This window comes from Cornus florida, unplaced genomic scaffold (assembly GCF_030987335.1).
Source record: "Cornus florida cultivar Cherokee Brave unplaced genomic scaffold, ASM3098733v1 CherokeeBrave_3.0.0_Hap2_Chr04, whole genome shotgun sequence".
Taxonomy (NCBI): domain Eukaryota; kingdom Viridiplantae; phylum Streptophyta; class Magnoliopsida; order Cornales; family Cornaceae; genus Cornus; species Cornus florida.
In genome coordinates, this window is record NW_026775574.1 from 17174880 (window position 1) to 17246968 (window position 72089).

The 72089-nt window shown below is 34.8% G+C and overlaps 5 protein-coding genes and 1 non-coding gene across 7 annotated transcripts; 2 read left to right on the forward strand and 4 right to left on the reverse strand.

Annotated features, from left to right (window-relative positions):
* The first annotated feature begins 16271 nt into the window (after positions 1-16271).
* On the forward strand, positions 16272-24262 carry LOC132302887 (probable methyltransferase PMT2). The gene is made up of 7 exons (XM_059799877.1): positions 16272-16605; positions 17421-18075; positions 18221-18431; positions 18623-18917; positions 21168-21542; positions 22871-22948; positions 23742-24262. The coding sequence occupies exons 2-7, from the start codon at positions 17428-17430 to the stop codon at positions 23974-23976; spliced, it is 1842 nt and encodes a 613-aa protein (XP_059655860.1). The 5' UTR covers positions 16272-16605; positions 17421-17427; the 3' UTR covers positions 23977-24262.
* Positions 24263-24939: 677 nt separating this feature from the next.
* On the reverse strand, positions 24940-25012 carry TRNAA-AGC (transfer RNA alanine (anticodon AGC)). The gene has a single exon. It is a non-coding gene; the product is annotated as a tRNA-Ala (tRNA).
* An 833-nt stretch (positions 25013-25845) lies between these two features.
* Positions 25846-28046, forward strand: LOC132302888 (protein PHYTOCHROME KINASE SUBSTRATE 1-like). The gene has a single exon (XM_059799878.1). It carries the CDS (start codon positions 26394-26396, stop codon positions 27849-27851), a length of 1458 nt encoding a protein of 485 aa, XP_059655861.1. The 5' UTR covers positions 25846-26393; the 3' UTR covers positions 27852-28046.
* Positions 28047-35038: 6992 nt separating this feature from the next.
* LOC132302889 (sphinganine C4-monooxygenase 1-like) lies at positions 35039-39814 on the reverse strand. Its single transcript, XM_059799879.1, has 2 exons — positions 39279-39814; positions 35039-35822 (listed from the first exon to the last, which is right to left on the reverse strand). The coding sequence occupies exons 1-2, from the start codon at positions 39498-39500 to the stop codon at positions 35271-35273; spliced, it is 774 nt and encodes a 257-aa protein (XP_059655862.1). The 5' UTR covers positions 39501-39814; the 3' UTR covers positions 35039-35270.
* Positions 39815-42469: 2655 nt separating this feature from the next.
* Positions 42470-44756, reverse strand: LOC132302190 (sphinganine C4-monooxygenase 1-like). The gene is made up of 2 exons (XM_059799067.1): positions 43839-44756; positions 42470-43024 (listed from the first exon to the last, which is right to left on the reverse strand). The coding sequence occupies exons 1-2, from the start codon at positions 44058-44060 to the stop codon at positions 42470-42472; spliced, it is 777 nt and encodes a 258-aa protein (XP_059655050.1). The 5' UTR covers positions 44061-44756.
* A 775-nt stretch (positions 44757-45531) lies between these two features.
* On the reverse strand, positions 45532-54194 carry LOC132302890 (uncharacterized). Of its 2 annotated transcripts, none has more exons than XM_059799881.1 (9): positions 53932-54194; positions 53561-53672; positions 52519-52716; positions 52179-52257; positions 50995-51140; positions 49321-49434; positions 46801-46932; positions 46022-46135; positions 45532-45918 (listed from the first exon to the last, which is right to left on the reverse strand). In XM_059799881.1, the coding sequence occupies exons 2-9, from the start codon at positions 53621-53623 to the stop codon at positions 45871-45873; spliced, it is 894 nt and encodes a 297-aa protein (XP_059655864.1). In that variant the 5' UTR covers positions 53624-53672; positions 53932-54194; the 3' UTR covers positions 45532-45870. The 2 variants fall into 2 exon arrangements, with proteins under 2 accessions (XP_059655864.1, XP_059655863.1); XM_059799880.1 differs by having other exon boundaries at positions 53550-53672.
* Between the last annotated feature and the right edge of the window lie 17895 nt (positions 54195-72089).

Sequence of the window (72089 nt, forward strand, 5' to 3'; positions counted from 1 at the left end):
GTGAATGAAGACTAAGTATGAAGCTATTGAATTAATCTCGAGAGGAAATTCCCTTTTTACCTCTCAAGACATAAGTGCTGAAAATTGGTGTTATGAAGTGGTAAATTGAAATTCTGAGTTGTCTAGTTCATTTCAATTGTAAAGAGGATCTGTGATTGTTGTTTTACATTTGTTATAATGTATTTGGTGAGCTTAGAGAGCTTGTTTGGTCCTGGCAGGGTTGCCTAGGACAGGGGGAGTGTTTGTATACACTTTGTTGAGCTAGTGTGTGAAGTGAAGTGTGTGAAAACTAGTATCTACATCTGATACAAGGGTGTGTGCAGAGTGTGAGACAGCTGAGTGCGTAACAGCTTACTTACAACTAGTGGATGCTTGCATTGGCTGAGGCCAAGACCCAGGGTTTTCCCTAATTCAAAGGGTTTCCTTGTAAAACATGTTGCTTTGCAGTCTATACTTGTTTTATGCTATTTTTCAGCTTCAATTGAAAATGGTTTGACCAATTCACCCCCCCTCTTGGTCCACCAATTGGTATCAGAGCTTTGGTCTGCTGTGTAGGGTTCTAGCAAGCCTACAGTTGATCTTTGAAATGGATGAAGGCCAAGCTACAAACAAAGCTCCAGGGTTCAGTGGTGTGAACTATGATTCATGGAAAATAAGAATGGAAGCATTCTTAATGTCTCACTCTTATGATGTCTGGCATGCTGCAGTGAATGGAATTGTGGTTCTTAATCCTGAAAATCCCTCTGAAGCTGATAAAATTGCTGTGGCTAATGATGGTAAAGCCAAACATGTCCTTTACTGTGCTTTAAAGCAATAAGAGTTCACTAGAGTCAAGAATTGCAAGTCTGCTAAAGAAATGTGGGACTCTCTTCAGGCTGGCCATGAAGGAAGTACTGTCATTAAAGAAAACAAAATTCATCTCTACAAAGTTCAATATGAAGCTTGTAAGATGGAGGAAAGGGAAACTGTAGCTGAGTATTTATTTAGGATTAATGACATTGTCAACAATATGAAATCCCTTGGTGAAGACATTAAAGACTCAGATGTTTGCAAGAAAATTCTCAGGTCTCTTACTCCTAGATTCAATGTAAAAGTTACAATTCTTGAGGATAAAGACCTTTCTCAAATGAAGATTGATGATCTACAAGCTTCTCTTACAGCCTATGAAATGAGAATTGGAACTCCAACTATTCAAAGAAGAGAAGCTGCACTTAAAGTCAAAGAAGTTATCGATGAATCTGATCCAAAGTCTGAGGAAGATGATCTTGAAGAGGATGAAGTGGCCTATCTGTCTAAGTTCAAGAAATTCAGGTTTAAGAAGAGAAGTCAATCTCAAAATCTAACCTGTTATGGATGTGGCAAGCCTGGTCATTATGTCTCAAGTTGTCCAACTTCAAAAGGGCAAAATCTAAGGAAGAAAGAAGGGGGAAATCTAAAGGGAAGATTTAGAATAAAGGCTCTCTTCTCAAATTGGGATTCTGTTTCTAAAGAAGACAAACTTGAGGAATCAAAAGAAGATGAGTGTTTGTTTATGGCTACTTTTGAAACACCACAGAAAGCAACTGAAGTTGAAGAAGACAATGAAGACAGTGACTCAGAGATTGAAGAAATTCTTGAAGAATATGAGAGACTTGCTGTGAAGTGCAACCAACAAAAGTCTCAGCTGAAAGCTCTTAGCTATGAGTTACAAAAATCCAAACAGCTTCTTGTTAAACATTTCAAACTTAAGCTGTCTACCTTATGTTTAATTTCTCTTATTTTATTAAGTCTAAGGAAGTCTCAATCCAACACTGAATGGTCAACTAAGAAATGCAGAGAAGAACTCTCACTAATTCTTGAAGAAAGGTCTTTGAAAATGGCTGAGATTTGGAAGCAATCCACAAAGCAAATTGGGAAGACTGGAATTGGTTACATCTGTGACACTGCAACTAAAGTAAAACAAAATCACACTGTGTTTGTTAAGGCATCTTCAGGAGAAGTGTATGCAAGATTTCTAATCATAAAACCCTCAAGAATAAAGCATGATTCATTTGACAACTTCTGCAGCAAGTCAAGGTTAAATGAAAGTGATTTTATTACATCAACCTTTAGGAATTACAAAGTTACCAAAAGGTATGTAAAGAAGTCAAACATAATTCCAGTTCAAAAAGTTAAGGATAGCAGATCTCTTGTGAAGTCTAAAATGATGTGGATACCAAAGAGAATGAATGCTGTGAGTATGTTGGTGTATACAGCTTTCAAAGCTGGTAACTCAAATGACAAATGGTATGTTGACAGTGGCTGCTCGAGACATATGACAGGTGATGGTTCCAAGTTTGTTTCACTTAAGAACTTTGATGGAGGAAATGTCATCTTTGGAGACAATCAAAGGGCTAAGATTATTGGTATTGGCACTGTGAGTAAGTCTAATGAACTACCTGAGATCAAAGAGGTATTACTTGTTGAAGGCCTCAAACATAATCTCCTAAGTGTAAGCCAACTATGTGACAATGGGAAGAAAGTCTGTTTTGATAAACAAAGATGCAATGTGGTTGATACTGAATCTGAAAAAGTTTTATTCTCAGCCTGCAGATCCTCTGAAAATGTGTACACAGTCTCAAAAGAAGCTACTTACTGCAATTTGACCTCTCTAGATGAAGCTATATTGTGGCACAAGAGACTAGGTCATCTTCACTCTAAGAATCTAATCAAAATCCTGAAATTGAAAGCTATGAAAGGTCTACCTGACTTAAAGTTCAGTGATAATCATCTATGCAAAGCATGTCAGCAAGGCAAACAAACTAAAGTGTCATTTCCTTCCAAAGAAATCAACATATCCAGAGCTCTTGATCTGATACATATGGATCTCTGTGGTCCTACCAGAACTACAAGCATTGGAGGAAGTAAGTATTTTATGCTGCTCATTGATGATTTCAGTAGAATGGTGTGGGTTTACTTTCTGAAAGAAAAGTCTAAGGCTATAACATACTTCATTAAGTTTGTAAATCTTGTTGAAAATGAAAGAAGCTCTACTGTGAAGAAGCTTAGATCTGACTTTGGTTCTAAATTTACAATGAGGGAATTTGAAAGTTACTGTGATGTAAAAGGTATCAAGAAAGAATTCTCAGCTGTAGCTACTCCTCAACAAAATGGGGTTGTGGAAAGGAAGAATAGAACTGTTCAGGAAATAGGAAGAACTATGTTACTTGAAAAAGGTCTTGCAAAGGGATTTTAGGCTGAAGCTGTTAATACAGCTATGTATATCATCAACAGGGTGCTTCTTAGACCAAATTCATGTAAAACTCCTTTTGAGCTATGGTATGGAAGACCTGCAACAGTTCATTATTTTAAAGTGTTTGGCAGCAAATGTTTCATTCTTAATCACATAGAGAACTTAGAAAAGTTTGATTCCAAGGCTGATGAAGGGATATTCTTGGGGTACTCTACAAAAAGCAAGGCTTACAGATGCTACAATCTAAGATCCTCAAAGGTTATTGAATCAATTCATGTTAAATTTGATGAAACACCACAGTTCAACATCAATGATGACATCAATTCTACACCAATCAACTAAAGCCAGTCCATCTCATTCAGTTCAAGGGTTAGATAAATCTGTTAAATCTACTTTAGAACTTTATGATCATAGAGAAGTTACTTATCCAGGATTACAAAAACAGGTTTAAGCTGAAAACATTATTGGTTCCCCTCAGGCTGGTGTTCAGACAAGAAACAAGAAGAAACTCACTGAATTAGAAGCTGATGATGGAGAAGAATACAGTCATTTTACAATGCTATCCTCTATTGAACCAAAATCTTACTTTGAAGCACAGAAAAGTGAAGATTGGGTGGTTGCTATGAAAGAAGAACTTGAACAAATTCACAAGAATGACACTTGGATACCGGTTCCTAAACCTGTAACTAAGAATGTTATTGGTTCCAAATGGATTTACAGAAACAAACTTGATGAAAAAGGGTCAGTTATCAGAAACAAGGCTAGATTGGTATGTAAAGGATACTATCAACAAACTGGTATTGACTATAATGAAACCTTTGCCCCAGTTGCTAGGACGGAATCTATTAGAATGCTCTTGTCCTTTGCTTGTCATAAGCAAGTCAAAGTGTATCAAATGGATGTTAAGTCTGCCTTTTTGAATGGAAAGTTAAATGAAGAAGTATACCTGGAACAACATGAAGGTTTTGAAGATCCCAAGTCTCCTTCCTATGTCTTCAAGCTAAACAAAGCCTTGTATGGTCTCAAACAAGCTCCCAGGGCCTGGTATGAAAAACTGCATCAGTTCTAGATTGAACAAGGTTTTCATAGAGGAAAATTGGATAGTACTCTTTATGTCAAGCTTCATCAAGATCAGTTCCTCATTCTTCAAGTCTATGTTGATGATATTATGTTTTGTGGCTCTAATACATCTTTAGCATCAGAGTTTGCCAATTTGATGAAAACCAAATTTGAAATGTCTCTTTTGGGCACTCTTAGATACTTCTTAGGTCTTCAAATTCATTAAACCTCCAAAGGAATCTTCATCTCTCAACAAAAATATGCCTCTGAGTTGCTTACAAAAATTCAATATGACTGAGTGCAAACCTGTATCCACTCCCTTATGTCCTAATTCCAAGCTGTCTCTTGAATGTACCACAGAATCAGTTCCCTCTACTCTTTATAGGTCTATCATTGGCAGTCTTTTGTATCTCACAGCTTCAAGACCTGATATCATGTATTCTGTGGGGTTGGTAGCAAGATTTCAAAGCAATCCTAGACTCTCTCATCTTCAGGCTGCTAAAAGGATTCTGAGATATGTCTACATTATATCTTTTCCTCAACATTGCCTATCACAGCTTTTTCAGATGCTGATTGGGGTGGATCCTTACCTGATAGAAAAAGTACATCATGCTGCTGCTATCTCCTTGGTTCCAACTTAGTTTCTTGGTTAAGTAAGAAGTAGGATACTATCTCCCTATCTACCTCAGAAGCTGAATACATAGCTGTTTCTCAGGCTGGTTCTCAATTTTTCTGGATGCACACTACTCTTGTTGATCTTGGTCTTCATTTCTCAGGTCCTCCTACACTTTACTGTGATAATCAAAGTGCCATTGCCATCAGCAAGAATCCCACACTTCACTGGAAGAGCAAACATATTGACATCAAGTATCACTTTCTTCGAGACAAAGTTCAAAAAGGTCTCATTGACATTACTTAGTTACCAACTAAAAATCAACTGGCAGATATCATGACCAAACCTCTTCTCCCTCAACGTTTTTCAACCCTCAGAGCTCTTCTCAGGGTTGTTCCACCCCCTTTCTAAGCCTCTCATTGTTGGTCCATCTCACCTTTTGTCCTTCAATGTCAAAAAGGGGGAGAATGGACTGAAATAAAGGTAGTTTCTCAGCTATCCCTTCTTTTACTTGCTACTATTGATTCATATACTTATTATTATTTTGGTTAAGTCTTCTTTGTTGTGATCTTATTTCATGATTGAAGTTTTTGTCATTAAAGGCAAAAGGGGGAGATTGTTGGTCCTAAAGTCCTTTATGCAGTGTTTGCCTCTTTAATGTCAAAAATCAGTGTAGCAGTGGTTTCTTCATTATTAATGTTGCTTGAAATAAGACTCAAGGGTTGTGTGGTCATTTTCACATCAGTGATTCATACTCCATATCTGTTCTGAAAAATACATCACAATATACTAGCCTATTCTTGCTGAAATTGCTGAATTTTGTGTGGAATTAGTTCATAAAGTTGTCTCAGAAGGTTCCAGGGGTAGCATTGTCATTTCTCAGCTGTATTCTATATAGATACGTATGTTCAGGATGCTGCATTGCACTGGAGTGATCTCATTGAAGCTGCATTGTCACTTATACAGTCTCAGGACTTTTTCTTAGCTGAGAAGGTATAAATCTGTTGCAAGGGTAGCTTGGTAATTTTCCTCTATGCTCATGTGTATGTCATGCTCCAGTGGTCCCAAAGCAAGTGAATATGCAAGAATATTGCATTTCTTGGTGGCTAAGTTTAGAGCTAAATGGAATTTGCAGCATTGTAGTGTATGTGTGTACTTTAATGTGCATAGGGACAAATCTGCTGAGGTGGCCTTCTATGATTGGCTCTTGCTCTTGGAAATATCTGTATTGCACTGTGTTAATGATTGGCTTGAGGTGACAGGTGTAATCTGTAGGTGTATGAAGGTCTGTGCATTCTGAAAATTCACATATATATGTTGTTATAACCTTGTTAGGGTTTTCAGCCTTGTGAGAATGAAGTGTTTTTGAGCTACAGCCTGCATTAACTCGAGAGCCTTGAGTGAATAAGTTTGTCTGAAACTTTTGATGATGATTCAAGTCAGAAAAACTTACTAATTCGAGCTATGTGATAGTTATAGAAGAGAAGAGGTTGCTGCTGCTGTTTTTCACTGCTGCAAGGGCTGAACTGAGTATTGGATTTTTGTTCCAAGGTGCAGAGGTCTATTCTGAGTGTTGACACAGGTATCAATCAACTTTTTACACTTGTTCAGTACTGAAATTTTGTTGAAATCACGCTGAAATCAAAAATGGACAGTGAGCTCATCTGTTAGACTTAATTTTCTGAGTTTTTCATGGATTCAAGCACTGATTGATTATGACTTGCTGTATGATAAGCTTTTAATCCTCTAGCAAGTGTATTTTGATGAATCTTGCATGTTAAAGTTGGATTTATGATAGAAATTTGGTCTACAACATTTTTCAGTTCTTAACCCTTAGTCATAGCATGTGTTTTTGCTGAAACATGGGTAATGTTGGTTCTTTATGCTAAACTTATGCTGCACTTCAGTGATTAAAAGTCATGAACATGAATACAATAGTGAATGAAGACTGAGTATGAAGTTATGGAATTAATCTCGAGAGGAAATTCCCTTTTTACCCCTCAAGACATAAGTGCTGAAAATTGGTGTTATGAAGTGGTAAATTGAAATTCTAAGTTGTCAGGTTCATTTCAATTGTAGAGAGGATCTGTGATTGTTGTTTTACATTTGTTATAATATATTTGGTGAGCTTAGAGATCTTGTTTGGTCCTGGCAGGGTTGCCTAGGACAGGGGGAGTATTTGTATACACTTTGCTGAGCTAGTGTGTGAAGTGAAGTGTGTTAAAACTAGTGTCTATATCTGATACAAGGGTGTGTGCAGAGTGTGAGATAGCTGAGTGTGTAACAGCTTACTTACAACTAGTGGATGCTTGCATTGGCTGAGGCCAAGACCCAAGGTTTTCCCTAATTCAAAGGGTTTCCTTGTAAAACCTGTTACTTTGCAGTCTATACTTGTTTTATGCTATTTTCCAGCTTCAATTGAAAATGGTTTGACCAATTCACCCCCCCCCCCCTCTTGGTCCAACAGTAAGTGACTATTGGAAGGTAGATATTGAAATGTTAGTTTGGGACAGGTTTGGGGTGTTACATTTTTAGAAGTCCATTAAAATATAAATTGTTAGAGAACTTACCTCTTTAAAACTCAGTAGAAAAGAAACTCAATTAGAAAAGAAAAAAGTTAGTTGTTTTACATGATTCAATTGTTGGATAAAATAGGAACGTCAAATCAAAAGAAACAATTTTCATGCGTGTTTTTTTGTGTCTAATGCGGGAAATTATATTTTTTATTACAATTCTTTTTCCATCTATCCAAATTCTAAAAAAAATTAATAATTTTCTATTTCCTTTCTTTTCTAGTTGATTTCATCTAACCAAACGAACCCTAAAAGGAAAATGAACCCAAAAAAAAATTTGGAAGGAGAAATTTGGGCCTGTTTGGTTCAGTTTTTTGGTTTTTAAAAACTGAAAACCAGAAAACTGTACCAATTTACATAATTTTTCTGAATTATTGAGAACTATTTGCAATAACTCGTGAAGACAACAAGCAATTCTTTTTGTTACACATGTATCCCCCCAAAAAAATATGCATTAGCCATATGTAAATAAATATCTTTTAGACATGGAGATAAAAATAGTTGGTTTTAATCATCCAATATAATATTTAATAAGATGCGAAAGATTCAATTCATATATGACTAAAGTATTTAGAACGATAATCATCCAATAAAATATTTAATAAGATGTGAAAAACATAATTCATATATGACTTACTTAATTGTAAAATACAGTATTTAGAATGAATTTTAATTTCAGCAAGCATATTTTCATAATTAAATTAAATTTATTTATAGATAACTCATAAACTAATTTGATTTGTGTATTTCACAAAGAATATAATTATGAAAAAAAAAACTGAATATTTTTAGTAAATATAAATAAAATTACAAATTCAAGAAGAAACATTTTCATATGTAATTTTTGTTTGTATTCGTTGGGAAAAGAAACCATGCGCCATTTAGAAAGAAAATTTCGTTGGAAAAGAAGCAAAACAATCTATCCAATTAGGTAATATACTTATATCAAGTTTATTTCCTTCATTTTTATAATTTAGGTAATATATAAAATTCCAGTCACGAAAAAATGAAGTTGAATAGAATGACTGGAGTGGGAAAAAAAATGATGGTACACGTCTTCAAATCATATTACTTTTTGTGTTAATGTTGCATGTTAATAATTATGTTACTTTTCTCGTGTATTGATTTAAAAAAAAAAAAAAAAAAATTTCATATTATATTTTTTATCACTTTATTGTTCCTTTTCATTGAATAGATAGTATTGATGCGTAAATCCTTACGACTAGGAACGACGGCGTTTACCTGCAAAACAAAGGGACGTCACTTCGAATGGCACCGGTAGGGTGCCAGTCAAGGACCCTCCGATAATCAAGTTAGTACTTGTAATCGTGTTATATAATAACTATGTATCTTTTGTCTAGGAGTTTTTTCTCATACCTTTATTGCCCGGTAGGATTTCCTTCTTATAGTCGCTCTCCCTCGGTTTATTTTCGGGATCAGAGGAAATCCACCTGTGCAAGATTAGAAGAGATCTGTTCGTTGCCATAGTTGTAGGGATATGATTTAACCTTTTTGACTTCCTTGTGTTAGGATTATTCTTGCCCTGTCGAACCACGTCGTCTTTCATTATCCTAGATAAGAAATATCATCATTCTTATCCAGTGAAATCGTTATATTTGATAACGAAATATTATCGCTCAAAAGTAGAAGAGGTCTGGTTAACATTTAATTGCCTTTTATCGTTAAGTCAAGGTAGGTCTATTTTTCCCTATCAGTTGCCCCCCATTCCCAAGCTTGCTTATCTAGCTTTGGGAATGGAATTTTTTTTTTTTTTTTTTTTTGACCCTATTCCCAGTACCCTGCGGGTACTATTCCCGCGGGTACTGTTCATGTGAACAGTAGAATATTTTTTTTTTTTTTTTTCTTGCCCTGGAACAGTACCCCCGCGGGTACTGTTCATGTGAACAGTAGAAGATTATTTATTTTTTGCCCTGGAACAGTACCCCGCGAGTACTGTTCATGTGAACAGTAGAAGATTTTTTTTTTTTTTGCCCTGGGAACTTTTCTCTCGGGTGCTATTTTTAGTACCTTTGGGTAATCTCATCGCGGGTACTATTTTTACTACCTTTGGGTACTCTGCCCCTAGGTACTATTTTTGATACCCTTAGGTACTCTGCCCCTGGGTATTCTTTTTGGTACCCTTGGTTACTCTTCCCTTGATAAGGGAATAAATTGGATGAGCTTCACTCAGGTCGTCACTCCCGTAATAAGGGAATTAAATTTTACGAGCTTTACTCAGCTTGTCCCCTTTAGTAAGGAATTTTTATTTACTATCCCTTATAGTACGGGAATATTAATTACGGGATTCATTCAGCCCCGGTCCTTGTAGTACAGGACATTTATTTACTATCCCTTATAGTACGGGGATATTGATTGCGGGATTTATTCAACCCGAGTTCTTTTAGTACAGGACATTTCTTTACTATCCCTTATAGTACGGGGATATTGATTACAGGATTCATTCAGCCCGTCCCTTTAGCAAGGGAATAAATTTTACGAGCTTCACTCAACTCGTCCCTTTAGTAAGGGAATTAATTACCGCATAGGTATAACACGTGAGGGGGAGGATCATTTTTTGACCTGACCTTTGTAGGTTAAGTCTTGATCTCTGGTGACCATACTTTCGTTAGTTAGGCCCTGGTTTTGGTCTCTGATGACCAGACTTAGGGTGACCGGGCACTGATCTTGGATGACCGAGCCTTTGTAGACTTTGAGCAATCAATTCTTAATCTTGGTTGACTAGGCCTTGGTTTTGGAGAACCAAGCCTTGATTTATGATAACCAAGGGTTGTACCCTTCCCGGTGTGTAGAGACTTACCTGGTTATGGTTTCGGAGGATCGAGCACCGGTCTTAAACGACTAGTGCCCCTGAGGGGTCGCTAAAGGAAAGAGACTAAAACCCGACTAGCTCGATACACCAAGGTACGTCAATCTTCTAAACCTTGTCATCATATGTAGATCGATGATTGATATCGTATGATCCACTATTCTATCCCTGATGCTGGGATCTTGGGTGATGACCCATTCTATGGACGTTTATACAACAGACGGGGTGTCTGGTGCTATAACAATTTACAGTTGTCTAAAAATATTAAATTGTGTTAGAAAGAATTACTGAAAATTAACCTGCAATGGATTGTCAATCCAAAATTCTGTATAATCTGAAGTCGATAGGCAATTCCTGCAAGGGAAGAGAGGTGACGACTGTCGTCTGGTAGGTGGAGGCTTAGTGTCCAGCGACTAGCTTGATGCTTGGTGGATAGGGGCGTGGTATCCAACGGCTGACAGATGACGGTCTGGTGGCCAGTACCAGATGACGGTCTGGTGGCCAGTACCTCGTTGGGTCCAATGATCGCCCTTAACTTAGGAACCTCATTGGGAATACAGACCTCATGGGATCTTGAGGGACATTGAACTCCTTGGACCTGAAGGCCTCGATACATTCTTGGGTGTTAAAGGCCACCCTGATTGTATGAACGGATGGAGTAATGAGACTCCGTTGCTAGAGACATCCTTAGTAGTAGAGGCTTTACTAGTAGGTAGAGACCCCTTTATTGGTGGTGATCTTCTTGATGGGTGGAGACCTACCCATTTATGTAGGTGCAGAAGGACCAGGTCTTAGTCTTCAACGATCAGGCCTTGGTAATTAGCTGCTGCCCGATACGAGATGGAGTCTGGTCTTACACGACCAAACCTCAGTAGTGAGGGGACGAAGCATCGCTAGATGGAAAACACCATATTTGACGGCCTGGGTCGATGTGCCAAATTTTGATTATTGTCATCGTACACTAGGTGGCATCACGCAACCCACTGTTTTGCCCCCAGTATAATGGACGGGTAATCAAGATGTAGAGTCCCGTCCTTATATAAAAACATGGAAACCCGTTGTCAACTAATGACTTTGGGATGATTTCTATGATCGGAAACTTTCGCCTTGCCGTCCGAGCCAAGTCGCGTCGGGATAATTTTTTCTTCAGAGAGCTAATCGTTCCCACAGACGGCACCATCTGTTGATACGTAAATCCTTATGACTCGGAACGACAGCGTTTACCTGCAAAATAAAGGGACGTCACTTCGAATGTTACCGGTGGGGTGCCAACCAAGGACCTTTCGACGATCAAGTTAGTACTTGTAATCGTATCACATAATAACTATGTATCTTTTGTTTAGGAGTTTTTTCTCATACCTTTATTGCCCGGTTGGATTTCCTTCTTATAGTCGCTCTCCCTTGGTTTATTTGCGAGATCAGAGGAAATCCACCTGTGTAAGATCAGAAGAGATCTGTTCGTTGCCATATTTGTAGGGATATGATTTAACCTTTTTGACTTCATTGTGCTAGGATTATCCTTACTCTGTCGAATCACGTCGTCTTTCATTATCCTAGATAAGAAATATCATCATTCTTATCCAGTGAAATCGTTATATTTGATAACGAAATATTATCGCTCAAAAGTAGAAGAGGTTTGGTCAACATTGAATTGCCTTTTATCGTTAGGTCAAGGTAGGTCTATTTTTCCCTATCAGATAGATCAATATTTGTACTTTCTTTTTGCAAATTTTTTAAAAGGCTTTTTAAGTTTTGTCCTCAAGTGTGAGATGCCAAATTCCGAACACATGATCCATTTACCAAATTTCTTATTACCTTTGTGCCATTTTAAATATTCACTACGGAATTGCAACTCACAAAATTATAAGTCACAGATTCTGAAATGGATTTTAAAAATGAGACGGAAGAAATAATATTTTTTTTTTCTATTTTTTTTACATGAAAACTATTTCTTACATCCTTTGACTTTATCGTGCAACTTGTGCATACTGATTAAATATTATTATGTGACTTATTTACCTAAATTGTTAAATGGAAAGTTGGGTGAGCTTAAGAAAGGAACAGATTAGGTGTTAGATTTTGTCCCACATCAGATTTCGGAAGTGATTGAGTATGTGTAGGTTGGGTGTTAACACCACTTAATAATGTAAAATTTTGAGTCAGATCGTGAAGCATACGGTCCGTTAAAGATCTGATGCCACGCTAAACGTCCAGCCCAGACGTGTCTGAATGTCTTTCTCTAGGAAGGAAGGGTGGCCTTTGTTGCGAAAGGCGACATCAAGTCGAAAGAGTATTGTAGAAAGATCTTGTCCCACAATGGATTCAGATGGGAAAGTAATTAGTTATATATAAATTGAGTGTCAGCATCACCTAAAGACAAAACTTACATAACGGACAAACAACAATTCAGCACTTTAGGACGGATAAACTGTGTATGTAGCCTAATGGTAACCTCCTCAATCCTCATCCTCAAAGAGGAGGAGGGGATTCAAGCCTGCGGGTTGGAGCAAGTAATGGGGACTGATGAGACACTTGGAGTTCAAAAATTATTATTATTATAATGACGGAGTTCACCAGGAAAAATTGAAAATAATTAACTAAAATAAGAGGTTTTCTATCACTCATCAGTTATTTATTTTATTTTGGGAAGGGGGTTTCGGATTCAAAAAAATATGATATCAAATAATTTAAATCAAAGGCTTATATCAAAATTTTGATATTCACCTTATAATTTAAATCAAAGGCTTTCAAATCAACTCACACTTTTGTATTGTAATTTGTAATATAAATTGAGTAATTAAATTTACAATCTAAGTTTAACCTATTTAGATCATAAAGTTAATTTATGACATTATTTAGTTCATGGCCGAAAAGAATTATTGAAGTGCTCATAATATGTTCTAAAGAAAAATTATTCTCATAATGAAAATCAATAAAATGATCAGAAGATTGATGAAATTATTTGTGTGTGTATATATATATATATATATATATATATATATATATATATCACTTTTATATATGAATAAGTTATCGAACCAATTTTTCGTGTCATTTCTGTTGTATATGTCTTGTGTTTAATGCAATAATTTTTCATAGTGAATAAAATGATTTTAAATTATAGAATGCAACAACTACATAAATATATTGAAATTCTAGATTTAATAATATTTTTAAATCAATAATACAATAACTACATTTCGATTATATGTGTTGTATGTTTTCATATAAATATTACATTTGTGATGTAATTTTGTTACTGCTTGATATATCTGTGTTATATTATAGCGTAGTTGTGTTGTACCCGTACACAAATTGAGTGCGCTAAATCCCCTAATTAGGGGGTCTGAGGTCATGAGTTATACGTAATAGATTGCATCAAAAATCTTAAGGCCCGACTTTTTTAAAGCCTTGTGATTGATTCAAGGGGAACATGTAGGACAACATATAGTTGGGACCTAAAACAAAGTTATTTCATGGACATAATTAATTTGTTTGCATAGACCAAAAATGAGGATTGAGGAGCAAAAGGAATAATAATATATATTTATTTAATCACATTGACAATAAACTATTAAGGGAACGAAATGGGTGACCACGTTGTACAGTGACATGACCGTCGTGACACAATAGTAGCCGACCACACACACCAGTTGGTGCATCTCACCTACCTACGTCTCACTCCTCATTTATATAATCTACAACCGTCCCTCCACTCTGCCGACTCTCTTTATCAACCATCTTCTGTTTATGTCACACACCTTCCATTTTCGGAAGCCTAACTTGGGAAACCCGAGTCCCTTTCGAAAATTTAAGATTAGGGTTGGAATTTGGATGGGCCTAATCTGAGAAACTAGAGTCTCGCTTGAAAATTTTACGGGCGTGACTTGGAGATGTGATTGAACTTAAATTTTAGAGTTTGAATTTATTTTGGACAGAATTTAGACAAAAGTTTTTTCAACCCAAGAAACCCGGAATATAAAAAAATAAATAAATTTAATATTTTTAATGTTATACGTTTCATAGATAATTTAATATTTATAGTAGGATATTCACCTAACTTGAACACACTTGCTTTAAAAATTTAAGGTAAAATAAATTAATAATTGAATTTTAGTTAAGGAAATAAAATAATAAAGAATCTAAGATTTGGGCTCTTTTCAAATTTTAATTGGAAGGAATTTTATTAAGTAGGAAATTTTAAATTCTAATAACATGGTTTGGTTGATTTATATCATTTTTATTTTATGCAGTGTAGACAGTTATATACTTTAATATTTTTTCAATGTTTATTTATTAGTAAAATAAGTATAATTTAAAATGACCCAAAGAACTTGAAAAACTCGTGAAACCGTGTAATATGATGCGAGATGAGATGCGATGAGTTTCTTGAGACTTGGACTTGCTAAAGTACTACAGTCTTAGGTTTGGTGTGAGCTAACCCTTCAACCCGTCCAACTTGCCCAAGTCCCACTCCTAATTGAGAGCTGCATCAATCACAGTGTTAATTTCAATAATTATCATCATTTAATTTTGTAATAGATTAAGGGAGATGATGAGTTAAATGCATAATTAATATATATATACATATATAAAGTAATTTTAAAAGCCCAAATCTTGTAAAACAAAAAATTTGGTTTATTCTTATTGTAGTTTTTACCTTTAAAAAAAATTTATACTAATATTATTAATTATTACCTGCTAAATGACAAATTGTATGATTACTTCATATATAAGTACCTAAATAGAAGTAATTTTGTTTTGTTAAAAATATTTTGTTTCTTAATCTTTCATCAAGGTAATAAAGTTATATTTCTCTACTCAAAAAGTTTTTTTCCAAAAATTGATTTTTTGAAAAATTAAAACAATTGTTGGAAAAAATTTAAAGCAATTCAAAAATTGAAACAATTGCTGAAGAAAAATTGATTTAGGTTGCATTTTTTGGATTTTATCAAGGTATATAAACTATGACTACATATTATAAACAAAATAAAATTACAATTGATTTTAAGAAAATAAATTCTAATTACAAAATACAAGTTCCACACTCCAACCCAATTATGAATCCTGGCTCCTCCCATGCGTTTCAGTATATTATACTTGTTTTTCACTGCATTACATTGATTTTTCAACACATTATTGTTTTTGAAAACAGTAAATTCCAACACATTAAATCTGGTTAAAAAAAGTAAATATAAAGTGTCCCCAGATGTACTAGTGTTAAAAAAAAAACCCTACATCACCACTGATTTACAACTAAAGGTCCAAACACAATGCAATATTATATTGACAAATTGCAACATTATAAAATAATCATATAATGTAATTGGCATAATGCAAAAACAAAGGATGCCACGCCGGTTGAAATGTCAACGCGACGAGTTCAGAACGGGCATTCCTTTTCCAAACTTGTCTCACTAATAGTTTTTTTTTTTTTTCCAAATTCGATTCGGATGAGTTTGAAGCACCCGATATACATCATTCTTAAAAAAAAATAAAAAATTTAAACTTAATTAAATTTAAGACAAGTAAATTTTTGTAGTCTAGTCAAATATTTAACAATCACAAAAAAAAAAAAAAGAAAAAAAAAGAAGAAGAAGTTGCTAAATTTAAAAATATTAGAAGAAATAAAGAAAAAATAAAAATTAGAATATAAGAATATTTATTTATATATTAATTATTAATTAAACTTTGCGAGTTTTAAATTTTTTTAAAAATCCGCCTCTAACCCAATTAGAATAATCTCATACCCATTTCAACGGAGGCAGGAACCGAGGACGGGACAATCCGTGCAGGTAGCGAGGTAGTGGGCCGGGTTAAATTGACATCATTAGCCACAAGACATTTAAATTGGAGTATTTTTCTTTTATTGGGTCCCACCGAAATCTGGCAGCGTAGCGTGATGCGCACCCGTTGTACTGTAGCAAACGCGGATCTACGACTACGAGTATTCTTTGGTGGGTGGAGTTTTAAACAACGAACCAGGATTTACATTTTTTAATGCAGTATGATATGGACTATATAGTAGTATACTAATATTTTTAGAGTGAGAGAGAGAGAGAGAGGGGACTGTTCGATCTACAAAACTTCACAGTTCATACCCAGCTATCTCACACACACACACTTCGCTTTCGTCGCGAAGGAAAATTAGAAATCATAGAATTATTTTCCTTGGATAAATCGCATACACATTGTGGATCAAGCTAGGGTTTTCAGTTGGCATTTGCTGTCACTGGCTTTGTTTCACCATTGTTATTAAATCGCAGAGAAGAGAGAGAGTTTCGAGATCGTCAATCAGTATTCCCCTCTCTTAATGCGATAGGTATGAGATTTGAACCTTTTTAGTCTGATTTTTATTTTCCTGTTAATTTTTCTTGGATTTGCAAAACTCTCTGCAAATACTCCAAATTTGAAATTCGGAGTCATTTTTTTTAGTGATATGTAGAATTGTAGATTGCTGCGTTTTAGGAAAAATGTTTAGCATACAGTGTTGATTGGATCTCCGGTGAATCAGTTGTTGCAATTTGGTTCTCTGTCTTTCCGTTTACAAGCTTATGTTAGTTAATTCAAGTTCATTCCTTTAGCAATTTCAAAATTCTGAACTCGAGTGATTTCGTTGTTGCACTTGTCAAACATTGATTATTCATATGCATATGTACTTGTATTTTGAAGTGAAAACATTTGAGGCTTTCTAATAAGGCTTTTATTGGTTTGATGCTTCTTTCTATGGGCTGTAATTGAATTTCTACATCTTTTTTTCTTTTTTCTTTTTAATGATGGATGACACACCCATATGTCAAATTCAACATCCAGATCTGTTACAGTTATTTGTCAGTTTTTCACAATTTATTGATATATTGGCCATACCTGGGACCTCGTTACACAGAATTATTGTTGTCCATTTCCTGGTTCTCTTGTTTGTTTCTTGGTCGTACAATTTGCATGATGATCGAAAGAAATCCAATGTAATTCTTCAATGAATTATCTCGATCCTGATTGTATTTTACAAATTTTTGTCGCGAAGATACTTTATGCTTATGTGCTAACACTCATGCCCACAACTCGCTAACACAAGCATATATCACTTTCTCTTTTGCTTTATGTACATGTACTAAAATTTTCTGGAAATTATTTCAGGTGTGTTATGGCAACGAAAATAAACACTGGTGACAGTAGGACAAGGAGTTCTGTATCTATCTTTATAGTGGTTGGCCTGTGCTGTTTCTTTTATTTACTAGGAGCATGGCAAAGAAGTGGGTTTGGGAAGGGTGACAGTATAGCCCTGGAGATGACAAAGGGTGGGGCAGACTGCAATATCATTCCAAATCTGAATTTTGAGACCCATCATAACGGTCAAGCTGGGGTCATCGATGAATCTGAATCAAACGCTAAAGTGTTTAAACCATGCCACCCTCGTTTCACTGATTACACACCCTGCCAAGATCAAAAGATTGCGATGACCTTCCCAAGGGAGAATATGATTTACCGAGAACGGCATTGTCCTCCTGAAGAAAAAAAGTTAAAATGCCTTATTCCAGCACCCAAAGGATATGTAACTCCATTTCCATGGCCAAAGAGTCGTGACTACGTACCCTATGCAAATGCACCATATAAGAGCTTGACAGTTGAGAAGGCTATTCAAAACTGGATTCAGTTCGAGGGCAATGTATTTAGATTCCCAGGTGGAGGAACACAGTTTCCTCAAGGGGCCGATACATATATTAATCAGCTTGCTTCTGTGATACCAATTGAGAATGGGACGGTTAGAACTGCTCTGGACACTGGTTGTGGGGTATGTTGCTTCTCCTCAAATTTCCCTCTAACTTTATAATTTTCCTCCCCTCATATTTAACTCTTCTTTTGACACATTGAATATGTATCTTCTTTGGGTTTAATATGCATGGTTAATATTCTTAATATTGTGTCATTTTGCCTAGGTTGCTAGCTGGGGTGCGTACCTTTGGAAGAAAAATGTTATAGCTATGTCATTTGCACCAAGGGATTCACATGAAGCACAGGTTCAGTTTGCTCTTGAAAGGGGTGTACCTGCTGTTATTGGTGTTCTAGGAACAATAAAGATGCCCTATCCGTCAAGGGCTTTTGACATGGCTCATTGTTCTCGATGCTTAATTTCATGGGGAGCAAATGGTGAGAATAATATACTACAATAAAGTTCATGTTCACAGGATATGCCACTGTTTATGAAAGAGTTAGATGATTTCAAACCTGCTACCCTTCTCTTTTCTTTTTCTTTTTTTATTGGGTATTATATATCACTGTAATCAATTGTCAATGTATCATCAGTATGTGTAATTGTATCTTTTATTTTTTCTCTGCAGATGGGATGTACATGAAGGAAGTTGATCGAGTTCTTAGACCTGGCGGCTATTGGGTGCTCTCAGGTCCCCCAATCAATTGGAAAAATAACTACAAAGCATGGCAGCGTCCCAAGGAGGAACTCCAGGAGGAACAGAGAAAGATTGAAGAGATTGCTAAACTTCTTTGCTGGGAGAAAAAATCTGAGAAGGGTGAAATTGCTATATGGCAGAAGACTATGAATGCTGATTCTTGTCGTGCCACCCAAGATAATTCTCAAGCTACATTATGCAAATCTGCAGATGCAGATGATGTCTGGTATGGTACTCTCTTGATATTTCATAAAATTTCTCATGAAATCTATTGCCAATGTTGTTATGGTTTGCATGAACAAATGACCTGCGGTGATATTCAAAGTATTTTTAATCCACTAATTAGAGAGTTATATGACCCAATAAAATTAAGTATTACAATATGGGATTCCTAGAAAATATTGATTATCTATTATCTTATAGTGATTTTTGATCATGTTGAAATATTTTTCAAGTTAGGGGATTGAAAAATTGAGAAGTAGAGATTCTATTGTTGAAATTGAAGATGGAATATACTGTGTTACACAATTAGATTTGGAAGTATGGGATTTTTTAATATTCAAAATTTTTGAAATAATGTGATTAACTAGTGTGATAGCTTGTGTGGTGAACTTTGTTATTTGTCAAAATAATTTTTGATCTACTTATTTGGATCATTCCAGTATATATTTCTATTGTTTATATGTTTTTCTTGCATGATTTTCTAAGGTTTGTGCAGTCATTTTCTCTAATGCGTCAGTGAACTTTGTTATTTGTTAAAATAATTTTTGATCTACTTATTTGGATCATTCCAGTGTATATATCTTTTGTTTATCTTGCATGATTTTCTAAGGTTTGTGCAGTCATTTTCTCTAATTGGTCATATCAACAGCCATCACTTATATGCTATAATCTGCCTGACAAGGTTGGAGGGTTGGAGCTCCAGCTTTGAGATGACAGGTCAGAGATTTAAACATGGATCCATGGTCAATCTGTGGATTGAAAATCCGAGGCCATGCATTGACCACTCTCTCTTGTATTAGCCATTAAGGCACTTTTTCCTTGGTCCATTTTTGTTTCTTTTATTATTAAAGTAGAGTTTTACATATAATTTTTGTGTCATAAAAGAATTATATATACATATAATAATTAAATCAACACATATGTTACAGGTAACGAAAGGACATTCCCACAGGGATTTTTAAAAACTGACCTTCGCATGCCCCCACTCCTGCCCTTGCTCCTGCTATTGGTCACCTTGGTCACTTTGCTTTTCCTCAAATGGCCTGAGAGTAAATATTTGACATATTTTTTGTGTTTCACTTTAACTCTGTAGAAGTATTGTATTGTCAACCCCTGCTTTGTTTCTTTTTTGAGTGCGAGCAGTTGTCATTTTGAACTTCTTCTGTTTTCTTACAGTTCACTTGTGGACATTTGGTATAGTTATTCCTTATTACATTAGATGGTTTGGAAGGTTGCATGACTACATTATCCCTGATTTGGTCAGCCTTTTATAAGTCTATCAAACTATAGAGAAGAACAGATAAATTATGTTGCTAAACTGCATATGTTATTAATGATTTGGATCATAAATAACAATTATAAGGACATCATTAAGATATCCTTTTGATGTTCGGGAATGTAATGCATGTATAATTTGATTTGGATTGTCTGTTATCTGCCTTTGTGATTTATTAAATAAGCATTATTTAACATATGAAATGAGAAAAATTATGATGGCAAGGAAATTTGCGCTGTTCTGCTAGTGGTGCTGCAAGTTTGTGTCATAGTAGAACACTATCAATCCTGGATACTACTAGGATTAGGACACATATAATAAAAATGCTTTTGGCAACCATGGACATTGCAATTGTCTATCTTCTTCCTTTATTTATTTCTTATTTTTATTATTATCATTATTTATTTTTATTTGTTTTTGTTTTTTTTTTTTTTTTTGTGGGGGGGGGGACCATCCATGTTGTATGTATTAGTACCTGAGTGAGTGGCTCTATAAGATATTGTACAAAATTCAGGATTATTAATCTATTGAGCAGTTTTGAAATTAATTTTAGGACAATAGTTACTATCTAGGGATGCTTGAGCACCTGGTAATTGAACTGTGAATGATCTTACTACCAGTCAGCTCTAGGATTAATTTTTTGCAGTTCAAGTTGTCCTTGGGGTGACATGGTAAATTTAATTGTATACAATAGTTACTTTAGGAATGCTTTTGAGCACCCTATGTTAATTTGTAAATGATTTTATGACCTATCGTGGTTTAAACTACTACCAGTTGAAGTTATCTTATGGGTAGGCACAGGCTGTGCTTTTGACCAGATTTATATTGAATTTAATTGAATTCCATAGTTAGCAAAATTAAACCTGGTTTGATTGATGTTGTATAATTGTATTTGTTGCTGTTGGGGTTGCATACTTAGTACCTAAAAGGCAGTGAAAAAGCTTTAATTTTCTGTACTTTTTTTTGGGCGATTGTCAGGTACAAAAAGATGGAGGCATGTGTAACCCCATATATCAATGAAGTTCCTGGTGGAGAAATAAAGGCTTTTCCTGACAGGCTTTATGCTGTTCCTCCCAGAATTGCCAGTGGATCTGTTACTGGAGTCTCTGTTGAGACATACCTGGAGGACAACAAAATGTGGAAGAAGCATGTAAGTGCTTATAAAAAAATTATTAAAATTCTTGACTCAGGAAGGTATCGCAACATTTTGGATATGAATGCTGGGTTGGGAGGTTTTGCTGCGGCACTTGATTCACCTAAACTGTGGGTTATGAATGTTATGCCCACTATAGCCAAGAAAAATACATTGGGTGTTGTATACGAGCGAGGATTGATTGGCATCTACCATGACTGGTATGGCTTTTTGAACTTTCCGTACCATGTACTTCAATAATTGCAGTTCTGGATCATGACTTTTACTATGCATGCTGTCTTTCATGAATGATTTTTAATCCTTCTTTTAAATATATTAGTTTTGCTTTTTCACCTTTTTCCTGTGTCAATTGCTTTTTCCCATTATTTTGGAGCTTATAGCTTTAACACAGCAATATCACTCTCTTTTTGTACATTGCTTGCAAATTGCAAAGGGTCCAACAATCAATAAAAACAATAGTTTTAACTTAAACAAATTTGATGTTGGGTTGCAATGCCAGATGTACGTCCCAGATTATTTTAGATCATCTTATTTTACTGTTATTTTAAAATTTTCAGCACAGTAATCCATAATTCAGAGTTCTTGGGAAGGTCATAAAACACTGGAATTAGCTTTAAAGTCTTAGAAACATGAAGTTTGAAGTAGAAAACGATGGCATATTTTAAAAATGAATACCAGTCATTCTAAATTGAAAATTGGGTTAAATACACTGACCTACCTTGAGATTTACTCAAATTACACTTGGCCTAGAAGTTTGAAAAAAGTTACACCATACTCCCCTGAACTTTGGCACATGGTATCAATTCTGTGGATATAGAAATTTGCTCTTTCACTACATAAGTAAGATACAAGATCAACATATTGTGTGCTTTGACCAAGGAATTGGCATGAGTCATCGACAATGTGTTAGATGAAGAGGTGTTCATGTTTCAGTCGGTGAATAGAGAAACACATTATGTGGTGAAGCATAACCACAGTATGTTGATTGTTACTCGTGGAGGAACGTGACGAGGCAGAAGTGTGCCATAGTGTTGCTGCTTTGACACCTGGCAAGATGACCCACACCTTCCTTGATGAAAAGCACAATTTATACAATAACGGAATTGATAGGAAATGATTCCTCTCCTTGATGTAGAAAAAGAAGAATGATGTAAGGAGTGAAAATTTAAGAAGAAAGATCTCCATTTTAGTTCCTGTTAACCAATGTATGCATTACAAATAGGTCTTACAGTGGACTTTAGTTGCTAATCTCGTTGTGCTCTGCTAGAAAATGTCTGGCAGTATTTATTTGGAAAAATAGGTTTCATCTAAATATACACAGCAATGGCCTATCATAGCTGCTTTTTGGATATATATCCACCTTCTTTTCATTTGATGATTCTGTGTTAGTTTTTGGAATAAATTTATATGTTTAGCTTTGACTTGTTTGCAGTTACTTTACTAATTTCCTTCTCTTCCTGTTCCTTTTCACCCTTCAGAAGTTAAAATTAGAAAACCATCTCACTTAATTTGTATCTTTCTGGTTCAGGTGTGAAGCTTTCTCCACATACCCAAGAACATATGATCTAATCCATGCCAATGGTGTTTTCAGCTTGTACAAGGACAAGTAAGTAGTTTTTAATTGTTTGTGCCTTGGATTCTGGAATAAATATATTGGCTTTCTTGTGGTTTGGCCATCATTTTATGGGTACAGTTGCTTTATGTTTCACACAACACATTACTTTTCTTTTGGCATGGGTACAACAAATTTCAGAGTGGAAGTTGCACTTCCACACTGATGATGCTTACAATTATTTGCCACATCGGAATTTGAGATGTGCCAAAGTATGTAGTTGTGTAGTATCTTAATAGGAAATGCTGTTATCGCTGACAGATTCACGAACAAATATATGAACAACCATTATCATACAATTTGTTTGTAATATCAGTTGGTCTATTCATGTAAATTTTTGATGTGGCGTCAAACTGTATGTTAAGGGTTGCAAGTGAGGCAAATTAAGGCAAGTGTTTCTTAAGTTGGCTTGATCTTTCAATCATGATTGCATAAGCTTGAGGTCAACTAGTCCTTTTCAAGCTTAATGAGGATAGGTCAATCTCAAGGTTGTTTACAAACCTGACTGAACTTGTTTGATAGCATAATCCAATATTTTTTCATCTGATGATTAGCTATACCGGTGCCTATTGGTGACTATGAGATTTTTTAAGGAGTTTTTCTTTTTAAAATTGCAAATCACACTTTCCCGGAAGGTACTATCCTTTGTTTGTTACTTGCACTAAGATTGTTGAATCTCTACTGTTCTATTTTAGGCGTAAAAATTATTATGGACTAGTCTATGTCGTACATTTCAATCGAAATCAATGATTAATACTCATGCATTTTCTAATCAAATCACTTGCAGATGTAATTTTGAAGACATTCTTCTGGAGATGGATCGGATTTTGCGACCAGAAGGTGCAGTAATATTCCGTGATGAGGTTGATGTGCTAATAAAGGTGAAAAAGATAATAGCAGGAATGAGGTGGGATACTAAAATGGTGGATCACGAGGATGGTCCCCTCGTTCCCGAAAAGATACTGGTTGTTGTCAAACAGTATTGGGTTACCGGGGAAAACAACTCAACGGCCTCACTATGAATGCTATAAATGAAAAGGTGGAACTCTGGCACAATCCCGAGCTAGCAATTCGCCTGCCTTCTACACAAGCCGATGCATGAAATATTCTTTTACCCACTTGGCGTTTTTGATGAAATTGGGTTCACCCCAAGGAGGGGACTCCATGATGTATTTTTAACCAGATGATAATTAACCTGTAATATTTATGATTAGCTATAAATGTTCTACACATGTAGGATTTATGTTGTTTACATTGTACTGTGCAATGTCTCTGCTCGAGCTAATGAGAATACTGGTTTCGGCACAATGATTTGTTCTCAGGTTCGTACTTGAATGTATTTCAGGCTTGTGTGTGTCTTCGTAACTACCGAACGTACTTACTAACCTCTCCCGTCTTCCGTGTCATTTTGTTTTCGAAAATTGCCCAGAATCAATATTGAGATGCAGAAACTGAAAGTGTAGTCTATCAATGTGATGAAGAGATCAAAAAATTACAGAATCAATGTGATGAAGAGATCAAAAAATGCAGAGGAATTGGATGTTCTGAGAAAAGAGGGTGGTTGTTCAATTGAGTTCAGCTCTTCAGACATTGATGAACCTGTGAGAAGAGTCACGAAGCTCGGCTCAAGAACCCTATACTTGGAGCCAGAAACTAAACCAAATTGCAAACCACATATGACTTGAATAAGGAAAGTCTCAATGACATAGATTTCTCATCACCTCGTCTCATAATATAATATAATGATTTGAAGTTCGAAAGTCGGATAATAGAATAATGATTTAGAATTCGAAAGTCAGACAACATTTATGTGATTTGGAGTTCTGGGATAACATTAATGTGAGTTGCGCCGGTAAAATTAGTCTGATAGTGTGGTTAAAAGAGACTGGTCACATCACAAGCCACTGTTGACTGCAAAGGGAAAATAAGCAAAGATGTGATCCATTCTATCTGCTGCCAAATAAAAATGATGAAAAAAGAAATAATGGAGATGCGGGGTATCGATCCCCGTACCTCTCGCATGCTAAGCGAGCGCTCTACCATCTGAGCTACATCCCCAACATATGTTGAAAGGTTAAAATTGATAGTACATCAACATATTAAGTGCATTTACATTATTGACATCAAAGGGTGAATTCATCTTAACCACTGGTAATGGTGAGGCTTGAAATCTAGGGTTATGGTGTCTTTTGTGGGATCTTCTATGCCCAATATTCTTCTGAACCACACATAGAAAGCAACAAGAAGCTGTGTTATGTCTTGTATGAGAAATTGGTAGGGTGTCAACTAAATGTGTGTCAGAAAACCTAGCATAAATACAAAGACAAGTGTGTGAGATTCCTAAATCCTAACCTCATATATATTCCCCATTTTTAAAATTCTTTTAAATACTCCACATAAAATTATCAGAATATCATCTCCTCCTACTAACCACCAACTTTCAAAAGAAACTTTACAACAACTTTGTTCTATTATCTGAGGCTCTAAGCAATGGTCACAACTCATTGGATTGCTTTCAAGCGTCAATGATAATATATAGTAAGAGATATCATATCCAATAATTGCATTTAAATGTAATAACAAATTTTGTATAGCATCATTGCCTTCTAGTCATCAGACAAGTAAAAAATTGAGGAATTACTGCCACTGTTAAATGTATAGCTTTTTATAGACCATACATCAGATTATTTTCTTAGTGTCCCACAAAAGTTCTGTTAATAGTTTGATATGATGATTCAATCCATTTGATCAGGTAGATATTAATCTTGTCAGTCTGTTTCATGGTCTGTATTCATCATGGATTGTGAACCTACTATGTGTGTGAGCCATGTGCATATATGGATAGACAAGTCATATCTAATTATCAGAAAACATGTTATGATGTCCACAAAAACAAGGGACCCTGGCACACCCGCTCAGAAGCTAGACGTTTTACCAAGTAGGTCACTGGATAAAGCCCGAACTCGAATTCACGCAGTGTGAATTTAGCCACAGACGTGATTATTAGATGGACCACCTTCTTACCAAACTGCATCCTCCTTAAGTATACTTATAAAAGTGGCTCTTAATAAGCTGAAGTTGTCTCAAATTAAGCTTCTCATTCACACTCTTCTTCTACCCATGACCTCTCTCCCTCTTCTTGATTCCAACCTTTTGTGCATCGAAGCTCCTTCACATTTTTTGTGACTTTTTTCAGTGTTTCTTGTGTGACATTCAAGTCTCAAATTACTACTATAAGCTCTCTGGCCTTTTCTTTTTCTTCTTCTGTTTGGTGGTTCAATACTTTCTTGTCTTTTAAGTCTTTTTCATTTTCCTTTTTGTAGTCTTGTGTTTGTTTGTGATTTCTTGAAACCTCTTGAGAACAAATTCTTCTGTTGGGTCACTTTCTCTTCCCTTTTTGTTTGATTCTTAATTGCAATTTCACAAAACAAATATTTCCATGGCTATGGTTACATTGACATCACCGTGCAACACCAATTTTTCGCAAGCCTTGTCCAAAGAAAACAACAACAACAACAAGAACAACAACATCCTCCGCGACGCCTCATTTTCTTCCTACTTGAATGGTGCCGAGGAATGCTTTGTCCTCAAACTTGCTGAGTCAAACCAAGAGCTCAGATCCTTTATCACCTCCCCACATGAGCACCTTTACTTGGGAAGAAATAAGGTTTCAGATGAGGAAATTGGCGTATTTAGCGCGGAGAAATACTTAAATGGAGGAGTAGACGAAGAAGATACGAGAATTGCCAACAGGAGAGCAATAAAGTACAAGAAGGATGATCAGCCGGTCGATATAGGCCCCATAACAACAAAACCACCACCACAAACTCCGAGTGTTCATTCTGAATCAAGTTGGAACAGCCGGAATTCGTTGTTGCTTAGTGTCAAGAGAAATCCAGCTCCAAGAAAGGGAAATGGGAGGAGGAGCTTCCTAGCCAGTCTTGGTTGCAGCTGCTCTTGTAGAAACAAGCACTCTGTTGACATTGATGAAAGTGGTGGTGAAAGCAATTCCAATACAAGTGTGAAATGTGGGGTAGTTCAGAGCGAAACAATCCCAAAAGAGCCTATCAAAACTGCTATTGATTCGGTTGATTTAGCTCGAATCAATAAATCCAACTTGGATCCAATTGTGAAGGAGGAGATGAAATACGACAAGTTTGATGAGTTGGGACTCAAATTTCGGAAAGAAGAATGCTTTAGCTTTCCGAATTTGAATTGCAAGACAGGAAGTCATGAAAATGAAGATGACAAACGGCGGAAGTCATCAGAGGTGTTTGGCTCCCCTATCTTGGAAAAGGGAGTGAAACCGTTAGGCCTCTCGAGAAGATTGTCAATGTTGTCTTGGGATGCCACACCAAGAGTGGAAGGAACCGACACTGCAGCATATTTTGATGCAATGTACAACGATGTTGAAAGTGATACGAGTTCGGATTTATTCGAGATAGAGAGCTTCACAAACAATGCCAACCCCAACCCCAACTCATGCTTGGCTAGGCAGGCATCAGATGGCATGTCATGCTGTGTCACCCCCACAACTTGCTATGCTCCAAGTGAAGCAAGCATCGAGTGGAGCGTTGTCACTGCCAGCGCGGCAGATTTCTCAGTGGTGTCCGATTACGAGGAGCTAAGAACAGCAGCAGCAGCCGCCACGAAAACCCCAAACAGAATGGCTCCAGCTGCCAAAGCAGCAGTTGCTGCACCAAGCAAAGAGGCACAGAGGCGACGCCCGGGACTGTTGGGCTGCAAGAGTCACAAAGCTGTGAGAATTGCAGGAGATGTATACAGAAGTAACAGAACAAATGAGGAGGCGGTCCCTGACCTGAGATGGCGCTACAAGCCGGACTCTTTTGCACCAGTGACAAGGTTTCGAGCTGAGGCTAAGCTGACAAGCTTTTGATTTAACCAAATTCAACATGGTTTTGAGGCTCATTACTATTCACTGTATTCATCTTTTGTAAATTCAGTAGCATAGGTTTGCATTTACTGTATGCCAGCTTGCTTTTGTAATTTGGAGTGAGTATGATAGATGTTTTACTTCATTTGTAATATCAATAATTTCCAGAAAATAAACTCAGTTCCTTCTCATGTTAAACGAACTGTACTATGTGTGAGACAAATAAAAAAAAAAAAAATTTGATTACTTTGGCCAGATTTTAGTTCAAAACCAAAGCCAAAAGGAGACTGATGTTTTTGGATGCAGTGGCATATTTTTTCGGCAAGTAGTATAGTGGCATATTGAGTATGATAGGTGTTTGGATTATGTTGTAAAAAGTAGCGCATCGGTGTGCATTTTTTGACTTGTGTGCAAGGTCAAAAAAAATTCAGCCATAACCAATTTCGTTGCATTTTGTGTTGTGTGCAAGGTCGAAAAAAATTCACCGATAACCAATTTTGTTATGTTAAGCTAATATAAACGGAGTCCATTACACAACGTCCACAACTGTAAAACTACAATAACAATCTTGTTTCATGTTATCAGAAAATGCTGCTGATTGGGTATTCTGAAAAATTGAGCTGCTGAAATTTTGTGGATATTACATATATTGTGAGGACCACAAGAGATAGGAGAGCTTCAAAGTTTCAGCACATTCTTTGGAATGTCGGCAACAGAAATGAGCACATTTTTTTACCACTTCGATTAGATGGTGACTATCTTTGTATGAATGAAAAGGCAACATACTTTTGGATTTGAAAAGAGAGTATTCCAACACACTTGTGGTTTTTACTGGGAATTTAAGTCATTAATCCTCAGCTCTTCACAACCGTTGAAAATGGAACAAATCTATGGCTGTTCTTTTGCATTTCATTCCATTATGAAAACAGCTTTTCCCCAAACCAACTCAAAAACCTTGCAGTGATTGCTCAAGCTCCCATGTAGGATGTTGTAACGGATGGGTGTTTTGCGATTCGACCTAAAAAATTAAGCTATAAGGTAAAAAAAATACTTAACCAGTTTTTATCCGAATCCGATATGGAACAAGTCTCCCCTTATAACTGATGTCCACAGGGCGGATTTAAGACGAATCCGGAACGAAGCATTGTTATTCCAACCCTTCGTCCCGCATTGGAGTCGGGTCGAGTTCGGGACACCCCAACATACACTTCATCAAATTTAAGATTAATTTTGCAATAATAAATAAATAAATAAATAAATAAGAAAGAAAAGAAAACTATGCTAATTAAACAAATACTTAACATGCTAAAATTATCATAAATGTGAGGAGAAAAGAAAAGCTATAACTAATAAAAGAATATTTATTTATATATGCATTATTAATTGCGGTGAGATGAGTTTTAAACTATTTTGTTTAAATTATTAACGAATTAGTGACTTAGCGGTATCAGTCTTTTACCTTCTAAAGAAAAATTAGGAGTTCAAATCTCAGAAAAAATAAGTGTATGAGTACCAACTAAAAAAAAAAATTAATTAAATTGCTGTCTCAAAGAGAATCTAAACAGAACCAAATTAATGTTCGGCAATGACAGGTCATATGTCTACTTCGTATCTACTTCCAAGTGATTAATTAGGAGTAGAGTGAGGTAGCTTTCAAAGAGCCCTTCAATATTAATAATGAAATTTTTTGTAGTAATGTTATTGTATGGGACATGTTACAGTTGTTATAATCACTCCAATTTGCACACTGAAAAGGAAGAAAGACAAAAAAGAAGGAAAAAAAAGGGGAAAAAAATGTAGGCTGCTTCAATCAATTGCTCAACCACCTTAACGTAACTGGGGTCCATTTGCCTTGTATCATCCAAATCGTGTCAATATTAATATAGGGTTGAACATTCAACCCAAAAAACAATTAAAAAAAATCTTTATCATATTTAATTCTCCTCGATCAAAGATTTAAAATACTATATCCTCTTGTTGATAAAACTGTCTGGAATCAATCTTACAAAACCATAGATGATATAAAAAGCATAACACATGATTTTTTTTCATAGAAAATCTCAAAAGAAGATTTGAGAGCGTCAATTGTACTACTACTAGATATCATGACAATATCAATCCAAGTTGGCTTGCTGCAACTTTTTGGTCCAACTCGTACTAAGGATTATTTAGTTAGAGGGAATAAAAAGAAAATAAAACAAAAATAAAAAATTTATGAACACTTGAGAAGTTTAGTTAGCAAGAAAAACTTTTTTTTAAAAATTTTCTCAACACTTAGTTACGTTTGGCATGCAAGAATGGAGTGGAATAGAATGCAAGTGAGAATGAAATTGTCATTCTCATTCTATTGTTTAGCTGCAAATATGAAATTGTAGAAATGGACTAATGTAAAATTTTAAAAAGAATGAATTTCAAATTGAATCATCCAAAATATCCCTATAAGTGACAAATAATTTAAATTAACAAAATAACATAATTGATTCTTCTATAAATTTTTTAAAAGAAATGGCTAGTTGATGGTGGTGGAGGTGGAAAGCGGTAGTGGTGTTGGAAGGCAGCAGGTGTTGGTAGAAAGCACTGGTAATGGCGGCGGTGGTGGTGGTAATGGTGAAAGACCTTAGTGGCGTAGGTGATGATGGTGGAAGGCATGCAGTGGCGGTGTGTAATACTCCCAAATTTTCACGTGTACGTTAGTCAGACCCATACCCGAAAACCCGGGAGTATCAAAGCAATTAAGTATTTAAACAAGCACAGAAAATAAGAGGAACATAATAAAATAAATAATAATGCTGAATGGAAAACTAAAATAATAATTAATAAATCCTCAATTATCTGATACCAATACTCCTATAAATCTCATAAGGAATAAATTTCCATAATGCAACTTGGGAATCCGTATCATGGACCCCTAACCAAAATGCCATAACTGAAACATGAATATCTCATATTCTACTAAATAAACTAAACAAAGATAGTATCATACGTCAATGACTCGGGAAAAGTGAAGATGATTGCTCTTTGATCAGTACGAACAATCTCTAAAACTGGAACTAATAAACACTTGAAAAATATAACAAAGGTGGGTCAAAACCCACAAATAAGTCCTTTATACTACAATCTAATCAGAGAACCGATAAACGATACATCCTTAGCCGAACTAATGCAATAGCTACATAGTCAATACATATATATATACACACTAAGACGATCATCGGACTATAGGGCAGTCTCAACCAGATAGTGGGTATCTCAAGAAAAAATTGCACACAAGGTGGCTAAGAGTCCCCCAATACTAGGGTCCACATATGTAACGATCCAAACTTGGGAGTCCGAATCGCTAACTAGGTCCTAACCCGACTTGGGAACACACAAGGCCAAAATGGTCATTTAATATAAAATTTTTGGGATGGGACCGATACCATTAGAAAGATTACTAAAAAACATACAAGTCAGGCTTAAGAACAACCCTATTCGGGTTTAAAACGAAGAAGTTATGGGCGTTTGAAGTTTGAACTAATATAAGTATAGGGTCAGATCACTTTGTGCTTGAGTACAACCATTTGTGCTCGAGCACAAAATTTTGTACTTGAGCTCTAGGATCTGCAATGAAAAGTCCCGAGAGTTGCTCTCAAGATCCCACCCAAAACTACCCCAACGCTCAAGCACAGACCCCTTTTGCTCAAGCATAAGCCACCCTGCAGAAATTGGTTCTTGGTTAAGGGCCATGTGCTCGAGCACAAAACTTTGTGGTCGAGCTCTGGCCCTGAATAATGATTTTAAGGCCATGTATTAGTATTGGCTTGGTTCTTACATTGCTCATTAAGGTATAGAACAAAAACATAAGCAACAAGAGTGCACAGACAATATAGCCTCTAGACATCATAGATAAACCATTAGCATTGAAGGCATGACAAGTGAATCCTTATACATTGAACATGCATCAAAATAAGATGAATTACATCAATGAATGATTCAAAGTTCCTAGAATCAATTGTAGGTTACAATAAGATTTCAAAAGAATGCAAATGAATCCCAATGATATATTCATTAATTCTAATTTACATAGTTAAAGCCATATACACTTAAACTTGACAAATTTACATGCTTTGAATTACAAGTTGACAATTAAATCAAAAGTCATATATACAATGTAGTAAAAATGCTAAGTCTTTCAAGGATCAAGGACGGAAATGTAGATCATTTTCCACTTCTTTATCATTTCCTGAAAAATGTAGAAGAGTGAGCATAAGGCCCAGTAAAAATTGCCTAAATGGAATCTCCTAAAAATAAGTAGGTAAATACATGCTTAGACACATCAATGAATAGATTGAGAGGATGGGGATCATGCCGGGATAACATATCATAAACAAGTCATTCACTATCCAACATCAACAATATGAAACAATGCCATGCATGAAATAACTTGTGTAACGCACACCGAAAACGTACTAACTAGTCAGACTTTGTATCCCCGCCGTCCCTATGGAGAATTTGCTAGTCGTCCCTGACAAAGGGTGACTCCCAACTATCATTTGGGGCCCGAGGTCACTAAATTACTCACGGGTACCCCTCGTATCCCTATTAATAACCCCCCCCCCCCCCCCCCAACTATTGGGTTTAAGAAAAACCTTTGTTTAAAACTTCTTCAAAACTTTTCCATTTCATATTTCCAAATTTTCCTCACAACATACCCAATGCTCGTGACAATGCAATGTTATGCTTACAATGTATAACATGTTTTTATTATTAATTGTTTAATATCCCCTAATTTTGGGCGTGGACTTGATCAACTCATGTCTTTGAATTTAGGGGGTATCACAGGCGGTGGTGGTGGAAGGTAGTAGAGGCGACGGTGGTGTGATTGTGGTGGAAGGAAGCTACGGTGGTGGCGGTGATAGTGATGGTTGTGGAAGGAAGTTACGGTGGTGGTGGTAGTCGTGATGGTGATGGAGGTGGTGGATAGCGGTAGTGGTGATGATAAGTAACGATGATGGTGAAGGAGGTGGTAGTGGTGGTGGTGGATGGTGGTAGTGGTGGTGAAAGGTAACGGTGATGGTGAAGGAGGTGACAGTGGTGGTGGTAATGGTGATGGTGGTGGTGGTGGCAATAACGGTGGTGGAAAGCAGTGAGGTGGCGGTGGTCAAAGGTGGTAGTGGTGGAATGCGGTGGCATTGGTGGAAGTCGGTGGTGGCGGTGGCTAAAAGCAGTGGAGGTGGCGGCAGTGTGATGGTTAAAGGTGGCAACAATGGTGACGGTGGCAGTGACAGTGGTGGGAGGCAATGGAGGTGGTGGTGACAGCGAGCCACCAGTGGTTGTGGTGAAGGTTGTGGTGGTGGTATAATGGATTTTCATTCAAATGGAATGGTCATTCCCACTTTAAATTGCATACCAAACAAAGTAATGGGTGGAATGGGTATTCCATTCCATTCATACACACCAAACTTAGCAATAAAAGTTTGGTTAGGAGAAAAAAAAAAATATTACTTTCCATAGGCACATAACTTTCTCATAAATTTTTCCAAAAAAAAAAAAAAAAAAAAGGAAAATTTTGCTCTTGCAAACTTTTATGAATGTTTACAATAATGTCTTTTTTCTTTTTTCTTTTTTTAGTTGGTACTCACACACCTATGCCTTTCACTAAGGCTCGAATCCCTAACCTCTCTTTAAAAAATAAAGACCTGGTACCGCTTGGCCACTGACCTGTTGGTCAATAATGTCCTTTCTTTTATGATAAGTTTCATACTATTACATCATAAAATGGTAATTTCTCATCATTTTCGTAAGAAATTTCATGCTAATAAAATAGATGATGAAAATTTTCTATTCTTTTCATCATTTCACTTTCTTTCACTTTAAATAGAAAATATCTTTTAGAGATATATTAACAATCCAAATTATTCCCTGAAAAACAATCTAATAAATACAAAGAAACCATCAGATGATGACTGGGGAGAGGATAGGCATGTGAATGATAGGGGTCAAGAAGTGGTACCAAGAACTAGAGGTGGATAAACCATAAATGCAAGATATTAATATAATTAGGAAGAGATTCAAATAGTGTTGTTGTTGTTGTTTTTTTTTTTTTTTTCTTAATCCCATAATGTTGACAAGGAGATTCAACAACACCAATGTAATAATGTGAGTTAGATATTTACATCTACAACGCAAGCTTCTGTGAGTTAGATATTCCATATTTGCATATGCAATGCAAGCCTGGAATGAGAGTTGTATCTCTTTCTTTTTCATGGACCATTTGGCAGTGATGATATGATTAATGCTTTGAGGTAGGATTCCAAGTAAGTCAATCCCTACACATGGAGAAGAAAAATGATTTTTACTATTGAAGTAGATAAGAGACAAAAGGAATATTTTGATGACAGAAAGGTCTTGGGAATTTATAATCCTATCATTTTCAAGGCCTAACCATAACTTGATTAGCCAAATAACTAGAAGAGAGACACGTTGGTCACTGCAAAAATGAATTGAATACAGTGTTCCTTACAGAAATTCAGCCCAGGACCTCATAATAAATTTAGGGCTTGAGAAAGTTTAGTGTAGTTCTTATACTCTGAGTGTGAGAGAGTTCTGAGCGCACTTTTACTCTCATTCTGTGTTCCTTATATTTTGTCGATTTCGCGCTCTCGCTCTATGTGACTTAAGGTCAGGGTCAAACAACTCTCACGTTTTACCGGCGCTCGCATTCTCATTCCCACTCTGTCACTTATATTCTCACGTTTCACCGACGCTCGCATTCTCATTCCCACTCTGTCACTTATATTTTGGCTCCGACCCCTAAGATACTACAAGGACCTTTAATGTTACTCTAGCAAAGTCAGTAATTACCGACGCTCACACTCTGTGTCCCTTATATTTTGGCCCCGACCACCTTATATTTTGGCCCCGACCACTAAGATACTACAAGAACCTTTAACGTAGCTCTAGAAAAGTCAGTAATTTGGAATTTTGACTCAAGGAAGACTTCGTCAAAGAAAAGCTAACCAATACTTCAGGGAAATTCTGAAATGACAAAATTATTAAATTTGAGAAATCCATGAAGCCAATAACATATTCAAGCTGCTGCTGCTGCAGCAGCATTATCAAACGATCAGACAAACACAGACCTCATCAACAAGATTGAAGCACATTAAAATCCAAAATCAAAAGAGGCCACTTTAAAATAAATACCAAGATTTAGCTTAATGCATTGCTTCACACTTTCATCATTACGTTTATAAAAACCATATATGGAGAAAATAGTCCGAATAATACAACAATATATATAAATATATACATGAATCCTCAGTAGTAAGGCATTTGGTATAAAAAGAAAACAGAAAAAACACGAAGAAAAAAAAAAAAAACAAACAAACAAACAAACAAAAAGTAGTGGCACAAATTTATAACAAATTTATCTCCATGTAATCAATCATCCTTGAAATCTTTAGTGGGCCGTGCTTCGAAGCCCCCATCGACTCTCTTCTCAATCGCATAAGGCATGTAAGTACCAAGAATTCTATCCCACATAACAAAGAATGGCTGTGAGTAGTTGTACTTAGTCCCATATAGCTGGTGGTGAATATCATGATAAGCAGAGTTGTTTCTAAAGAATATATGGAAGAGGTTCCCGGGAAGCCACAACCCGCAGTGGTCATCAACCGTTTTGATGGTTGCAAAGGAAAAGAAGAAGATTGAGGCTCGAGGAGACATTCCTGAGAGGAGGAAGGACAAGGCACCACCAAATGTGTCAAGCAGGAGCCCCTCCACGGGGTGGTTATACAGAGCGCCAAATGCATATGGGACAATAAGCCGGTGATGTTGAGAATGGATATGCCGGTACAAAAACTTGTTATGATGCATGTATCTGTGCATGAAGTATTGCCAAGTATCTAAAACCAGCATCCCAATAAGAAATTGTCTTGCGAGAACAATGAGGGAAGCATTTTGATTTGTGGTGGCCTCATCATTTCCTGTAACCTACAACCAAACAAAAGAGTAATTAAAAACATAGCACAGGATTAACCCTGGACATATTCAACTAATTGGCTCAATTCAACTACAAACAAAAAATAAATGAATAAATAAAGACACTGTTATATTATATGTCGATGACATATCTAGCCAATCAACAAATAACATAAAAATGAAACACTTCCTGAATAATAATAATAATAATAATAATAATATATTTTTATAAAAAAATAAAAAAAATAAAAACATCATCAATTTCATAGGTTCTAAACCCCACATGTAACTGACAACCAAAATCACTGCCCATGACCAAACATACAACATCAGTCCAATGAAAAGACTAGCAAGGCATTTTTCACTTACATATCGATTCCGTGTTGGTATGCAGCTCAATTCCACAAACCTAAATATTGACTTGACTAATGCTCCAAAAATGCCATTCATGCTGCTTAAGAATTGGACGATAACTGCTACTGAGTCTAACATAATATGTTTCAGTACACTCCAACATTAATTTTCCTCTTCTTCATATCAATCATTCAATGTTATTTCTCATTTATAACTCCTTATACCCAATTAATAACCATATATAAATAAAAGCTAGTTCTGTAGTTACTGTAGAAGCAATTAATGCAATCTTTATTGTTCAATAAAGTTATTTTCCATGCAATGTGTAAAGTATTCCAATTTTGCTACTAAAGTCACAAATGAGTTTTTACCCCCAACTTCTTAGATCAGCTATGCACTGCCTAGTCCTGCATTCCATTATGGGTCATCATGCCCTCATCTTGTCCTCTCTTCTCCCACATGCATCCATTTCCTATATTTCCGTTTATTGTGGTGCAAGTAAATATCTCACAACATACTCCTCTTAGCTCCATCCTTTTTTCTGGAAAAAAAAAAAAAAAAAAAATAGAATTGCTCGGCTCCCTAGCATGTAACGATGCTGAGTGGATGCTTTAAAATGTACAAGCACCCGTATTAAACACGAAGACACATGCAGGACTATGAAACATGCATTTGACAAGTTTCTTATTGACATAAACATGACCAAAAAAGCATGTCAGGAAGACAAAGAGAGGGACGGATTAATTCAGCAAATATTTCCTCAAAAACCACATTACTTTCCCTGTCGCATGGATATATTTCAATTTGGGAGAAGAAACACCCATCGGACAGGCAGTCATACTATGCATACGCAAAACATTACCCTAGGATACATAAAAGCTAATTTGTCACTTCAATACATTTCCCATATCCAAAAACACATTCTAAAGTTTAGAAACTGAACCAAATAGAGATATGGCACACATCTATATCATAAAGCATATGTAGCCTCATAACTGTCTCAAAATATTTTCCTCATAACTTGACGGGCTAAGAAGCACGGAAACGGATAAAACACGACACGGATACGGCGACACGGCAAATCCAGAAAAATTAGGACACGGACACAGCTGGGACACGGCAAATAATAAATATATTTATATATATATATGATGTTGTCCTTTAGGAAATTAAGAGTAATATTAGTTTTTACAACCTCAAAATGAAAAAAAATTGTGTTTTGCTGGGAAAAAGAAAGAATGATAGAAAGATTGTTAAGAAAGAGGGAAAAAAAAAAAACGAAGAGGAATAGGGTTTTGTTAGAATAAGAATTAGGCCTTAGTTAAAAATAACGGTAAGAATCCATAGAAGAGAAAAAAGTTCATGGGAAATAGAGGAAAAAGAAACGCAAAATGTAATTTATTGTGAAAGGAAAAAAAGAAGTATCTAGGATTTGTGAAAGAAGAAAGAAAAGAGGACAAAGAAGAAGAGAGAAAAGAGAAGAGAGAGATAGAATGACCATTCACCGGTAGCGAAGCTTGGTTGGTGGGAGAACAAAAGAGTCAAAGATGATCGTGCAAGAGTTTGAACCTTGAATATAAAAATAAAATAACTAATTGTTTTATAAAACAATACTTATCAAAAAAAATAATAATAATTGTTTTATAAAACAATAACTTTTAAGTAATTATGTAATTACCATCATATTACTGAAAGTTATTAAACAACTCCTAATATTTATACTTCAACTCAACATTGTTTCTATAACTTTCTTAATGGGACACGTGTGTCGGACATGTATCCATGACAGTTTTGTTTGGATATTCAAGAAACTATAAAACATTCGGACACCTTTTTTGGTGTGCCCGTCGCGTGTCCGGCGCGTGTCGAGGCGTGTCTGGCACATGTCGGTGTCCGACACGGATACTTTGCCCTTTTAGGTGTGTCCGTGCTTCCTAGTTGACAGATATCCCACAAGTAAATGACAGTCAAAAAGTATCTATCTACTTACTACTCTACCATGATTTCTTTTGGAACATTAAATGCAATCTCTGTCCATATGTATTATTAATCTGAGAAACAAATAATTAATTCTGGATATCTATTATTCATCAGTTTAACTGTTGTCTTATTTATACTCCTAAAATGAAGTTCATCATCATCATCCTTACTTTCATCTCGGTCGAATGAGGTCCACCACATAAATTCTATACTTCTACTCTTTCTATTACAAATTATGCCTCTTATTATGTCTAATCTCTTAAGGCCTTCTCTTATTACTTCTTCCAATGTTAATTTTATTTTGCATCTCTCCCTCTCTCTTACAATTCATTTTATCTTAATCTTCCTTTTTTGGTCCATCAATTGTTATATATGGTATATGTCAATATCACCTACGCCGCTTTATCTTGTTTTATCATTCATAGGTGCCAGTGTGCCACTCCTAATTTCCATCAAACATATTGATTAAACTAAGACTCTCTCTTCTAGTTAGTCCTATTCATCAATCCAAAATCATGCTACTAAAATAATCTTTTTTCCATAAGCATTCCTAACATAAAGTAACTCTCCACAAGATTTGTATGTTATTCTAATTTAAATTTAAGACCTGCAATAATTAAACCATCTAAAATAACTATAGCACTAGAAGAACATATACTACAGAAACTCTTCCTAAATATACATCTGAGAAAGAAAAAAAAAAATCAATAAAACCCTCTAACAAAGAACTTCCCAAACTGCTCTTCACAATCATTACTGCTCCATTGAAATTAGTAATTCAGTATATGTAACTACTTCATAATATACCTAATTAAATATTTTTCCTTCTCTTTTTTTCTTTATTTTTTTTCATAACAATGATCTGCTAGAATATCTATTGTATGCATATCTACTATATGAAAATTTGAACTTTCTTTCTGTGAATGCATATTATATTCACACCCCAAATAGTTGATAAAAGAATAATCAATCAAAACCACTAAAAAAGTTATCAGAATATTACACAAACTCATCCATCACAAAATAAGACAAAAGAATCTATATATATGTGTGTGTCAGTGTGTGAAAGAGAAAAGAATCTATATATATGTGTGTGTATCAGTGTGTGAAAGTGAAGATATTTAAGGAACTAACTGTGAACAAGATGGTTGCGACGATAGCCTGAACGAATTGTTGGAGAAGAACGCCTTTGACGACCGTCGTCTTCGACACCAAATTCTTTTCGTCCTCGTCCTTCTTCGAATGCAATCGATAATTCTCCAACGATCCAAACAGAATACAAATTCCAGAATACACCCAATACACCAAAATTGGCGCAAAAGTCCCCACCACCTCATCTGATACCCCAAAATCCATATCGATATGTATTTCTAACTACCAGAGAAAATAAGGAAAAAAAAAAAAAAAGACAAACAAACGCAGAAAATCAAGGCTCGGTGCTCAATAAACTGATAAGCAATTTTGCAACCGAAACTGAATCCAAACAAACCCTAACCCTAGACCGTGAACGAAAACGTCTGTAATTTCAACAGAACAATAAATCATCGAACTTAATTTATAAAAGGAGAAAATCAAGACGACCAATTTGAATTAGGGCTTCAAAGAGGTTCGTCGAAACCGGGGGAGCAGAGACACAGTGAAATTCAAAGTCGTCGGCTATTTTGAAAACTATGGGAGATTCGGATCCAGTGCCTTGTGTTATTGACTTTATAATGTACAACCGCCTACGTGGCCGTTCTTCATTTGGATAGGACAGCTTGTCAAATGATAATTGGATAGTTGGTTATAATCTGTGGCTGGCGATGACGTGGGCCGTGGTTTACGTGTGGTCTCGGAGAAATTAGATGGTCCAGGTCCACCACGAGTGGTCTTGGAGATATTAGTTAGTTAAGGTCCATTTGGCAAGCATCGACCAATTAAATTTATACCATTGTTGAGATGTGTAATTTTTTTTTTTAATTTTTTAATAATTTATTAAAATACATTGTCATATTATCAATGTGTAAAATTGTGTATTTTCTTTTCATTTCGTAAACGAATCAACTTTATATTAAGTAAGTTTGTAAAAAATTTGTGGGTCCAAGTATGATACTTGTTGATTATTATTGAGAAATATATTTTTATACAAAAGGTATAAAATAAAAAATAATCAATCAATTTGTAAATCTATTATGAGACACCATATTTACAAAATATATATATATATATACACACAAAACTATTGGAGATTCTCTAATATTAATACGAGTTCTGTTATTTGTCCCAAATAATCACCGAGTTTATGTGGCTATCATGTGTCAAGTATAATGAGATCCAATTTAAAATAGAATATAACTAATTATTTGGAAAGTTGAAATCTACTTTATTGGTTCCATCTTAATATAATATCTTTGTTATTTATTAAAGTTTCAATCACCATATATATAAAATTGTATATTTATTTTATATATAATTTAGATTACATATATAAAAGATTGTGTCTTTGATCATTAATATCCATTTATTACTTTAATATGCATTTGTTAATTACTATAATAATTGAAGTTAATGATCCATCTGACACCCCAGAAACAAAAAAACAAGAAGAGGATTTAAAAAAAAAAAAAAAAAAAAAAAAAAAAAAAATTGCAAAGCATTGAAAAATTATAAAACATTGCTTGTTTTTGTTTTAGATTTTGTTCAAATCAAAATCAAATTATTATATTTGAATATCATGAAACTTACTATGAAAAAAGATGATACCGTTTTGAAAAATTAAAAAAAGAAAAGAAAAAGGGAAATAGACGTCTTTTATGAAAATAAACAAAAGTTATCATATTTTTATATGTGTCGGTTTTAAATTGGGTATTAAAATTATCAATAATATTATTTTCCTTAATACATTCTTATGAAATAATTTTTTCAATCAAAACAATCTAAATTGAATTGATTTAACAAATATTACATAATAATTTATTGTGTAATCGAAGAAAATTGAAAGTCCGGACATGGACATGGACAAGACAAGCCCATAGGATTTGGATTAAAGTTAGTTGACACGTAGCAGTCTGTTTCTGTTTGGTTATCGCTGGCTTTTAGTCATTGAAGTTGTCATTAGTTTGTTAAAGGAGTAGTCATGTGAAGGAAATTCTCTCAACGTGCTTATCCTAAATTCCTAATAGCCGTTGGATTGGAGATTTTTTCTGAAAATATATCATCAACGATCAGAGCGCATTTTCCTTTTCTATTATTTTCAGTAGTGGTGGGCTCCTTGATAAACTTAACTATTCAGGCCCAAGTCTTGGGTTGAAGACCTGGGCCAGATAATAATTTTTCTTCTAGAAGAAGGCAATTCTTCTTAAAGAGGAGCAAATGATGGTCTTCCTTTACTCAACACTTAAATGATGTCATACAAGCGTACATATTACTATGTAATGATGTCATCTAAACAAACATATTAATTTGATTGTTTTGGTCACATTTGATAATTTAATTTAACACTTAATTCTCAATAAATGAGTCATATTTAATATTTTAATTTGATATTAGGCTCCGTTAATTTCAACGTAATATATTTTTTAAACTATCAAATATGATCAAAACAATCAAATTATTTTTTTAGGTAAAATGTTTTCTTTTATTTTTATTTTTTTATATTTGACAAAGGTCTAAGTTGAGTCCATCAGGTGAGACTTGTAAAATAGTTTGCCCAGTTGTGAGCTCCACGAAACACTTGATCCATTACAAGTGGTATCAGAAAAAAGGTTAGTCCTTGATTCAGTGTAATATAAGTATCCAATCCAGAGGTATTCAGCTCCAAATTGGATAGATATGGTGGTCTAATCACAACGATGACATTGTGAGTTCAAATAAAAGAATGTTAAGAGTTTTTGTCATACATTAGAGTGGATGGAAAAAGTAATGATCGAGCATATAAGGATGGGTATACAATATTATCTAATAATTTAAACTTTTTGAATCGACAAGCGTCTCATCCTCTCTTATGAAGCGTCTCATCCTCTCTTATGAGACACTGTCAAAAAAAGATTCGCATAAAACTCAAAAACTTGATAAGAAGACTCAACAATGCCAATATTATGATAATGAGAGTGACATGTTTAATATATTCAGATTAATACTACAACAACAATCAAATATTTTTTTTATTACTTGGAGTCAGGTCGATCACTTGAATATCTGAACTCTACTGTGAGAACCACAAGATCCAATGAATCATGTCGTGACGAGTGATAAACGCTGAAATGTGCGCATTTTAATCCTTGATCTTGAGTATATTAGAACCTTATTAAGCTCTTACAACAAACAACAGCTCTCCATATATATAATCAATCATTCTTGTAATCTTTAGTAGGCCTTGCTTCAAAGCCTCCATCGACTCTCTGCTCAATTGCATAAGGCATGTAAGTACCAAGAACTCTATCCCACATAACAAAAAATGGTTGTGAGAAGTTGTACTTGGCTCCATATAGCTGATGATGAATATCATGATAAGCAGAGTTGTTTCTAAAGAACACATGGAAGAGGTTCCAAGGAAGCCACAGCCCACAGTGGTCATCTATTGCCTTGATGGTGGCCAAGGAAAAGAAGAAGATGGAGGCTCGCGGAGACATTCCAGAGAGGTGGTAAGACAAGGCACCACTAGCTGTGTCAATAAGGAGCCCCTCCAAGGGGTGGTTATACAGAGCTCCGAACGCGTATGGGACAACAATCCGGTGATGCTGCGAATGGATATTCCAGTACAAGAACTTGTTATGATGCATGTATCTGTGCAGGAAATATTGCCAAGTATCTAAAACCAACATTGCAACAAGGAATTGTCGTGCGAGAACAATGAGGCAAGCTTTTTTATTCGTCTTGGCCTCGTCATCGTTTCCGGTAACCTACTAGCAATCAAGAGTATGTTGTTTCAGGACCGGCTCAATATAATTTGATGCTTTAGATGAAAAATCTATAAGTAAAAGTGTTGATGCTAAAATTAATTCTCAAGTAATATATATTTAAAAAGAGTCCAAAAATACTAAGAGAAATCTTAGTCCTCATCAATTACTAATTAATCCACAAGTAAAAAACTAAATAAAACTAACATATTTTAACTAGAGATTAGTCGCGGCCAATGTTTCCTAAATCATGATATAATCTCACTTCACAATTGTCATATCAAGCTAATTCTCACAAATGCATCAATTTTTGATATTTAAATTTTTTTTGAAAATTGCCCATGCATGTGAGACAATGGTAACGGTTTGTGTTTAGTGATGAATTATAAGTTGTTATAACTTATAAGAGGCTTCACGCCACCATAGGTGAACACAGTACTAATCTTAGCTAATTCATGCAATTTGACAAGCTTTTGTTGAAGGATAAAGAATAATTAATCAAAACTACTAATATGTTTGGCAGGGAAAGGAATTAGAGTTTTAGAATTAAAACCGTGAAAGCACTTAGAAAATTAAATTAAAAATTTCTCTAATTCAGCGTAACCAAACACAATATTAAAATAAAATAAAATTTTCTGTTTATTGACACAAACGACTCATCCATCCCAACATCATAATGATATATACATTAATGTATATGTATGATATATTTCATGCAGGACTATGAAATATATATATATATATATAATGTATGTATATATATATATAATGTATGTATATGTATATGTATGAGAGAAAAGATGTCTAAGGAACCAACTGTAAACAAGATGGTTGCGACAAGGGCCTGAACTGCCTGCTGGAGAAGAACACCTTTGATGACCGTCGTCTTCGAGACCAAATTCTTATCGTTCTCGTCCTTCTTTGAATGCAACCGATAATTATCAAACGATCCCACCAGAGTACAAATTCCAGAATAAGCCCAATATACCAAAATTGGCACAAAAGTCCCCAACAACTCATCTGATACTCCAAAATCCATACTCAAAATGTATTTTTAAGTACTAGTGAAAACAAAAAAAAAAAAAAAAACAAAAATCTCATAAAATAAGGGCTTGGTGCTGATCAATAATACGATCACTGCACTTTTTATAGGAGACCAATAAGATGATCAATTTGAATAAAATAAAATAAAAGTTAAAATTGACGACTCCCAAGTCCCAACACAGGAATGAAAGTGGGATTTGTGTGTCGGGTACATTGTTGTTTTTTCTGTTTGTTTCTCGCTATTTTGTTTGATCTAAGGATTGTGATCACCGTTTGGAACTTTTTTTTTTCTCTCTACATTTTTTGTTTTTCTCTCAATTTTGTTCATTTTGTTTAATCTACCGCCATTTGGAAGACAAACATCAACTTTGGTTGTTGAAGACTGACTCGGTAAGCGACGACTAGAATATGCGATTTGTAGTATATTCTTGGATCTTTTTCTTGTTTTTGTTTAGAACACATTGAATTCTGAAAGTAGACTGTTAGGGTTTTTCGTATTTAGTTTATTATGTGGTCTCTTTAGGTCGGATTGTTTTATATTCGCTTTTGGTATGGTTGATTCATTTGCTCAATCGGTTTTCAGAAAGTAATTCTTTCTAGAATGTTAGGACTTTTGGTAAAGATTCACTCCATCACCGGAGGTGAATAATGTAATGCAGACTTGAGAGGAAAGCAGAAAACCTCACTACGATTTCTATGTACGGTTAGTATGCCCGGTGTAATATAACTTTCAGAATCACACAATACCATAAGTCTTCTATTTCCTAAAGAAAATGGCGAAGGTTCAAGTTTTCGAGGATTTTTTGCAAATGAAAAATAAAAAAATAGATAAATAACATCAAGAATCAAGCAGCATGAGTTAGAAACAAGCACGCCAGAAGATCCAGAACTAGCTGACCATTTTTGTCAGTATGGTCGCCATTTGTCCTCCATCGGATCTGGATGAAAAAGTGATTGGGTATAAATAGGTAAATATGCAACCCTGCTCAACCGCTTAAACTTTTGGGTAAATGGACAAAAGCTCACCCACGCCCGGCTTAAAAGGCGTTCGGGTGAGCCACCCTTGGTAAGCAGGGTGGCTCAACCGCAACGAGAACGTTACGAGTTCAGATGAAGGAGAATGTTACAAAGGGCCATTTGTCCCACATCAAATCTAAATGAAAAAATGATTGGGTATAAATAAGTGAATATACAACACTACCCAATAGTTTAAGCTTTTGGGTAAGTGAACAAACGCTCACCCATTACATCTTGGTTCAAGACTTTCGTTAACATAAATGAATAATGATTGGATATAAATAAGTGGATATACAACACTACCCAACAGCTTAAGTTTTTGAGTAAGTGGACAAACGTTCACCCATTACGTCTTGGTTCAAGACTTCCGTCAACATAAATGAATAAGACATTACAACAATATCTTAACCCATTATATATATATATATATATATATATATATATATATATAAAAGAAAAAAGGCAGATATTTTTATAGAGCAACAACATTAGGGATAATTCCTTGAGCATCCATAGCAGTACACATTCTTTAACAAAATTCAATCCGGATATGATCCATATCGAATGCAGATCATAAATCAATATAGTAACTAACTCAAGAAGTTACTGTGCCAGGTTTAATGGTTAAACCTGAAAGGGATGAGAATGAAGAACAAAAGATGATCGGATATCGCCATCTAATCTGAAAACCCAAAGCTTTTGACTTTCACAATGACGGCTTCGCAAAACCAGCATTGAACTCGTGTAGACCTTGTCAAATTATAAATAAACACGGAACATGATTGTCGTTACTTTGTCTCAGTGGAACCCTCTCCGGAGTCACTGCCGTGTACCAGCTAGCAAATCAAAGGAGCAATCATTATTTACAGCAACAATGAAATGAAGATAATTTGCAGAAGAGAAAGTAGGACAGTCAGGTAGAGAGGAATTTTACAGTACCAAGGAGCCAATTTGCTCATATGCTGCCATCACTTTTGGGTCTTCCTCATCTTCATACCCCACTTGTAATATCCGCGGTCCATTGACTGACCAAAGAGCTCTCCGACCTGCCTCCTGAAAGGCGATGAGAATTTAAGATGTGTTATATGGGCTTTCATCTAAAAGGGAAATGCATATTATAGAGCCTTATCTCAAGTTTTCCCCGTTGGGAGTGTTCAAGTCGAGTCCCATTGGGGCAATAGTGAGAGTGTGTGCGTATCTTACCTATTAAAAGAAGGGGGGGACAGCAAACAAATAGATTTGTGAGGCTGGGCATAAATGCAAAATAATTTATAATAAAATATACTTCCATTACAATTTACTTCTATATATCAATAGAACAACAAAGGTGATGTTCAACAAAAACAAACTCATTGGTTTCATTATTTACTTCAATTTTGCTGGAAGTTTCTAGCGTATATGCCAACCATTCATGCTTCCCTCATCCATACTTGGACCATATTTCAACAATAATAAACATAATCATACTAATACACTCTTCATCCACAAGCCAATTGAAAACCAGACCCAAAATATAGCAATCTAATGTTATAGTGGCTGTATATGAAAGAAGAGCTCCACATGTACTTCTAAAGTCTGGTAGCAACAGCTGAACTTTTAGTTATCGTTTCTGAGTTCTAGATGGATAAGAATTCACCGCTGATTTTATTCATAAATTTAGTCATATGTTGGTTCCAAAAACAAGAAAAATAAAAAAAACTGATCATCACTAATTTGACCTGTAATGAGAGCAAGTAAATAGCCTCCAGTGCTTGCACGCAAATTTCAGGATCACCAACTGGTTCACGCTCAATTGAGAGTGCACTCCCAAGCTCGAGTGGCATTTTTGAAATGTCCTGTTCACTATAAATCTGGCACAAGCCACCAGAGTGGATGCAGAAAGAATTTCAAATGGTAAGAATCTCCTGATCGAGAACAAGAATTCGTAGATAAAAAACACATACAGAACTTGCAAATGAAAGTTTCAGAGCAAATTTAAAACGATCAAAAGCACTCTTAATACAAACACAAAAAGAAATTGAAAAACCTTTTTCACAACTTTCAAATTAATTTACAAAATGTGATATACTTTATTAAATATAAATATATATAATACAATATGAAGATCAGATTGTAGAACAAAAGTGCATAACTAGATCATTACAAGTTTTGCAAAAACCCTTTTCATGATGTTCTGGATGAAGTTTCCATCAGTACACTATAGCCATGCGTATTTTGCAGGTAAGATAATGGGATATGACGAGTGTTATCTGGTTTTTGTATGCACCTGTAGAGTGGGATTGGACCAATTAAAATGTATAACTTATCCTCCATACGCAGGATAAAAATACCACCATGAGGGGGAAAACTATGAATTTTGTCAGACGAGATAGGACCTTAATCAAGACTAAATCCTAGTTAAGTCAAATTAAATTCCCAAAAATAGGCTCTCTCTCTTTTATGGAGAGATGAAAGAAGGTAATTTAGAAAAAGAATTATATGATTCGTTCCTCATAAAGAAGTGAAACAAAGGTTGATTAGTTTTTAATAGGAATGAATTAATAACAGGATAACCGGCTGCCAATCCTGTCATCACCTGTACAACCATTTTTTTTTTTTTTTAATAAGTAAATATTGTATAAAAAGTGTTCAAAAGGGGAAGGCATCCCTTAAAAACTACACAAGGCCAAATAGGGCCCCTAAACCCTCAAAGAGTCCAAAAGATCAACAAGCTCCTCAGCCTCCTCCAAAGATTTACAGTAGGATTATTTTTCTATAGACTATATATCCATGAGATAAATCCAATCTGATGTAATTCATTCCAGCAACCGGACATGGCCTATGCAAGGTAATCTTTAGAGGATCACTGAGCTCATCTCAAAAAAGCCTCAAACACCAAGTACTTGGAGTAGGTGACATATCAATTTTGTTCAGTCAACTTTATTTGAGGCCGTATCTCTGTAAAAATGGAAAGCAATTATGCCATCTCTCACTTAACCCATCTTATTTTCACTTTTTCACTTTTTCTTGCTTTCAGTAATGACTCCAACTTGAATAATCACTCCTTGCTATTGCAGCAGTAATTTTTGTTGCGCATTTGACATAAACAATTCATTTTACTGTTACATGGAGTTTCACCATCTTGTCTTCTAATGGTATTTTCAAGAATATACAATTTTAATTATTTTTGAATAATTTCATGAATAAACATTTTTAATTATTGTTTGAACTTTTTCATATTGCAACATGCAACTACATCCCAACATTCTTATTTCAGCTACGCACTTATGGACATTTCATATCCAAACTTTCCAGAATTTCATACAATAAACCAGGGTTAGCCTCATTTCCATTGAATAAAAAGTTTCAATCTAGTTTGATAGGTAATTTAAGATATCACACAACATTCAACAATCAAGGGAGCTCCTTTACCGCATCCATCCAATTTATATTGATTCAAGCCTTCTCATCCCGTCCTTATAGATAAAAAGACCCAAGAAACAAAAACTTCTAGTTTAAGGTAATTATGGGACATTGGCATTCAATTTAACTATTTTTTCACTTTTACTCCTATCTTGTCAAAGTGGCATTCTAGTTTTGTCCAACAATCCTAAGACCTTTAAATTGTAAAAATTAATCCAGGAACTAATTTTTAATAAACCTTTACTCCAGTTTCGTAAAGACAAAGAATTTAAGTTTTAATTAGTTATTAGGCTGTGAAATTTTTTTTTCATGTTTACTCCAACATTATTGATGGAATTCTACTTGCAGGAACTAATTTATGATACACCTCAACTACAATTTTGTTCGAGTGGGAGGGGGGGGAAGAAAGAAAAATAGGAGGGTGTGAAGGAGGAGCATAGATGAAGAATAATATATGAGTAGAAGCTTTTTAAACCATCATAGATGGCATACGTACTTACTCAAGGATGGACTTGGTTATATGTCAACACTCGTAGCTTTTTCCATGTACTAAATTAATCCAAGCAAGCATTTACAGCCCCTAGCATGAGTGACTGTCTAAAATGATATGAAGCAAAATTCGGCAATTTCAAAGTTATTTTTAATGATTTCATCTAATTATGGCCAGTGCTTCTGCAATGGTAAAATTTCAAATCCATAATAATAATACCATAAGTGAAGTCAGTACCCACCCTGCATTAGCAGGAACTACATTGGGTTATAGCAAAAACTCGTCACTATCTGGCCAAAGATAAATATAATTAGTACACATTCAGGAAATCAAGAATAAAAGTCACCTTGTTGCCAGCAACTGGCAATAGTAGAGCTGGCCAAAGAAACTCTGATATCAAAAGCAAATTCTGTATCTGATTCTCAGCTTCAAAACAGCAGTTACGAATAGTTCCAGATACCTGTGAGCAAACAAATATCTCAATAAAAGTGATGCAGCAGAACAAAATATAATAACAGCAGCTGAAAGTTGATTAAAATTATTCAAATAGCAATTTGCTATAATCTTTATTCTTCTGTAACAAAATATTCTCAACTTTTTGGTACATGAAAAATTGGAGGTGATCAAATATCATCCTGAAGCAACTCCTCCAAATAATTCCTATTTGTTAAGAATTGGATAATACCCCCAAATCCATGGGGCTGTGTTGTCATAGGAATTCAAGATAAGCAAATCTAGATGAACCTTAAGACGGATGAATTTTCCCATATAATATTGAGGGATACTCAAGAGATGATGGTTGGTTGACTGAATATTGGACCATGCATTAATATCATGTATAATCATTTCCAATGCAGTATACAATCTCATAGCAACACATCTGAAAGTGGAGCAAGTAGCTTGAGAAGTTCAGTCCCTACTTCTGGCTGCCTTAAACTTGTAACTCGCATATATATGTATTTATTATTTTTCTTTATATTCTCTATATAGACAGACTGAATACAACAACATACAGACGATGAGGGTGAGAAGAGCAACACAGGTCAGGTCGGCACCCGCAACAAAACAGAACACTGTCTGCCATTACATTTTGATCCTAGATAAGAGCAGAATCTCCATAGAAATGAACATATGCTTATATTGGTTCATGAACATATGGTTATGTTGGTCCAGGTAAGTTCTTAAGTTGCAGTCGGAAGAAGCACTGTGCAACTGCAGAGAACAAGGGCCCCTTGCAGACACCAACATTTCTAACCTCGAATATTACCAATCAAAAAGAGAAAAATATTAAGATTATATAGAGAAGAATCAAAAGTTATGAAAACATTAAGCATCCTCTCAACCAAACCTTTCAAAAATCAATTTTCTCAGTGGCTTCAGCTGACTTCACAATGGAATGAAACAATTTTAGTGACATAGTGAACTGGGGATGGACTGATTTGATATTTATTGAGCCCAAATCAGTTGGTCTCACACTCAGGCAGGCTTATACCATCACACACCAACATTTCTAGCCTCGAATATTACCAATCAAAAAGAGAAAAATATTAAGATTATATAGAGAAGAATCAAAAGTTATAAAAGCATTAAGCATCTTCTCAACCAAACCGTACAAAAATCAATTTTCTCAGGGGCTTCAGCCAATTTCACAATGGAATGAAACAATTTTAGTGGACATAGTGAACTGGGGATGGACTGATTTGACATTCATTGAGCCCAAATCAGTTGGTCTCACAATCAGGCAGGCTTATACCATTAAGCTCAAAAACGACTTCTGGCATCACCAGAAGGATCGATCCACATTCCTACTTAACCATAGGGGACAAAGAAAAAAGACTTAAAGGAGACCGATACTTTCTGATCCCAAAAAAAATAAAATAAAATAAAATTTAAAATTAAAAAGACTCAAATTTTCATTGTTCTGTGGCATTTTCATCAATGCAAAAGAGGCTTAGATTTTTAGTTGATGGGAAATACTCTAAAAGAAACTCAGTGATTGCAAACAATCTCTTATACGTACCCCCTTCTTCCGTAATGGACTTGTTGAATCAAATTGCCTAATAATTTGCTTCAGAAGTCCTCGCTTAGGATCCAATAAAAGTTTCCTTCCTGTTTCTCTTTTTGAAATATTTACCAATATGGAACCAACATGTTCAAAAGGATCACCTGACAGATATGAATTAGAGAGAAAAAGATATGTCAGAACATACTGGTGACAGCACGAAAAATAGAAAGTTGGAAGTATTGATCTTTCATGCAGGACAAAGACTGGGATGCATATGTAGTGCCATGAAATAAGTTCCCTCCAGAGTATCCAATCAGATGTGATATGTGCTGGTATTTATGCTTGAATATATGTCTAAGGCACAACCAAAAAAAAAACCATCATTAGTCAGTTCTATGCTCTGTTGGAACAATAAGAAAAAATATAATAATGGACAATGGTACAAATTAGAGGACTTAAAATGTGTGGGTAATAATAATGGCCAATGGTACAAATTAAAGGACTTAAAATTTGTGGGTACTAGACCCCATCTAAGACAGGTGTTTTCCAAATGTCACATTCACTGCACTCCACTTTGCGTAGGGATATTCACCTACAAATTGTTAGTATCTACAGTTAGCCACATGTTCCAACATGTATATTAGCTAAGCCATCAATACTCCACAGTCCACACTGACGTAGTCCTGTTTATAGTTTATATGGGGAATGATCCCTACACCATTCTCAATGATAAAGAACTTCCGGAATACCACCAGAACAACCTTAACCCTGGGATTCTCTCGACTCTTCTCCATCTCTAACAATCTTTCTCTATATTTCTGAAGGCTGACTCAATTAAATCCCAGTCCATTCTCCCAGGATCTCCACCGTCCTTCATGCATTATCTCCATCTGTACAACCGGTAATGAACAGCACAAACTGAAGACCGAAAAAGCTAGGTTTTGTAATCATATAAAGTTGTTTCATTGTACTCTCAAGGTGAAATAACCAAGAACCTTCGTGCAAATGGTCAACTTCAAGTAATAGCATTTTGTTAGCAATTATACATACACCGCCCAGTGTTATGCTGCAAGTAGGAGCATTTCTGATACATCGTTGAAGCTACAATTGGTTGTAAGGAACATAAACTGCTATACATAATTAAAATATACTTAACTAGTGATCAAAATAAATTCAAGTAGAAACGAAGCATGACACACCATTTTTTTCATTAGACGATGTACAGAATGATCTCACGAGCTTCATGACATACAGGCCATGCATCTTCTCTTCTCCACTCTAACAAGCAGCCACGACAAATATATATCCCACCAAAAGTGATCAATATGTCCATACATGAGAGATGAAGTAAAAAATAGTAAAAGACATTAAAAATATAAACCATGAAAAATAATTATCCATCTTTAGTCTCCAACCACTGCTTAGTACTCATAAGTCTTCTGAGGGAAGTAAAATTGTGTAAAAAAATAATGTGTAGAGATTGTATTATTATAATCAAAGAAAAATATTAGTAACAGCAATATGACTGAAGGTAAGCACCTGAAGCAGGGAATCAATTCCAGAATCCAACTGTGTGAGATTAACGAGCAGCATAACCAGCAATCTAGTAATGCCAGGCTCTTGCTTGTATAACAAATCCATAGCTGTCTTGATTATTCCCATATCAACCATCTTTGCAGCTGAATCTGAATTTTGTGAAAGATTTATTAGAGCTTCCGCTGCGGGTTCTGACACCTCCTGAAAAGTAAAAAAAACCAATTTAGTCAATCCACAGTGTACACAAATAAAGAATTATAGCACCGTCAATAACTCTACACGCTCTTCTTCAATTCAAGGTCCCAAAGTTTAGCCTTCCATTCAACAATATCAAAACATCAAAATTAAGGCAAAATTCAATAGATTTTCCTGTCCCAATCATTAAAATTAATGGGTTCAGCCCAAACGAGAGGTATCAATGACAATTATCCTTCCACTATTTTCATAAACAGTCAAATCCATAAAAAGTTAAAATAAAACATGTTTGACATGGACAGTGCCATTTACATTAGTCCCTTGCTACATCAATTATGTTAAAGAGACCAACAAGCCTGTGGCCTAGCGGAATAAGGCTCTTACTTCCCAAAGGGAGGTTAGGGGTTCGAACCTCAGTGGAGGTAGTGTGTGTGAGTACCCAACTAGGAAAAAAAAAAAAAATTTATGTTAAAGAGCTTTTTTTTTTTTTACGAGGCCATTATACTCTCCCTTGGTTTTCTTAACAATCCAAAGCCACGAATTCTTTGTTGAATTCAACTTTAAAATGAGAAACTAATGCTGATGTCTATCAACAAGCAAAAACACAATTCAAGGAGCACCTTTTCACACCCAAAATGGGGGAGGACCGTGTCATTTACCAAAATTAGTCCATTGCTACACGAATTATGTCAAGTAGCTTAAATCTTTTATGAGGCCATTATACTCAACCTTTGGTTTTCATAGTATACCAAACTCCGAAGAAGCGACTTTTTTGTTAAATTCAATGTTAAACTAATGCTGATGTCTATCAACATGCAAATACACAATTCAAGAAGCACCTTCTTCTCACCCAAAAGGCAAGACAACGACGGCAGCGCAATACCGGAGTAGTTGGAAAGGGATTGCAAGCCATCCTCAGAGCCAGTCAATCCCCGAACAATATCCACAGCTGCCTTCTTCACCTGAGATATATTTCCCACCAAAATCAAAACTCGTTCACTAACAAAATCTAACAAATTTTATCAGAACAACGTCTATAATCCTGAATAAACACACACATATATAATGATGAATAATCTCGTGTATGATAATCATAAAACAACGTCTATGAACTTTAATAAACATCTCAAAAATCCCAATGATGAAGAATCGAGCGTGTATGACAATATTAATTAGGGTTTTTGTTAGAGTGTGCATAAAGAGTAGAAAGGTGAGGCTTACAGGAGGAGAAGGAGATGATAAAAAGCCCAGCAATTCTTCCAATTCCGTCGCCATATTTGCTCCTCTTCGCAGAGTGTCGCTGGTTCGGAAGACTATGCAACACTACTATTCAAACACACCGGACTTTAAACCGCCGTTTGTTTTCTAGAATTGTAAAATGTCTATGCCGTGAGTGTGTCTACTCGGCCGTCAGATTAGTGATCCTAAAGATACGTGCTAAAGGTGCTAACAATGAAATCGTTATATAGTAAAAATTTCTCTCTGAGTGTTTGGTAAGAGAGAAGGAAAATAAAAAAAGAATTGGGCAGAGAAGACAGTGAAAGGAAAGATGCGAGTAGAAATTAGACATCTTATTAAATTCACAATTTTTTTTTTTTTAAGTTAATGTAATTATTATTCACAATATGTTTTTAGTGGAACTTCAATTTTTAATACCATTGAGTCAGAGAAATATATATATATATATATTTTAAGTAAGAGAATACACAATATTTGATGTATAAAATTTTATTAAAAAAAATTATTACTGTATGTGTATAAAATATTTTTTATTTTTGGTGCTTGGTTTTCAAGAATCTAATTAAAATATTTTATTAAAACCTAATGCTATGTCCGGTAAAAATGAAGTAAGAGACATGGAAGGAAGATACAATGGAAGGAACAAACTTTCGTGGACTAGTAGAAAGGAGACAAGTAAAGATATGATAATAGGAGAAATGATAAATGAGTAATCCTACTTTTTTTACAAATTTTCATCCCTTAAAATATGGACGGAAGAACGGAGGAAAAATATTGGGGCTATTACGGAAGTTCATAAATTACCACTGTCATAAATTATACAAGCACAATAATATGTTTGGTATGCAATTTAAAGTGGGAATAAAAATCCATTCAACAACTAAACCTATGGAATGACCATCCATTCTCAAGTAAATTTTTTTTAAAATTCAACTTCCCAAAAAACTCTCATGTTCCAAGTCCAAAAACCACCACTACCTTCCACCACAACCACCTCTGCCTTCTACCGCCATCATCGCCATCGACTTTCACTGCTGCCTACTGACACCTTCACCACCACCGCCATTGCCTTTCACCGCTGCCACCACCTTCTACCAACACCTTCACCACCACCGCCATTGCCTTTCACAGCCGTGCCACCTTCCACCAACACCGTCACCACCACTACCTTCCACCACCGCCACCGTCTTTCACTACCGCTACCACCTTGCATCACCGCCGCCGCCGCCGCTTTTCAGCATCGCCTTCCACCGCCGCCGCCTTCCACCGCTACCACCGTTACCACCACCTTCCACCACTGCCACCTCCACTACCTTCCGTCACCACCTTCCACCACAGTCACCTTAATTGGGTTCCACCACTGTCTCCTTCCACCACTACTACCACCACCTTCCACCAACACCACTGCCACCTTCCAACACCACCACCTACACTACTACCGCTTTCTACGTCCACCACTATCCAGCATTGCCACTGCCACCATTTATTTTCTAAAAAATTATAAAAGAATGTCATTTTGTTAAGAGTAAAGTGCAATAAACCCCCCTCAACTATATCCCAATGAGCACAAAACCCCCCTTGAATTTCTAAAGTAGCATTTAACCCACCTCAACTTAAGGGTTTGGTGGCAATTTACCCAATCCGACCACCTGCAATTTTTTTAGCCGTTAAATTGAGTCCCTAAGTCCCATATTTAAATTAAATGACCATTCAACCCTTATCATACAAAAATACCATATTACCCTTATATTATACAGATTGTGTGATGTTTCCGATTTTCACAATTTTCTATTTTTCTGGAATTTTGTCGTTGCAGAGGCATTTTTGTCTTTTTTCGTTTTACGTGCCGGACACTGTGGGGTGTGCCAGGTGTGTCGGTGAGTTGTTTGGAGCATTTTATTGAGTTCAGAACTCTTTGAAATGCAAATGTGTTTATTTTAGCATTTTTCAGTTTTTCGGGCCGGACGGTACCGTGTGGGACCCGCTACCGGTGTTGTCATGCACGGGAGTGTTGGTAGGGTCCATTTGCGTCATGTTTATTTTATTTAATGTGTAGTGTATGGTTGTGATTTATTATATGTATGTGTGTGGTGTATAATGAAATAAAAAAAATAAAATAAAAAAAGGGGGAAAATAAATTAAATTTTTTGTGGGACCCATCATTAGCAGTTTTAAAGGCCAAAAGGTCATAGAAACCTCTCATTTCTCTTCCCCTTCTTCCTCTTCCTCTTATTTTCTCTTCTTTTTCTTTTTTCTTTTTACTTCAAATCTTCAAAGTTTGATCTCTCCTTCAATCCATAGTATTTTTAAGAGCCGTTTGCGGCAAATTGAAGCCCACGACGAGATCTATAAGTTGATCGAAGTAATTTCGTGTTTGATACACTTTAGAAGAGTTGAAATCTAGGGCACAAATTGGGGGTTTTGCATAATCTTGAGGTAGGGGTCTCTAATCCTCACTTTCTTGCTCATTTATGAGTTTTTCAACTTTAATTATTGTTAAGCATGATTAATTTGAGTTGATTATTTTTTAAATGATTTAATTGTGTTTATGAAGCATTCAATTATGTGTAATTGCTGATTTACATGGAAAACATGCTTTATTTGAATTGATTGTCTTGAAAAATGATATAGTTGTTGTATTTGAAAACTATACTTATATGTGTTGATGAAATTATGTGAAAAGTATGCTTAGTTGTTAATTTCCATGCCTACGGTGTCTATTAATTCTCTAGAAGTTGTTATAAAGGAGTATGTTAAATTGTGTAGTGTGAATTTTTTATATTCTCATATTATTGAAAAAAATAAAAATAAATAAAACTATGTAACATGCGTTCATAGCATTGGGCATGAAAAGGGCAAAGTGTTTTGAAATGAAGGTGAAAGGGGATTTTTTGGAGAAATTTGATTGAATGGTTTTAAGAAAACCCGGTCGTCGCGGAGTTACCAAAGGGCTGGTGTGTTAATGTAACCTAGAGAGAATTAGGGGAAAATAACTTAGCGTGGTTGAGCTAGATGGGTCCCAAATGACGCCACAGGGGTACCAAGGGTCAGGGACAATAGCCAACCCTTCTCTCATGTCACTGCAAAGTTACGAAAGGACGTGTTATATTAACAGTTTGTGAAATGATGGATGATTTTGAAAATGAGAAGCGACATACATGACATTGCATATCATGGCATGGCATTGTTTATTTGAAATTGGAATTTATGTTGTATTCTTTTCTGGCATAGCATGACCCCTATCCTCTATAATTCATTATTTGGATTCACGGGGCCACAAGAGGTATGTCTTAGGCACCACCTGCTGAGCAATTTTGCTCACCCCTTATATTTAATATTTTTTTCAGGAAACGGGAAAGAAGTGGCGGATAACGTTCCACCACAGGCCTAATTTGGATTAGAAGACCATTTTGCTATTTTTGTATCTAAGTCCCATATTTTTTTGTAAAACCTTAGTTTGTTATATTCGGTATAGAGATTTGTGGACTCTTGTTATTGTAATTATATTTATAAGCTATAACTTTAGTATAAGTTGTCTAAACGTTGTAAGACATGGACTTTAGATCTTACCCATATATTTTTTGGACTGTAATTATGATAATTGGATTAAATGGTATGTGGATGTTCCACTATGAGATGAATTATGTTGAGGTATAATGAATACTCGAAAGGGGTGCTGGAATGTATTATTTGTATTATGTGTTGGGACAGGTTGGATAAGTCTTGAAGGTCCATGAGAGGCCATTGCATATCTTTTTGTATTTAAGCAGATTGTTGTAGGACCCTTTTTAGCACAGGTCATGCCGAATTTTTTATTTTTTATTTTTTTAATAATTGGTATTTAATTTTGGGTTGTTACAAATTGTTACACATTCACCCCAAAATCTCTAGTTTCTCTTTATCCTCTTTACCCAATTTTCTCTCTTTTCTCTATCTCCATTGAAGACTAGGCAGAGCTTCATCTCTGCACCAAACCGAGAGCGGCGTCTACACCATCAACTTCAGTGACAGCCTTGATTGGAACACCATGGCGATTTTTGTGTCGCCGTGAAAGAATATGACCATGTCTTTTTTTTTGACTTGGTTCTCGCCATGGATGGTAACGACCTTTGGGTTGCTACATGTTGGAGGATGGGTCGCTACTGTAGTGACCCAGCAAGCTATAGAGGACAGCGACCGTCATCTATGGGATATACCAGGTCGTCGCCAAAGTCCTAGTTGAAGAAGAATAAGGTACCGACCGACGTGATCTAAGATAGAAAGGTCACTGCTAAAACGAGACGATCATCATCTGAGAATTTCAGTGACCCAAATCAGAAAAGGTTTAGAATAATGACCAACCGCTCAGTGAAGTTCAGTCCAGACCTGAGAGTTTCAGTTCAGAACGGAAACATCATAGCTTAATCCGATGAGTTACAGTACAGACCCAACCTCTAAATTGAAATTTGAATTTCGATTTCTTGAATTTCAGCAAAACCCAATCGCAAAACTCCATCAATATCTTTGTGGTTGATTACCTAGCAAACCCATTCGAAAATTTCATAACCCCATCATCGCAAAACACATATAATTAACATAACCTTAATTGAAACCATTGCCGCTACAACAACCAAGTTGACGGGTCTCGCCATCGAAACACCACACAACATTCTCACAACCATCGCCATCGACGTTGATCAGGCCTTTTATCATAGTTGGTTAAGCCTTTCCCGTTGTTACTACTGGACTGATTCCTACTGTGGCCATCCAAATATGTCATTGTTATATTCCTTGCCAACTCTTTGTTGTCATCGGGTTTGTTGGTTGTCGCCACTACTTCGCCTTCCTTAATTTGCTAGGAAGAACTTGGTTGGGTTAACCCTTCTATTACACACTCTCTCTGTATGTATATATATATATATATATATATATATATATATATGGCTTGTATTATCTTATAAAACTAATTTTTATTTTAAGTTATATGAGGTGTCACCATATAATTGGTTATTAAATTTATTTAATTTCATTTAAGTTGTTGAAGGAAACGGTGGCGTTTTGATTGTGAAGTGGCACCCTTTTTATGAGAGGGGTAAAATTGACTTTTCTAATTTCCGTTGAATGGAGATGACTGGAAAAACCTTCTCTGTCCTAAGACTACACCAAGACCATAGTTGAGGGGGGTTATTTATAGTTGAGGGGGGTTAGTTGCACTTGGGGTATAGTTGAGGAGGGTTTATTGCACTTTACCCTTTTGTCAATTTAATTTATTTATTACTAAGAAGGATATTTTGGAGAACTCAATTTGAAATTTATTCCATTCTAAATTTTAAATAAGTCCAACCAACTACTAGAATGGTTTTCATCATTCCATTTCTATACATTTCATATATACAACCAAACAATAGAATGAGAATGGCTATTCCATTTCATTCCCACTTGCATTTCATTCGATTCTTGCACACCAAATGCATGTGTTGGTTCATTTGTGTTTTTTTTCCTCTCAGAAAAAAGACTTTCATGGACTCCTAACTTTTTTAACTGGTTTCACTAATAGAAACCTAGGAAGCAAGAACACACCTAAAAGGGCAAAAAATCCTTGTCGAACACCAACAACACTACCCCGACACGTGTTGCGCACACAAAAAAACGTATGTGAATTTTTAAATTTTTTTGAATATTCGAACACAGTGCGAACACGGCATAGACATTTCGTGGACACGTGTTGGACACACCATGATACATGTTCGACACGCGTGTCCCATTCTTTAAGTATTTTTTTATTTTTTATTATTATTATTTTTAAAAGAGTAAAGCACTTAGAGATTTTAAGAAAGTTAGGTTAAAGTGTAAATCATAAATATGAGCATTTGTTTAATAACTTTTAGTAATAGAATAGTCATTACATCATTACTTAAAATTTATTTTTTATAACATAATTTTATATTTTTCAATCAATATTTATGCTTATATTTTAGTTCAAATATTCAAACTCTTACACGATCATCTTTGATTCTTTGTTGTTCTTTTACCGACCAAGTTTCGCTTGTGGTGGATTGTCTCTCTCTCTCTCTCTCCTCTTTTCTCTCTATTTCTTTGTCTTTGTGACATCCCCCAATTTTCGTATATAAGTTGGCTAGACTTATACACAAAAATTAATAGGCACAACACCTGATAATAAACAAGCACAAAATACAGTCTGCAATAAAGAAAGAAATAATAGCGAAAGGAATAACTATCAATAAATAAATCTTTAAACATTTATTACAACTTGGGAACCCCATAAACCAGGGACCCCTAAATCCAAAACCGCAATATACTATTAATAATTCATAGAAGTCTAGAAAGAGAAATAATAAAGCCCTACACTGAAATAAACCGGAAAGAGTGAATAACCATGACAAACTATGAAGACCTGAGTCTTAAACCCTGTGGTTGAAATTGTCTGGGACGTGAAATGTCAACAAAAGGTGGGTTAATCCCACGGGTAAATCCTCTCTACTATAGCCCAATAGAGAATGGATTAACCCCCATTCTTAAACAAAACCAACACAATAACGAATTTAACCCCCGACTCATTACCCATAAATACATGCTCAGCAAATATATGTAGAAGAAAATAGGCAACTCAACCGTACTAATAGGCACTTGTGAGACTATGTTAATAGTCAGCCCAAAGTGGTTTCATAACACATTCCACATTCATAATTTGATAATTATCATTTAAAGCACATATAACATGGAATTAACTAAACCGTTTTCGTTATTTATTTTGATGCAGCACTAAGGTTCTCATGAATAATTGCAAAGGTCAAGCATGGGGTCAGGGGAGCGACGGGACGAAAAAAAACCCAATAATTGCTATGTCAAATCTCAACATTCTGGGAATTCTATTGAATTTTAATATACCGAAATCAGTTCTGAAATTCAGTGATCATTTTTATAAAACACAATTTTACCCATTACTTAACAGTTTTAGAAACTCCCGAAAATAGCATAAAAACGAAGCATTGTAACAAATACTCATAAAACTGGAAACAGCCTTCATCAAATATGCATAAACGAAACTCCAAGGGGTTGCCCTAATGGTAAAATCACTTGGGCTTTGGTGCTTCTTAACAGCAGGTCTGATGTTCAATTCCCACCAGGAGTTAACAATTACTTGGGGCCACGCCTCCGCTACCTTACTCAACGACTTACCCAGCCAGATATGGGGAGACACCTTTCCTGGGTCCTCGGGGATTAGTTGAGGCTAAGCCTCGAAAATCCCGGGTTAACTAAAAAAATAAATAAAATAAAAAATATGCATAAACGAATTAAAGCATGTGAACTAGCAATACAAACACATAAAACGGTTTCAAAGCAGATTATTAGAACTAGAAACATGAGAACTGAAATATTACTAATCGAATTATTATTTTTTCATGCAGTTCAGAATAACAGAGCGTGATCATGTTTGATTTATAAGTGTCAGAATCGAATCATAGTTTATATCAATGCATAGACGTGTGTGTGTGTGTGTGTGTGTGTGTGTATGTGTGTATACATCGTTTCACAGAGCTGAAACGTTTATAAGTCCAAAGGGGAAGAAAATAAAGGTACTTGCCTTACAAGTTTAGGGCAGCACCACAAATCCTCAAGCCTCCGGCCTAGGGTTATAACCATCTTCTGGTTTCTCCTCCACGAACTGTTGGGAATATTTTTAATAAAAATATAATTAAATTATATTAATTATGGTTTAATAGGATTTTATTCCACTAATTAAATTATACTTATGGTGTATATTATTTCAATTATAATTTCTACTATTATTATACCTTAGCGGTTACATATTTTACTCCCTATGTATACTTTATATATAAAACATCTATGGAATGACTTGGAGTATATGGTAAATACAGGAGTGACACTTTTGTAATATTGTGAGCCTATTCTATCTTTTCCTTGAGAGTTATTTGAATATTGAGTTTATGAACAACTAGACTTATATAGACTTGGACCTAGTCTTTCTGTGGTCCGCACATGGAGGAAACGCCGCTGCAAGCTAATTGGGTTGTATCTTGGAACTGACTAGTTTCGCCAATGCCCGCACGAAGGGAAAGACTATCAGCTTTAGGTCAATGTGTTTACACATGCTTTAACCATCAGGCCAGCACTTTCTTACCTATTTTAATATTGTTTTCATTTCATAATTTCTATTATTATATTAGTTTCCTATTGCAGAATTATTATATTGTTAAATCCTTTTTCATCTTTATATCCATGTTGTTCATATTATTGTATGCATGGAACCGTTTGTCTGTGTGAGATAGAAATTTTTGCTTGAATTTATTTGTACATCATGAGTTGCCTAAATAATGAGCAGTTGTTTAGTTTTAGAAACTGATGGAAGAATCGAAAATATTTGCACTTAAATGAGAAGAGAATTTATTATTATAAACAACTGCTGACCATGTACATCTAAGTACACGTTGAAGTGTAATTGATTATTATTATATGACGCAAGTGTAGATGATTATTGGGTATTCAATGAAAATTATTATTTTGTTCATTTACATATAATTTTTGGTCTGTTTTCATATTACCGAAATAAATAGTAACATATTTATAGGAAGGGTAATATATTTATTAGAGAAACTGATCATCCTTATACTACTTTCCAAAAATGCAATTTCAAATACATGCTGAACACACACATATATATATATATATAGAAGTGTGTAAGTGAATTATTATAGAGTGAATATGTGGTATATATTTAATAGAAAAGAAATGGTGGGGTTTTAATGGATGTTTTATTATTATAATTTTTATTAATAGACATTATGCCAGCACTTTCTTACCTATTTTAATATTATTTTCTTTTAATAATTTTTATTATTATATTAGTTTCCTATTGCAGAATTATTATATTGTTAAATCATTTTTCATCTTTATATCCATATTGTTTATATTATTGTATTCATTTTATTGAAAGAATTGCAAAGTGTTATTAATATATTATTCAAACTTATTCGGTAATGAATTATTTATTATTTTATTTCATTGTGTAATGTTGAGTTGATTTATTGTATTTGTGTTATTTTATAAAATATGAGAAATTTCCACAACACGAACCACCTCCACAAACTAGAATGTATAAAATCTAAGGTTTCGTTTCTCTACTCTCTTTATCTCTCTTTCTCGCTATACGTATCGTTTAATTTGTATCATCCCTTTAACTAACCTAGTCGTAAACCACCAAAATAAGTCCACATCGAGTTCAGGGCTAGCCCATGAATTCCCCATGAATAAGCCCAAATAAAACCTAATACAAACAAAACAACCACATAATATAATCTAAACCCAATTTAAAATATATAAAATATTAATAATCATATTCATAAAGTCATTAAAAAATCGGAGTATTACTGTTCTCTTTTCTTTCTTAATTTATTATTATTCTTCTTCTTCACAAACCCTAAATACTCATTTTTTATTATTTTTTTTGTTCCTTTTCACAACAATTTTTTCTCTTGGACTCTTTTTCCTTTTTACTCTCCATGAACTTTTTTCTCGTCTATGGATTATTACTAACTAAGCCCTAATTCTTTCTTTCTTTTTTCTTTTTCTTTTTTTTTTTTAAAAAAAAAAAGAAAAAGAAAAAGTAAAGAAAAGAAATCCTTAATCCTCTTTGTTTCTTTATTTTCTTCTATTTTAAACCCTTTTTTGACCATTCTTTCTTTTTCCCGAGCAAAACACAAATTTTTTTTTTCTTCATATTAGGTTGATAAAAAAATAATACTATTAATTTCTTAAAGTACAATATTATATGTATATTTATATATAAATACATTTATTATTCACCGTGTCCCAACCGTGCCCTTTTCTTAATTTTTTAGGATTTGTCATGTCATCATGTCATTGTCATATATTATATTCATGTCTTATATCCGTTTTCATGATTCTTAGCTTTGTTCACACATCACGAACACTTGGTCAAGTTCCCGTATTTAGCGGTGGAGAGAGAGCCTCCAAAAATTTTGAATTTTTTTTGTTATACCCAAGAAAAATAATTGTTTTGCAAATAAGCCCAATTTTTTTTTTTTCTCAAATTTCATAAAGAAAATAAAAAATAAAAAAAAGAGTTTGCCTTTGAATTTTTTTTTTTTTTTTTTTAACACATAAAACAAACACATGACAATCCTAAAAACAATATTTTGAACATACATCAAAGTGTTCAATTTCTAAAGAACAAAAATGAAACCATTTTTTATTTATTTTTTATTTTTATTTTTTTATGTTCGAATAACGTCACTATATAATTTATGTAACTTTATTATAGAATTTATATAAATTAGTTAAAGTTCTATAATTCCCTCATTCAATTCAATAGATATAAAAAAAAGTAATTTATATTAGGCGTCAATTTCGTGTCACTTTTTGATGTATGTGACCTGTCATATGTCATATCAGTGTCTATGCTTCATAATTTTATATTTTATAAATTTTTGAAAAATATTTTCTGAGAGTGACAAATTTTTTTTTTTTTTTCCTTTTTCTGAAGGTTTTTTTTTAATTTACATAGTGAAATATAGTTGCCTCAAGTCTTCTCCAAACACAAAAAAATAAAGAGTTTAAAAAAAATGGAGCAACACAATCCACCAAGGTCTTGCAGTCTTATAGTACCCTCATAAGTAAGGACAAAAATCGTCTCCATTTGCCCCTCTCATTGGAAACTGTCCAATGAGGGATAAATTGCTGAGTTGGCAAATGGGTTAAAGCTATATTTACTTCACTTTGTCTCATACATATAATTTATACATACTTCTGTATTTGAGTTTCAATTTTCAATTTCCCCTAAAAGGAAAGTTGACCTTTCCCCCAAAACTCTGCAATATATACTGAATCTGAAATATCAAATAGGGAATCCCTCTTTGAAATTTGAAATATCAAAACACAAACTTATCCAAGATCATTGGTTACAATCTAGATAAGGCAACCAAAAGAGTTTTCTTACACATAAACATAAAAATTTTCAAGAAGAAATAGAGCAAGATTATTCGGCGAAGAAGCAGAGCAAGTCAGATTATCCGGCGAAGAAGCAAAATTGAGGACTTACAAATAAGCAAAAGGATCTCCCTGTTCAAAGAAGGTCCGTTCTGAAACAAACAAAATGAGATATAGTTAGAAAAATTACCATACATTCAGGCGAGAAGCTAGAATTTCTGAGAAGGAGAGATTCCCCCCCCAAAAAATTTTGACAGTCCGCGAGAAGCTGAAGCTCCAATTATTATAAGCATTTGGTTGTTATTTTGAATTTCTTATAACTTTATTCATAATGATATATCACAATTCCTAAATTAATAATAAGAATCACAAATACTTTCAATATATATGTAGGAAGATTTGCATATTCCATCACCTACTTTTTGTAACAACATACAATACAAAAGTTGGGGAGATTAAATTATTATTATCACAAATTTCTTTTAACATGTATTATGTATAAATTGCATATAGCATCAACATATTTTCTTAACACGTTAAAAAAAAAAAAAAATTAACTTCCACATCAAATTATTATTATCTCAACTTTTTAAAACATGCATCATGTATGAATCGCATATAACATCAACATATTTTCCTAACACAGATAAAAAAAGTAACTTCCACAACTCAATTTCACAATTCCTAAATTAATAATAAGAACCACAAATATTTTCAACATACATGTATGAAGATTTGTATATTCCATCAGCTACTTTTTGTAACAGCATATAATACAAAAGTTGGAGAGATTAAATTATTATTATTACAACTTTTTAAAACATGTATCATGTATGAATTGCATATAGCATCAACATATTTTTCTAACACGTTAAAAAAATTAACTTTCACAACTCTAAAATCTATATAATTAGTCAATTATTTCAAAACCCTAAAATCTCAAATAAATTTATATTTGGATACTGAACTGTATCGATAGATAATCAATGCTTAAGATTTGTAATTTTAATGAAAATGAATGGAATAAAATATTTTTTTATATATTATATCGTTATATGTATATTTGGATACTGAACTGTACCAATATATTTTTGTATATAAGATTTGTGTATATATTTTTGTAGATATATAATGTATAAGTGTATGCTATATGGTGATTTGTAATTTTACTGAAAAGAAATGGAATAAAATATTTTTATATATAATATATTGTTATAAGTATATTTAGATACTAAACTGTACCAATAAATTTTTGTATTTAAGATTTGTATATATATAATGTATAAGTGTATATTGTATTGAAATTTGTAATTTCACTAAACATGAATAGAATAAAATATTTTTGTATATAATATATTGTTAAACATATATTTGGATACTGAATAACACCAACATATTTTTGTGTATAAAATTTGTATAAGATTTGTATATATATAATGTGATTTATATAAAAGTTGTGATTTATGTTAGAAATGTATTCCTACATTATATAAAAGTTAGTTGTGATGTTAATTATGAAATCGTTATAATGTTTGTAATAATACATGGTTGGTTTTCCTTTGACTTTGGTTAAATTTACAAATCTAAGTTACATTGAATGAAATAAGTTATGATATTTATTACAAATTTCCTACACTAAATCAAATTTAGTTGTGATGTTAGTTATAAAATCGTTATGGTGTTATTTTTCTAAAACGGTATAAGAATATTATAAATGGCTTGGTAATTAACTAAAAAAATATAACAAATTAACAAAATTTATGTCAAATTCTTTAACACCGAAAAGAGAGTAATGTCTTATATTCAATCCAACCTTACAAAAAAATCTTATTCATAAGATTATATAAATCAAATAGTTGCGTCTGATCTGTTATGGAGTTTATTGCCATATGGATCTGTTTGCTTTTAATGTTTCTAGTTGCACACCAATTTTTTCTCATTTTTGCTGATTTAGGGTTTGTCTTTTCTTTATCAATGTCTGAAAATTTAAATGGGTTTTGGAATTATTGTTGATTAATATGTTTGGATTTTATTCAGGGTTGAGAGTTCCTTGGATCTAGTTCTAAACATTTTATAGATTCAGGGATTCTTAGCTTGATTTTTTTTTGAGTTTTATGTTGGTTATGAGAGTTTTATATGGTTTTGGGATTCATATATTGCGAGGCTTTTGGAATGTATCTGATTAAGGTATAGGTGGGTTTTTGTTTATTCTAGAAGTTGTTTGAGCATTTTCAGTTTTGGTTGATGAAAGCTGGTTGAAAATTATGCTATTCTTTTCGATCTAGGGTTTATGGTAGTTACTCAACAGTTTGGATGAAATAATATACAATAAGAACCAAAGCAAAAGGAAACCGAAGAGGAAACGATTTTGCCTTTCCACAAGAACCAGAATAAAATATATTAGATTCAAGAGAAGAAGAAGAAAGAATAACTAGAGCAAAAATGGCGCCGAGAAGAAGATGAAGAATTAATATAATTTGTAATTTTTTTGAAAAGATAAAGATGAAGTATATTGGAATAAAATAATATTGTATATGATATATTATATATCGTATAACTGTATGTTGTATTGGATATTTGTATATGTAGTAAAAAAAAAAGTGTAGCTCCGTAACTTTGTCCACTAACTGGCTGACTAGGCGCTGAGATGGAGCTGAGTAAACACTGACAAGGCAAGGGAGCTGAGGTGGGTTTAATCTCAGCTGTTGGATCCTCACTGAAGTCCAGTGAAAGGCGCACTGGAGTAGATTCGCGTCCTATAAGTAAGGGGCAAACGGGCGGGTTGAGTAGGCATTGACAAGGCAAGGGAACTGAGGTGGGTTTAATCTCAGCTGTTGGATCCTCACTGGAGTCCAGTGAGAGGCGCACTGGAGTAGATTCGCGTCCCATAAGTAGGGGGCAAATGGGCGGGTTGGGCCGAGTTAAAAATGGACGGGTCAAACATGGGTCAAGACTTATATACAATCCGTTTAAAACGGGTTGAAAATGGGCGGGTAAAAAATATATAGGGTCAACCCGTTATGACCCGTGGATCCATTAATTATTATTATTATTAATTATTGTAAATTTTAATTATTTATAATTATTTAATTTTTTTAATTATATATATTATTTAATTATTTTTAAAAATTTTAAATTTTTTTTTTTCTGAAGGTTTTAATATTTTATTTAATTACAAATTGAAAAAAAAATCAATCTCACTTAGCAATATTTATGGACTCGTTTTAAAGAGAGAGAAGTGAAGAAAAGAGAATAAAATTTTAAAAAGAGAAACATAGAGAGGGGATTGATGAGAGACAAATTTATAGAGAGAGGATAGTGAGTGAGAGAATTTTAGAGATAGAAAAATGAGTTGAGTGCAATACAAAATAGATGTGTGTTGTGTGTTTATTATGTGATGGGTGTGGATATATAGGTACCATCTTGACCCTCAAATTAAGTGGTTAAAAATTATCTAACCCATTTTGACCCATTTTAAATAGGGTTAACTTCATTTACACCCCCTAAGGTATGTCCTACCTTCAAGGACACCCCCCCACGTTTGCAAAAATTCAGTCAGATCCCCTACTTTTTCTGACACACATCAGTCACCCCCCTCAATCAACGGTCAAAGCTGGTCAGAGTTACTATTTGCCGATATCAGTAAAAAAGGAGCTTTTAATGCCCAGATTGCCCCTAAACGGTTCTGTTGGCTACAAACATTAACGGTTATGTTTGGCTTCAAGTTATAAAGCAACTTAAATGTCCAGATTGCCCATGAAGTCCATGTTAATGCCCAGATTGCTTCTTAACTCTCCAACGGTCATGTTTGGCTTCTATAAATAGGAGATAGCTGGGCACAATGTTTGGCACTTCCTCTCTTATATTCTCCTATTTATAGTGATGTCCAATCAAGCGTAAATAATCATGAAGGTAGAGGCTATATACAGTATATGAACAAGATTTGTCGCTGTGGGGATTTTACTATAGTGAAGGTTACAAAGAATGACAAAAATCACAACAAATGAAGGTTGTATTATACTTGTGAAAATCAGACATATAGTTTTTGGGAATGGTGTAACCTATAGATGGTTCTATTGCTGCTGCTGTTACTAGTGTTGGTGCTGCTGAGGAGTATTTACCTGCAAATCAACTTCTGCTTGAGGTTGTTGCTGAATTGAGGTTGCAGAGACAAGCTATGAATTCAAGGTTACAAGTTGTTGAAATAGCTATTTTGTATTTAAAGATACTTGTATTTACTATTTATTTCAAATAAAATGATGCAATAAATATTGACCTATATTGAGTACATTTACCATAGAAAGCATCATTAATTTATTACCACTGCACATGCATTACAACCACAAAGCAAACATCATTATTACTGAGATCCTAAAACCATTAGAACATTTTGAATTGGTTAATATTTTACCAATGTCAACCACAACTTAAAAGTTTCAAGTTTCAAACAAAGCAAGTCAATATTTAATACAGAATTCCTTAAACCATTAGAACATTGGAATAAAAAACATCAAAAACCAACTCACTGTTGTGTGGTGAATAAAACCCAAATGAGTCCCCAACTGCTAGCAGTCTGTGTTTCTTTCCTTGGTACTTCTTTTGCTACCCTCTTTGTAATTGAATGTCAGGATTAGAATAGTAATGCAACAATAAATTAATATGTATAAGGATAAATATTAGGTAATTTATTGCTTACCCATGGTGGAAGATTAACACCAATACCACTCTGACTTGGCTGTCTTCCACCTCTGCTACCACTCTGGTTTGGCTGTCTTCCAACTCTGCTACCACTCTGAATTGGTTGTGAACAACTTCTCATATTCATATTTGGCTGAGAAGCACTACCCATGCCACTCACAGTTGGTTGACAAGCACCACCCATGCCACTTACAGTTGGTTAAAAAGCACCACCCATGCCAGTCACAGTTGGTTGACAAGCACCACCCATATCACTCACATTTTGTTGAGAACGACCACCAATGCCACTCACATTTGGTTGAGAAGCTCCTCTTGCACGTACATTTCTTCCACCTCTTGCACTTATATTTCTTCCACCTCTCCTAGTAGTTTAGGACTGGAAAAAATTTAAACAAAAAAAGTACAGTATTGGGTAATCATAGAATTGAAAATTTGTTATAGTGAACATAAATAAGGACTTATACTTGTTGTGTAACTCCAGAAGTTCCTGCTCCTTCTGATCCTTGAGTTTGAGAACATATGTTTCCCTAAATTAACAATTAGAAGGTATATAAATCAGTAATAAAAGAAAATTTTGAAAACATAGCAAGTTTAAAATTGGCTGAAACATTCACTGTTGCTGTTTGAGCTCTTCCTCTTGCACTTGCAGCCCTCCCTCTTGCTGCTGTAGCTCTTTCTCTTGCTGTTTGAGCTCTCTGGCAAGTCTTCCTATTATGACCAGTTTGTAGGTAATACTTGCATGTTACATGATGATCTCTTAGGTATTGCACTTGCAGGGGCAGGTTCACCTTGTTTCCTTCTTTTATTTCTTCTTAGTTTACCAGGTAATCTTATTAGTTTAGGAGGGTACAAGTCAATTGATAGAGTTTTTGGCCACAACTTCTCATCCTTTGATGGAGTTTTTGGCCACAACTTTTCATCCATCAAAGGATGAATCATCCCACTGTGGGCAAGTAGGTATGTGTCCTTGGTGTAACAAGGATCACAATATTGCTTAGGATCCTGCCTATTCCATGAAATAGCACCAGCTGCATGCCTACAAGGTATTCCTGATATCTACCATGCTCTACATGAGCAAGTCCTCAAGTTCAAATTAATCACACTTACTCCCACTACTTCATGGACTTCAAACTCCTCCCTCCCAGCAGGACAAACTCTGCACCCTCTTGATTCTTGAATGGATTTGTTTAATTTTTTTAAGGCATTTGGTGTCAAATTTCCCTTCCAAGCTAAAGCTTTTTGATACATTTTCTGGATTCTCACCATTAATTTTATCCTAATCCACTCAAGCATATTCAAGATTGGCTTACACCTATAATGACCAACCCAATTGTTGAAGGATTCCGTTAAATTGTTTGTGATATGGTCACTCCTTGATGTCTCACTATACCCCACCCTAGACCATATTTCTAAAGGCCTGTCCATTAGCTAATCATGAGCTTCTATAGAAATCTCATTCATGTGATTCATTGCATCATTAAATTCAAGTTCATTGCATGATCTAGCAGCCTTCCAATAAAATATTTTCAACAACAAGCAGGATTATCCTTCCTAAAACTGTTAAACAAGTGCCTACAACATATCCTATGGCTTGCCTCAGGAAACAAGTTAGAAATTGCAACCTCAAGACCCTGAAATGCAAAATAAAATAAATTAAAAGTAATAATGAACTGTATAATAATAAACAAGTTAAAGAAAAAAATTATACCTTTTGCATATCAGACATAATTGTCCAATGTCTAGCTTGTGCATCTGCACCAAGAATATCCTTCAAATTATCTAAGAAGAAAGTCCAGGTCTCCTTTCCTTCACTTTCTACCATAGCATAGGCAATGGGGAATAAACCATTATTGCCATCCAAGGCCACAGCTGACAAAAGCACTCCACCATGTGGGCCTTTTAAAAAACAGCCATCTAACCCAATGAATGGCCTGTAGCCTTTTATAAACCCAGACCTCAAAGCATCACAAGCAATGAAAATCTTTCTGAATCTATTGACTCCATTGAATTCAGCATCATAATAATCAAGTGTGACCAAACTATGAGGATTTGTCCTCCTAATTTCATTCTTATAGGAGGGCAGCAAACTATATGGCTTCCCATGGTTACCTTCAATCACATCCAATGCCTTTCTTTTTGCCCAATAGCATTGTTGTTTCTTTGCCCTAATGCCATATTTTTCATGCAGTGAAGTTCTCAGACTTTCAACTGTCATTTGTGGGTTTTGTTTGAGTTTCTTAAAAAACTTCTTTGCAATCCATGTAGAACTGGTTAATGGATTTTTATCACCCCTCACACAAGAATGATTGTCATTGTATGTTTTTATCATGTAAGTTTTACAAGGCAGTGGGGAGGCATGGATCCTCCATGGACAATCTTTGGCTTTGCAAACACAAGTTACCCTTGAACTTTCATTTTTGGTCTTTCTAATTTGAAACCCTTCTTGGATTGTATAATCTGTCAACACCTCTCTT

Coding starts and splice junctions, on each gene's coding strand:
- LOC132302887 (XM_059799877.1), top strand. CDS start 17,428: ATGGCAACGAAAATAAACACTGGTGACAGTAGGACAAGGAGTTCTGTA. Junction 18,432..18,622: donor AATTTCATGGGGAGCAAATG/GTGAGAATAATA, acceptor TTTTCTCTGCAG/ATGGGATGTACATGAAGGAA. Junction 21,543..22,870: donor ATTGGCATCTACCATGACTG/GTATGGCTTTTT, acceptor TTTCTGGTTCAG/GTGTGAAGCTTTCTCCACAT.
- LOC132302888 (XM_059799878.1), top strand. CDS start 26,394: ATGGCTATGGTTACATTGACATCACCGTGCAACACCAATTTTTCGCAA.
- LOC132302889 (XM_059799879.1), bottom strand. CDS start 39,500: ATGGATTTTGGGGTATCAGATGAGGTGGTGGGGACTTTTGCGCCAATT. Junction 35,823..39,278: donor TCGCAACCATCTTGTTCACA/GTTAGTTCCTTA, acceptor GTTTGGTTGTAG/GTTACAGGAAATGATGAGGC.
- LOC132302190 (XM_059799067.1), bottom strand. CDS start 44,060: ATGGATTTTGGAGTATCAGATGAGTTGTTGGGGACTTTTGTGCCAATT. Junction 43,025..43,838: donor TCGCAACCATCTTGTTTACA/GTTGGTTCCTTA, acceptor GATTGCTAGTAG/GTTACCGGAAACGATGACGA.
- LOC132302890 (XM_059799880.1), bottom strand. CDS start 53,985: ATGGCGACGGAATTGGAAGAATTGCTGGGCTTTTTATCATCTCCTTCT. Junction 52,258..52,518: donor GAATTGATTCCCTGCTTCAG/GTGCTTACCTTC, acceptor GCTGCTTGTTAG/AGTGGAGAAGAGAAGATGCA. Junction 49,435..50,994: donor GTCCATTACGGAAGAAGGGG/GTACGTATAAGA, acceptor GTTTGCTCACAG/GTATCTGGAACTATTCGTAA.